Raw genomic sequence first — 52,715 nt, 5'->3', positions numbered from 1 at the left:
CAATATACTAAGTTTTAATATGAATTTAAGTAGAAAAAAAGGAATTATTTCTTAAAAGGATTCAAGCCAAAAGCATTCCTCATAATTAATACGAGCATATTTTTGATTTTGTTTTTTTGCAAATTTGTAATTTAGCATTCAGAAAAAGATTTTATCGATTCCCAATTCCCTTTAATAAATGTAATCAATTTTATACTTGCAAATACACAATAAGTTTATATTTTTTTTCAATTCCACCTCATTAATTTACTTTTTATGTAAAATCAATTTGAACGTATAGGAAAATTTTTTCGTCTTCTAAAGAAAAACAAAAAAGAAAAATAAAAATTTTCCGACATCTAATTTGGTATAACGGTAAAATCAATATTCTTATTAGATAGAGATTTTTGAGAAAAAAAGTACAAGTTTTGAATTTTAATATTTGCACATTAAATTTTCCTTTAAAAAAATTTAATGTGAAAATTGAAATTGCGGTAATTTTGATAAAATCTTCTCGTATTTAAATTGTAATTAAATTTAATGATCAATTTTATCATTCAGTTTCATATTGTCATAAAGAGCCTATAATAAGAATGTGGTATACGGCAAAAAAACTGTTCATCTTAAGCAAAAGTAAAGAATTTTTACATTTCTCTCGAAATTCCCTTAACTCGAATGGGTGCTTCTACTATTATTTCTAAGATTACGGGAATTGTGTTGGAACTATTGTGTTAAATTAAAATTGGTTTGTAAATCTTTGACTGTTGAAATGTACAACGAAAACTTTAAGCTCAATTAGGAAATATGTTAAATTTTGTTTGCGATTTAAGGTGAGAAATGCTTGGTTACAAACCACAAACCAAAATAAATTGTAAATCAGTCGATGAAAACTAAAATTCGGCCCCCACTGCACAAAAGATATTTCAAATGATATTTTTTATTATTCACTTACTACATACGTAGTGTTGTAGTGTATACCAATATACGTGCAGATTTGAAAATTGTTAATGATAATTTGATCTCCTATCAATGCGGACCACTCGTAATTTAGCCCCCTACACCCTCTGCTCCCGTCACTGGACACAATTAGCATTTTCAAAACAATTTCTTTTCTTTTTGAAAAAAATGTTTCTTTTGAAATTTCAACATATTTTCCAGTTTAACACTCTAAATTTAATTCCCTCTTATTTTCCTTAAAAATAAAATCCGTGTTACAGAAATAAAATAGCAATTAATTATTAACAAGCGAAAAAATTTCTTATAAATTTGCATTTAAAATTCAATTGAAGTAAAAATTTTCTTTAAACATGTTTAATTGTGTTGAAAGAAAATGCAACAATAATAATGCATTATAAATAATTAATGTACGTTTCAGCACAGACAATGAACACTTCTATAACCCCATTCCACGCGTTCATACCATCTTCTATACAGAACTATTGTTTTTAGTGACAGTCAACTGAATTTCAATGACGTCAGTCTCTTTTAATTGAATGGTAAATATTAAAAATTGACCATTGCTTTTTGTTTATACATTGTCTTCTACATTATGCAAGCATTCGTTTGAAATAAATTTTATATAAAATTAGTAGAAAATTTTACGAAGCTAAAATTTATTTAAGAATTCTAAGAATAGAATCGCATTGCAGGATATTTTCAATTTTCAAATTAATTTTTTATATTTTTATAGAAAAATACGCAAGAATTTGAAATTCAAAATATTGCAAATAAAAAATAAAATTTTTTTTTTGGTTTCTTTTAGAATTTTAAATCTGAATTATTAAATTTTCATTTATTTTTTAATTTAATTAATGGACTCTAGCTAGTTGTCCAAATTTTTGGTAAAAAAAACTAGTATGATTACAAAAGAATTTTAAATTATTGAACCTATAAATATGCAATTTTCCAATATATATTCTTTCCAAAAATAACATGAATTTATTAATGATAAATAGCTAGCTAGCAAATTTCTGTTTATACAAAAACCAATTGAATTTATTCACAAATTTATTTATTGGAATTATATTCAATGAATGTTTAAGAAAAATATTAAATTTATTAATTTAAATATTGAATGTTCCAATATTTTAATAAAATTATGGGTTGTTAATTTAACTTAAAGATTTAAACAGTGATATACAAAGCCGCTATATAAGAGCTACAAAACATGTTGAGAAGTTATGTCCGCAAAATTTTTATATCATAAAGTGTTCATTCAATACATCTTAGAAGTTATAATTTCTTTATATTATAGAAAAGCAGTGCTGTACAGAATTAATTAAACAATATCATAAAAATTAATTAGATAAAGAGTCCAAAACCACTAGCTCTATGCCCTCAATTTTTATCTAAAAGGGTTAAAAGTGGAAAAACGTGGTCATAGTTTTAAAAAGTAATCTGGGAAATAGGTGAAATACTCAAACTCTAATAGGTTATTTAAAATTCTTCACAAGAATTCAAAATTACGTTACAACCATAATTTTAATAACAATTATCAATCGATGATCACTTCAAGCAAAAAAAAAATTATAGCTTCAGGGCATAATGCCTTACGAACAGAGATATTAAAACTTTCTCATTAAACTAATAAAAAATGAATATTTAGCAGCCAAATTTCAATAGATTTTTATACATTAGAAGGCATAAAATAATTGTCAAAGTTTTATAACAAAATCAACCTTTATTATTATATTTTTAATTCCTAATATTGCGAATTAACATAAATAGAGTAAAAGCAAGAATCTTGCTGATTAACTATTAAAAAATACTCAATTAATGAATTAGTAAAAGCACTATATACATATAACAATTAATTTACAAATTTTCAATATGCCTACTTAAGAGAATAAGAATTAAATCTTATGTTTCTCTTAAACTAAAACCCCGTATATTTCATTCTTAATTGCTCTTCTAAGAAAAACGTACGTAATATATGTAGCTCTACATATGAAAGGTCAATAAACTATTTCTATAAGGTCATCTTGTACTGAATTCTCATTACTTATATGAAACTTACATCTGAATAACAGACATATATAACTAGGTCTGATTTTACTAATAAGAAATTTCACAAGAGTAATCGTTAATCATTTCTTTAATAATAATGATTTATACAATTATAATATCATCCTTGTGATATGCAACATGATATTTTAATATTCCTATTGATTAACGTTATTGATAATTAATAATCCCTTATACATTATAATAATTATATTAGATTATAAAGACGCAATAAGTAAATAGAAATGATAAATCATTATGAAACCTTCATAAAATAGTAAAGAATCCTTAAATTAAGTTCTTTTATATTATATGCAATGCTTTTAATATATAAAAATAATTAATTCATTATAATCATTATGACATGACGTATCTGGATTTGTAAATTAGAATATTTTTGTTGAATAGCATGACAATGTTAGTTATTAAGGATGTAAGTGTGATATTCAATTTCTTTTAATAAATTTTCAAGATTTTCAATAATACTTTTAACTAGGCATGTCAAATGGAATTGAAAATTGGGAATTCATCCTTACTTTTCATATTTTTGATTCGAAAGTAATCTTTATTATTTTAAGATTAGAAATTTTCTAAAATTATTGAACAAAATGACATCAAAATAATTTAAAATTAGCCCATATTCCAACCTCACTCCCAATTCAATTTTAATTCCCTATAGCTAATTTTAATTTTACACAGAATTAAAAATAAATCCCTTATTCTTGATCTACATGCAAATTAATATAATGTCCATCAATTCATTCAAATATTTAATTTTACCTAATTACCAACATAAAAAATAATCTCACCTGTTTTATCCTAATTTTTATTTTCTGGTTTTTCTTTATGAATGAATTTTAAATTTAAAAGGTATATAGGCTTAATATCCTTATTGAATAGGATACTATAGACATAAAAGGTAACAAAAAGAAAAAAAAAAATTTAATTATACTTTTTATCGATTTAAACATTGGGAAAAATCTTTAAAATTTGTTAAAGTTTAAAGAAGATTAAAGAGAAAACTCCGAGTTATTTTTAAAAATAAATATGAAGGTAAAAATAATTTTCAAAGAATTTATAGAAAAGTTTTTAATAGTGTAATAAAATGTTATTTTAGTACAAAAAATTTTCTTCAACTTTTCAAAAACTTTAGAATTTTTATCGAAAATTTTAATGGTCATTAAAAGAAAGTTTTCTATATACGTTATTTGTAGACAAAAACAGGAACTTAGGCGTAGACGTAAAATAAAAACTAATGCAAAAAAAAACGTAAACAAAATTATTCTCGAACTCTTAATATTAATGACAATTACTGTCCCATAAAGTTGATTGTTTCTCTCATTAAATAAAATTACTTTTGTATATTTTGGAATTTATAGTGATTAATTTGTAGAAACAATAAAAATTTTAAAAATTTTATAAGTGATTTTGAATTCTTCGGAGAAAATTAAAGATGTGTGCTAGTAAATTGTGAACATTTGAAATAAATACTCACGTAATGCAATCCTCTCTTTATACAATTTGTTCGTAATACAATCCTCTCTTCATGCAAAACTTTTTGTACATTTTAAACATCTTTTCACTTTTCCTCATATTTCTTTGATTTAGAAGTTAGACATGTATATTCAGGTTACAATGTACAGAATGAGGGTCCTTACTAATATTAGGGTTAGGGTTAACAAGCAGGCAAACGTCACATTCGAAATAATTTTAAACTCTGAATAATATTGAAAAACCAAACGGGGTTTACGGAGGGATCTTCTAAAACAACGCCAAATCAAAGAGCTTTTAATATATACATTTTATTAAGCTTTTATAAAGTACGGGGTAGAGTTATGCATTCCATATAAAAGTAATCCAAATTCCTGTTTCTATATTTCCTGTTTCAAACCTTTTCTGTATCCTATAATGGCCTTGGGACCGCTTATTTGATTAGTCGGCAGAAGAAATACAAATCTTAGGTTGCAGTGCCTGGATTACCTCATATCACGAACTTTGATCTATACAAGTACTTATAAAAAAATTATTATCAACATTTTGTAAAAACAGGAAAAAAGAGGGTTAGAGAGTAAATTCAAACGTATTTTTTCCATAAATTATGGCAATAATTTCAATTTTTAACATTAAAACTCATTCCAAAACAAAAGTTGCGTGATAAAAATTTCGCCTTATTTAATGTTGATATACAATTTCTCTTTCATTTCGGACACGCTTCTGAATTGAAAATTAAAACATGAAATTCCTATTAAAGCTATTTAATTTCCAACTTTTTTAAAAAACAAATTATTTTGTATTTAATTATTCTATATTAAAAATCATAATTTCAAATTTTAATAATTTTATATTCTTTGAGTAAATATAATTAAAGCATACTTAAGATTAGGTTAATAAAATTTTAAACGACCTTTGATTCAACCGACTGCAAATAATTATCAACACCATAAAATCATTTTAATTGTTTTCGGTTCCATACCATAAAAAATCTATTTTAACGTCTACACTCTTTTGTCCTCTTATTTTTCTGCTCTTTTCATATTTTGTTTTTCAACATTAAAGGAAATTTAAAGGATAATGGAAAATAACTTTTAAAATTTTTTCGAGAACACAAAAATTTTTATGAAAATCTTTTTACATTTTTAAAATATTAAATTCAATAAAATAAAGAAAAAGTGAAATTGTTTGGTGTTCAAAAGAAAAGTGAAAAGAAATGTGCTGCATCACAAAAACTTTCTATAAAAAATAAAAAAAATTTTCTTTTTAAAGTGAAATTCATCTTTCTAAACAACTTATTAAACACAGGATATAAAATGTATAAGGTTTTATTAAAAGGAAATTTAAGTTATACGTGTTAAAACAAACCAGGAGAAAGAAAAAACTTAAAATAATAATCACCTACTGTGAATCTATTGAGTGACATAACACGGATATCACACAGGAGGACAACACACTACATTATATGTGTATATACACAAACATACATTTGGCTTTTATACCGATAAGGATTATCCTACAGATTATAATACAAAACTCATATTACACATATTGTTCTACATTTACTTATACTTTTATATTCAATTTAAGGCAAAAAAATAGCATAATCATCATCATCATTTTCTATGTTGATCAATATCAATGTCACTATTATAATGAGAATATCAATATAATAGTTTGAATTAAAATCTCAATAGATTTTTCATTGTGGTTTTGAAGGAGCCATAAGAATAATTATTGAATCCAATGAGAAAAAAGTAAAAGAAAACAGCAGTAATTCTATTGTAATTTCAATGTAGTTTTCTCTGCCTCTCTCTCTCTCTCTCTTTATCACTCTTCCTCTCTCTCAGTTTATTTATTCACATTCTACTGTTACAAAATACAAACAAATGTATATTTACTTTTTTAATATATAATAAAGTCAACAAAATAATAGTATAAAATATAAAAATCTAAACAACTTGTATAACTATGTGTAAGTATATGTGTGTATATAATCCATTATATTGAATTATAACAACTGGATGATTGACCAACATCAACTAAAGTAACTGTGAAGTAATGGTTACAATATATACATATACAAAAAAAGTCCTTTGTATTATACACCCATCAAGTGATTTTAAGGATATAACTTTAATTATATTACCAAATCATATACAATTATGTAAAGATATATAATGTTTTTACATAATGATATAAAATTCACCTACGTACTTATAACTAGGAGCAGTGAAACTACAATTTTTTTCACATTGTTCACAACGAAATAAATAAAATTAGCAGAAAATAAGGATTATTAAAGAAATATTATAAAAATTAAAGATTTAAATCAAAAATATAAATCTAGACAAATAAATTTTCCAAAAAAAAAAAAAGAAAAAAATTTTTAATCTTAAAATATTTTGTTGAAAAAGTATTGTGGTGGATAGAATAATTGGTGAAAATGTTACAAGATCATCGACAACAACTTTAGCAAGTTTTTTAATTGCAACAACATTATTCAATGTAAGTTTATTTCAACAAGATAATCATTATACCACCACAGCCACCTACACATCAATACCATCATCAACATCAACAACAACAACAACTTCATATTCTTCTTTACCGTCTTCTTATATTCCGACAGCGACACCATCTATTTCAATATCATATTTGAAGCAATGGAAAAACCACATAAAACAAATAAAAACAATAGAAATAATAGAAAATTCCAAAGCAACAACAACAACAACAGTAGCAATAAAAAATCTAAATGAAAAAAATAATTTAAATAATATTGTAACACATTTTAATCCAATAAATTTAAATAGTCTTAGTAATAAAATCAATAGTAATAGCAATAATAAAAATCATAATAGTAATAATAATAATAATCATAATGATAATGACAATAGATGGCACAGCAGGATTAAAAAGAAAACAAACAGTATTAATAATATTAAATATAATAAAGGTGGTAGTGGTGGTGGTAATATTCATACAAATGTTAAAAGAGAAAGTCTTAAAATACCAAAAAATAATGAAAATATTGAATATAATGGAAGCGGAGACATTATTGGTGACATTGATGACAAATCAATTACAATGGATATTCTACATGATAATAATGAATATAAAAATTTTTTACATAATATTAACAGTATTATTAGTGATGATGATTTTAATACAAATGATAGTAAAATTAATAGAATTAACATTAGAAATAATAGTAATAATAATTATAATGAAAGTAATTTTAATAATAATACAATGGAAACAGCAACAACAAATTTATATTCGACAACAATATCAATATTTGATGTTGAAAATAATAAGAATGATAATAAAAGTGACAACAATAATTATGAAATACCCGAAATACCAGCATATATTCGTAATACATCCATGGTCATTTGTATTACAATTATGATACTTGGTGTCATCGGTAATATTATGGTAGGTAATGAAAATTAGATTTTTTAAAATTAAAATTAGATACATAATTTAAGAAAAATTTAAAATTTTAAGAAAAATGTACCACAATTTTTTCAGATAAATTCAAATTGCATATTTGTAGGCAATAGGAGAATTAATGTTTTTCAAAAGATTCAATTTTAGTAGATCGAAAATAAGAAGATTATGGTTGTGATATCCTTTACATTAATAAAACTATTTGCAACAAAATTATTAACAAACGCAGGATTTCGGCGAAGTTAAAATTATGAGCTTCTCTATTTTTGGTTTCAATTAGAATTTTTAAAATTTTGCTAAAAATAATTGGTTTGCATGAATTTTAATACCAAATAAGTAATTCTAATGATTTAAACACAAAAAATTCAGGAAAATAATTTAAATAACTCTGGTTATCTTGAAATTTCCATAAGATTTAAAAATTTAAATTTAATTCCATTTAATGTGCAAATAATTTTTGTATACACTTTGAAATTTCCATGTTTTACAACCAATTATCATAATTTTTATTTGAATGATAATAAATTTTTAATGCAATTATGATGTTGGACTTGAAAAGATAACCTTAAAAATATATTTTTATCTTAAAGAAAACCCATTCAAATTTTATATTCAAATCAAATTTACGATATAGGCACCCCCCGATTACATTAAATAAACAATCGGAACCTTTCTTTCCTGTACAACAAGTCAATATTCTTTAAAAACAAAATAAGAAAAGTAGAAAACAAAATTAAATCACACGTTCTATTTAAATCTTTAAATATTGATTTCGAATAAAATTTTTTAATGCCACCCATTTTTTTAAAGGATTTGTACATGTTTTCAAGGTTCTCTGTTTTCTTTTAACAAAAAATAAGGACCTTTTTATCTTGTTTGTTTTTGTTATCATGGTTTTTCTTACTTTTATTACAACAATTTAGACTTGGCATTACCCCTTTTTTTTGTAAGAAGCAAAAAAATATAAGAAAGAAAAAGTTACTTTTTAAAAAAATCCATTTTGTTTTTTTCCTCTCGTTGATGTTGGAATATAAGAATAAACAAAAAAAAACAAATAAATTTTAAATGAAAAAAAATGAAAATAAATTTTAATAGTTAAGGACATTTTCTTTTCACAAATTCTTCTTATTTTTCAAAAATAAAATTAATACTTCGTAAAAATACCAATGAATGTACGTACCGCTATTAAGGACACATAAAAAACAAAGCATAAAGAAAAAATTGAATTATTCGTCCGTAAAATAAACTCTTTATCAACAAATTTGGAACGTAAGACAATAAAAACAAAAATTGATAAAAATCATTTCTTTTGTTAAAGAAAATTAAATCGCGCTTTTAATAGAATAAAAGCAAAACAGTTTTAATTATGAGATTTTAAAAAATTTAATTATTCAAAGAGTTTATGGAAAATTATTAATTAACATTTTTTGAAAATAAAATTATTGTGACATTCAAATTATAATTATTCAATTGTTGTCTGGTAAAAATTGAAAAAATCTAAGTGGAATGCAATAATTTTGAGTATTGAGGGCATTGAACAAAATTTATGAAAACTATTGCTTCCGAACCAGATTTCAGACATAAAATCACTAACAGAAATTTATCTCTCAAAAAGAGATGTTAGAAATACAAACACAAATTTTTCAAATTTTATATTTCACTTCCAAACTCAGGATATTTTTCAATAAATTTGAGCTAAGACGTTTTGAGCTCAATTCAAATTTATCTCTTAATTTTTTAACATACCTCCTATTTTCGTAGAATTTTAAAACAAATTAATTTGAATTCAATACTGGAACCATTGTTGAATCCTATTGTATAACCGAATTTACAGAAAATTAAGTGGAACTGAAAAATTCCAAAAATTTTATTACCAAAAAATTTTACTGTAGAAAAATCGCTATAAAAATCTTAAATTTAATAAATAATGCTGTATAAAACACACACTCGCACAAAAATCATTAGTTAGAAAAAAACTCAAACAAAACAAATAAACAGTTTAACTTGAAAACAAGAAATTCAAATTAAGATGTAAAAACCAAAAACAGAAAAGAAAATTCAAAAAAAATCTTAATAATATTTTACTGTTAATCACAAACCACTCCATTTAATTATTAACCTTCATTTTAATTTGCCTCCATTATGTTTTCGGGTGCTCATAAAATTCTCTCTTTTTTTATTCTCTTAAAATCAAATTCTCTTTTATTCATTCTAATTTCTTTTTTTTACTCTATTTTTGTTTTCTTATTCTTATACTCTGTAGGTGCCAATTGTTATCCTTTTAACAAAGGATATGAGAAATTCAACAAATATTTTTCTCACTAATTTAAGTATAGCCGATTTACTGGTACTACTAATATGTACACCAACTGTTTTGGTTGAAGTTAATTCAAAACCTGAAACATGGGTCCTAGGACATGCAATGTGTAAGTATAATTTATAAATATATTATTATAATTTTGTAATATTATGTTACATAATATTATAATTATTCATTTACAGATATTTTGTTAATAAAAAAGGATATAAATTTAATATTTTTAATATTAATGTTAACATATAAATCAAAAACCAAAAAAAAAAAAGAGAGAAAAGAAGAGAAAATCTAAATCTTATTTGCCTTAAGGAAAAAAATCTGATGTGATCAGCACATAACCGACCGCAATACGTATTATCTAGTCTATCGTTATAATATAATTTATCGTTAGAAAAATATCTAGGAAAAGGTTAATTTGGCCCTTTCGCTTATTTTAGTCTATCTAAAAGACTGACATCACTCTGGAAGCGCGCTACCACCGAGAGTTTGACATCCGAAATTTGGTAATTTCGCTTTATCCCATTCGAGTTGCGTGAAAAGTTTGCCAGTTTATTTCCGTAGAAATGTAAAATACGTGACATAGGAAGAAAAGGAATAAAATCTATAAAATTTCCGTAAAAATCAAAATCGGTTCCATTAAACTTGAAACTTGCGCGTACACACACAGTCAGACAGACTGGTAGACTGACAAACAGACCGACATCACTCTGGAAGCGCACTCACACTGAAAGTTTGACATCCAAAATTTGGTGACATCACATAACCTTTCTTATTGTATTCAACGCGGTCGGTAATAAAAAAAAATGTTGCTACTAAATATTCTCCATTATTATGTATAGCTCTTTGTTTAAGATGTGTGTACTCTCAGCTGGACGTAAATGATGTACACGTATTGTAATAAACATTATTTGTAATTGTTGAATTGTATCCACTCATGAAGGTAATATTATAATTCATAACTGTCGACTATCAATTGCAGTAAAAGCAGGAATTAGCTGAAATATCAAAAAATTTTAGCAACATTTCTGATTTTGAATTGAATTAAAAGCTCTCAATTTACAATTAACTAAAATAAATTATTCAGACACATTTAAATTTTCTAATTTCAAAAATAAATGTAGGTATTTAAAATGTTCTTATACATCATTTTATATTATTAAATATTTTTCCTATTAATTTATGTTAAGAAATCATTAAAATTTACGTACAAAATTCGTAAAAATTAAAAAATACAAAAAAAATAATTTTTAAATACTTTTTAAATAATTCAAATTTTATGCATGAAATCATAAAATTTTATCCCATCCTTTTTTGAATGTATAACAGATTGAGTTTAACAGATTGTAATAATGGAATTTTTAAATTCTTAATTACTTTCTGACATCACCAACCTTCTTCAATCATACTCCTGATTATTCTCTTCTCTACCGAATGATAAAAAGGAAAATGTGAATATCAAAAATTTTTACACCTTCCCATCTTTAATTTTTGAATTTTTTTTTTAATTTTTATCAAATTTAATAATAAATTTAACAAATTTCTTAATAAGGTCGTATGTCATGTTTAAAATTCTATTAAACTTTTTAAAAGACATACAAAAGTAATTAACATAAAAACCAAAATTATTTGTACAAAGATGACAAGAAAATGTCAAAAATATTTTTTTAAATTTTAATATTATAAAATTAATTATAACATTTAAAAATTTTTTTTATTTTTGTTTTTTAATTAATAGTTTTCTTCTTTGTAATTATAAATGTGCGTTCTGATTTCTTTTAGTCAAATATACTAGCTTTAGTACAAAATGTTGGTATATACATACATGTAGGTATGATCATTGAATGCGTCTGATATAGAAAAAATTATAAGAGGATTGTGGTCGTTATTCTATATCCTATTGGCTACAAAAAATTAAATATGATTTTTAAACTACATCAAGGTGAATATCCGATCCTTATATGCAGTGAAATTGTTGGAAAAGCGCTTTTCAGCCTTTTCGGAAAATAGAAGTATTTACTTTGCTCAAACTAGAAGAATGTAGTGTGCTTTATTAAATTAAAGTTGAACGGTGTGTGGCTCATGAAGGCAGCATTTCATACATGGGCTCATTAATTGACCCTTAGAACTTCAGAATGTAGTTCAGAAAGCTGCTGAAGAATATTTAAAGTTTCACATTTTGCCTCATTATCAAAAACGCTGAGACAAACCCCTCTTTCAGCAACTTATTTTAAATATCTTATACTCCTCACAGTTTCTCTAGTACTGATTAAAATTTTTTCTAAAACACAATTTTCATATGATATAGCCTTCAAAGAAATGCAAAAATATTCCATTTAATTCAGACAGCAAATCGTCCATAATAAATTTTAAACAATATTGCATCACATTTATCAATTGCTGAAATTCTTTTTATTAATGCAAATTGTTCTATAATTAATGATCAATTGAAAACTGTTCCAATTTATTGAAAATGTTGACAGCTTTCATTAATTATTTTGCGAAGAAAGGAAGCAATTTTGCAATTTTTCTTTGATGCACCCAAAATATTCATTTGTTTTTATGAATTAAACGTACTTATTACTCACATTTATAATGATCAACTTATTATTTTTATTACAAAGCAAAATTTTCAAGATTCTACCAACACAATTCTGCTCTGTTTGAATGTCATTTCAATTCCAGTCTTATTATGATATAGATGAGGGACGCAATTGCAACTTTTTTATGTTGAAATAAGAATTAGGATTTGAACTGGTGAAAATAATTGAATTAATATACAAAATCATAATATTGTTATACACAAAATAATATTTAGAATAATTTCATCAATTCAATCTGTCAAACATTTCAATTTTTCAATTTAATTTCAATGAAATTGAATTTAAATTTTTGAAGTATGATATACTTAGGTTATCTAGTGGTTCTCTAATATAGGAAAATTGATTGAAATTTACATTTTATTAAGACATTAATAGAGAAAATTCTATAGAATTTTCTCAAATACTAGAAATAATATACAAATTTTTATTAACTATAATAGAAATGAATTTTTTATATCACTTTGATCTTTGAATTATATCGTAAAAATTTTCATATAAATTTTATAGAATTTTTAGTGGAAATCTTTTGAATTTTTTTTTTTCAGAATACCGTACGCAAAATGTGTATATACAAAATTATGTTTTGTATAATTGTATGTACGCGAATATTAATATCATTTTTTCTTCTATTTAAAAAAAAAATTTGATTTGTTTCTGTCTATTAATTTTTTATTTAACGAAAACACCCAGATTTTTATAAAAAAAAAAATATTAGGAAAATTTTCTTTTATATTTTTTGCACCATATTTTCTTTATCTAAAATATTTTCAACAAGCGCCAGTTTTTTTGACTACATACATATATGCTATAACGTAGACAATATGTATTTAAAATTTTCAAAAAAATTGTAAGAGGCTTCGTGCATAGAATAATTCACGCGCCTTCATTATTAAAAAGATAAAATACACAGATATGTGTTCTAATTCTGCAAATATGCCAATAATTTCTTCGGGAATGTATTCGCAGAAATGAACTCAAAATACTCAAATATAAAAATTTTATATACATTATTTTAATTTTATAATTAAGATTTCGTGACTTTAAAATTACAATAATAATGTATTCAGCAGTTAAAACTTTTAGTCAGAATTATGTATTAATACCGTATTATTGCGTTTTTGAAGTAAAGCGCATAAGACTGAGCAACAAAATATTTTGTTTTGAAAAATATTCTCTTTGGTCCCATGTCTTTTCAAAGGTTGTTTACAAGACCCCACACAAAAAATAGGATTGTACACACAATTACGTAGAAATCTGAAAAAATTTTGAAAAAATTTTGTTTTAGCACCTGTCCTTAAAACTATATATTAAAGGTTCCAAAATGAAAGCCATACTAACAGTATATATATGCCGACTGCCACAGATGACACTGACATCGACTATGATGGTCGATGTCAGTTGTAGATGATGGTCGACTATGCCGTGTCGAAAGATAGACGAAAGTTTCTTTCGATTATTTTTTCTATCCTATTCTTTCCCTTGAAGTTATTAATTAAAAATATAACACAATTTAATTGACTAAAGTATCTGTTCCGTTAAGACACTGCGTTAGCAGGTGCAGATCTATATCATCTAGATGACGGTGCAGATTTAGACGTTACACGTCTACCTAAGTGCAGATCTATATCATATACAGCAATTTGTTTTATGAAGATCGAACTTCAATTTGACTTATACAGCAAATCATTGCTAATTGCTGAATTTAAAATATTTAATATTTTAACAATATTTTTTTCAAAGTGGATGCTCCACTTTTAAATTGTTGAATAAATCTGACATATGCAATTAATATCGTAGTTCCTAAATTTATGCAATAAGAAAACACAATTGTGTAACAATTTACATAATATGCCAGAACATATTTGTATGACTTATAAGACTATTGAAAATTATAATTGAATTCACACAATTTTACCGAATTCCGGAATTCTCGCTATTCACTATCTCTTTTTCTAAAATATTCTACCTCTTTGTAGGTAAACACTCCAAACTCCCCCCCCCCCCCCTCTATGACGTATAAAACAAAGTAAAATTTGTTTAACATCAACTTCTTTTCATCACAATGACATTTATTTTTTTTTTCTAAAAAATAATTTGTTTTTTCTTCTTTAGAATTTATTATAATAATTCTAATTTCCGTAAACACACGTTTATTTAAATTTAAAATACAAAAAAAAATTTTAAATAAAATTAATGTTGTATATCGCGGCATACAAATGTATAATCACCATATTATTTATGTACGCGTATGTAGAACATTTTAAAATTAAAAATTCAAAGAAAAGCAAACAAGTGAATAAGTTGTAATGTCCATCTGTTGAACAACAGCAGAGAATAATCGCCACAAACACTGGCAAAATACAATTATAGTTTTGTTTTTCCTATATGATATTGGTATGTATGTATAATATATTAATGTACGTGTGGACTTGTATGTATATGGAAATGTAAATGTGAATACTTATATAGCGTGATGTCATATACATGGTGCCGTGATTTGTTACTAATATTTCTTTTAGTGATAATTTTACGTGAGCGAAAATGTGTTTTTTTTTGTATTTTTTATAATTTATTTGGTCCATAAGTCAAAAAATATATAGGAATTCGTTGATCATTAAAGTCATTCGAAAATGACTATGAAAATTATGTGTAAAATAAGAAAATTTATTGATTTAATAAATAAGAATTTAAAAATTTTAGAAATGAAAAAATAGAGGCATTTAGTTAGAGATGAAAAAAGAGTTAACCACAAAAATTATTATAAGAAGAAATCTTTAAAGAATACTGCTAATTAGGAATATGATTTGTGAAAGGATTTTGTTTGGTGTGAAAAGGTATGCAACTACTCTGTGAAAGGAGCTTGTTATTCATCTAATCGCTGTATACAATGTGTGTGCTCTAAATTTGGGGACTATTTTCAATTATTTACTCACTTCGAGAAAAAATTTCGATCTAAATATTTGGAACATCCGGAAAAAGTATTGGAACACTGGTACGATAACAGTGCTGCCATTCATAGTGACTTAGGTTATCTACTATCTTAGTGTGATGTTGCTGCCTTTTCTATTGTTCAAGACTGGAATAGTTTATATAAGAAATTGTGATAGAATATAATTCATTACAGCAATGTGATATTTGCAATTATAAGAGAATTAACAGCAGAATATAATCAACCCCAGTGATGAATGACAAAAATTATTAATTATCATTCAGTTTTAGGAATATAGTAGCGGCTTATCATTGTTTTTATGACTGCTTTGAGATTTGAATTTGGAACTTAATTACAGGTTTTTCTTATTAACGCATAATATTTTATGTATGTACCCTACCTTTTGATTCTAATATTTATTTATTTCTTGAACTTGCCTCCATTTAATCATCATTTTAAGAAATATTAAAATCTTATATAAATTAAGCATACATTCATTTCTATTTATAATCTCGCGTGAAATTTCACCGGAAAAATTATGAATTGCAATACAATACTTTACAACAAAATATTTTACATTGCATGTATTGCATGTAAATTCCATAACGCTCTTATAAATGAAAACAAAGCATTCTTTAAATAGAAAAAGCAATTATTTGTCATTTATTATTTTATTATTTTCTTGTCCCACAAAATCATTTTATTTTCAGAAAAAAAAAATATTTAAATTTTTTACATTCAACCAATGGATTTTTAATCCGTTATTTTCCACAATATTTTGTGCTCAACGCAATCAGAATGTTCCAAGGCAATATGATTTATAGCGATCTTTTCTTAAAAATTTTTTTAATATTTTTCAAAATTAAATACTAAACTATTTCATAAAATTTTTAAAAATAAATTCTTTAATTCGTATAGGTAAAGCAGTACCATTCATTGAATTAACTGTGGCACATGCAAGCGTTTTAACAATACTAGCAATATCATTTGAACGTTACTATGCTATATGTGAACCATTAAAAGCCGGCTATGTTTGTACAAAAGCTCGTGCATTATTAATATGCGTTATAGCATGGGCTGTTGCTGCTTTATTTACAAGGTAATTTACAACATTTTAAAAAATCTTAAGTATCTATTATTGTAAATGCTTTACAACTAAAATTTTCTACAAAAAATGTCATTAATCATTTTCATGTAATATTCATTTTCTTCCTTATTCCTACATAATATTTACTTGTATGCTTGTTTTGAAAACGTTGAAAATATTTTAAGCGATTTTAAATTGTTTGTTTAAGAATCAGAAAAGTTAGAGATTTTGCTGCTTTGTACATTGTGTAAATTTTTGTTTTTGATGATTTGTGTGTCGTCATTGTGCTTCTTTATTAGTTTGTTGCTTTGAATTATGCATGAGACTTTTTTTTATAAAATTAATTTTTTTCAACAACTATTTTCACCTGTTAAACATTATTTTTTTATTATCTTTGTTTCTATTTCCTTCTTATAGTAATTTTCATGAAAACATGAAGAATATTTTTTTATTTAAGTGAATTTTAATGATTTGATTCCATAATTTAGAGAAAAATTGTGGTTCTTAAGAAAATCTTAATAGTAAACTAGGTTTAATGTTACAAAAATTATAATATTTAAGCAATATTAAGAGGTGTGTCAGAGAATAAATAAAATTCTAAAGACTTTTAGAATTCTTTATTAAAATACAACTAGTCCATGGATGATAAATGAAAATTTAACGGCGCTTGAACACGAAGCTCGCAAAAATGCCATAATTTCTACTAACTGAATAAATCTAAACAGAAACTTGAAACTCCCGAAAAGATGGCATGAAATCACATGTTACACGCCTTACGTCATGTCAATAAAAACTTGTATTGCAATATACAGTACACAAAAAAAATCCAACAAGTTCTTCATTATTAAACATTTGATTTTTAACAAAACATATCCCAAAATCTTCCAAAATTTTGTTAAACAGAATGATTCTAACACCTTTTTACCAATTAATATGCATTTAGGCGAATATTTCGGACAAAATATAACCGCCTTACAAAAACTTTTAGTTTGGAAAAACTTAAATTTAGTACAGTCTTAAAGGCACTTTGTTTTTTTCTTAGCAATGTCAAATTCAATTAAACTTATCTTAATTTTTGACATATTCTCAAATTAATTAAATATTTACGATTTTTAACATACTTATAGGCACTTTTCAGTCTGTTTCATGAAAAATACATACCAGAAAATTTCAGTATTTATAACGATTTCAATTTGAATTCCACGATAAATTTGAATCTTACATACAACTAAATTTTAGCATCTTAAATGCAAAAATCAAGAAATTGTAATAAGAAATTGCTTCCAAATTTACATATAAATTTCACTATACTATATCACTAATTAAACTTTAAGTTAATTTTAAGCCTCACAAATTTTATAGGGTAATCGACCATTGATTTTGACATACATTTTATATCGCGCTTGTCTGATTTGATAACTTTATATATAATATAAATCCGCTGTTAAGTACATAAGAATTTTGGATTAAACAATAATTTGAAGTGAACAAAATTGTCTACTCTTTTAATGAAATTAAAATCTTATTTAAAGTAAAATTCAAACAGTAAATGTTACAAACAATAAACGTTCAAACAGTAATAGTAATGCTTAATATACAGGTATATAGAACTTACTCCTATATCGCATAGAATAATGTTTCCGAAAAAATTCCTTATATTTAAATTAAATTTAAAGAAAATATTTAAAAATTCAATCTCTTTAATTCAACTTTTTGTTTTCTGGTCTCTTTTTTTTTTATAAAATATAGAACGCGACATACTGACAAATTTTTGGTTGAACGCGATACGACTAGCTTATAACCTTTGAATTATATACATTTTAGGTAAAATGTAATGAAACTTTTTTGGTAAACTTTTCCCCCCACGAAAAAGCAAAACAAAAAAATTATTATAAAATTTTCCATTTTCTTATATCCTTTTCTCTTATACTTTAGGAAATTTATATAGAAATCGTGTTATACAACGCGTTAGTCGGGGAACGTATAAAATTTATAGGAAAATACATACATACATATGCACATATCAACACGAATTTAAGCTAATTTTGTATTGTAAATAAATTATCAATGAGATGTGCACATGCATATACAAACAACAATACTTATAGAAAAAATGTACAGTTGTAATAGGAATACGAGAGAAACGTGCATTATACATGTGTATGTGCGTTTATGTGTTCGCTAGGACAATATTCCATTCAGTTATATATGCATAATAAGATGATATAAACAAAAGAAATTGATTCATAGCATTCCTAGAAATTAATTATGGTAATCTAATATTGAAAATCCTTTAAGATTGAGATACGAATTACGTAAGATAAATCACTTAGGTGATAATGTAGGTTTATTTACAAAATTTATAACTTTTGTTTTTTTTTTTGTAAGGTTTCTATAAGTTAATCAACAGATTTTTTTTTGGTGATTTCTGGTTTCCTTATATTTATTTTTTTCCCCCAGTACCTGTATGGAAAATTTTAAGAAAATTTGATGGAAAAGTCATGAAAGTCACATTCAATGCAAATTGACAAAATGTGTGTATAAGAGACGTGTACGAAAGAAATAACAAAATAAAGCCACGTGTGTAAATGAAAATGTTAATAACGATTTTAGAAAATACACGGGTTTTACAATGTACTTATATATACAAATGTATCTACATACTATATGGAATAGAGTAATGGTATATTCTCCATTAACCTTTAATGAATGAAATCTTGTCGTACACTTAAAAGAAGAATATTTTTTTTTGATTAGAATGTGTAATCAATGAATATTCAAAGATTTTTTAAGAAATATGTATATATATATGTGTATATGTATATATATAACTTTCCAAATTGAATATTTTCAGAAAATATTAGAACACTGTAAGACTTTTTATTACTGAAACAAAATAAAAACAAAATAACGCAATGTGTGGTTTCAAAAAATTCCAAGTTAAATTAAGGGTACACATTTTAAAATTAAATAATCTTGTGACTCCATGTAAAATTTTAAAATTGTTAATCATATAATTCAATAAACAATAATTTTCTTCAGGAATTCTAAACAAAATTTCCCTTATTCTGAAAATTCTAAATTTTCATTTAGTAAATCCATTACCCTACTAATTCCACTAATTTTCGATGGTATACATATCAGAGATTTCATGGAATTCAGTTGGAAATCTTTAAAATTTGATTAATTTTACCATTTTAGAATATAAAACACCATTTTAAGAGATTACAATTTCCATAAATTTCTAAAATTATCAAAAATACCTTAACTTAATTTTGTGGTATACTGACTGGTACTTCAAAAAATTTAACTTGTTTTCAAAAACAATAATATTCTAAAATAAGTTTAGATTTGTTTTTTTAATATTTTGTAGAAATTATTTTAACAGAAGACAAGATATAATTACCCATTTTGAGGCCATGGGCGTAAGGGAGAAACTTCTGTTCGATGCTCATTACTTTAGTATTATCTAACATTACTTGTAATAACAAAATAAACCAGCCTCAAATTTTTACTAATATGTAGAGTTTATTAAATTAAGACTTGTTGAATTAGAGCGTAAGCCTCATATTTAAAAAATTTAACATGAAAATGTTTTGCTTAATCACATTTTTACACTTAAGACTTTATCTGTGATATCCGTTTTATCTTCTAATTGCCCCGTTTCAACTACAACAATATATAAAATTTCAAAAGGATTATCCTTATCCTTAAATTTTTTATTCATTTATTTTCTTAAATCTGCCCATTCAATTTAAAAGAAATTTGTCTTTTAAATGTGTGAACAAAAATTGTATTTTACTTGATGAATGAAACAAAATTTCTGAGAAATCATTTTTCCCGAGAGAAAATTTCTTCACACTTTCTTTCTTTTTTTTGAATATATCATTTTCTTTCCATTAGGCTTTTTACATCCTTAAATTTCTTCCTTTTTCTTTACAATTTTATTCAAATACAATAATAACAAAACAATCAGCAACATTGTTGCTAATCATTTGCTTGTATGTTGCCAAAAACTTTTCATTTGTGTACTTCTTAGGTGTATTCAAATTCAAAAACAAAATTTTGGGCACAAATGAATTGAAAGCACCTTCCTTTTCAAATGTTATTAAATTAAAATTGAATTTTTTATTCAAAAAAGAATTTTTTTCATAGAAAATGAACAAATCTTTTCTATTTTAATTGTATGAAAGAAAATTTGTTTTTAAAATTTATTCTGTGTGTATGTTGAATTCTATTTTTAATATTTCGGATTAAATTCAAAAAAATTATTTATTATTCTATGCTTAGGCCTACTCTTTATAGCATGTATAGAGAACATACCCTTTTAGGATGTCCAAAATGATTAATAGTTAATTTATTCAATTTCGTTTACTTTTATATTTTAATATCCTTAATAGGCTTCTTATGTTTAAAGAGTTTATATAATAGCTAGAGGAAAATTAAATTGTTTATGGGAATTGATGACATCATTTATGGCTATTATTGAATTGAAAATTTTATAAACAATAATATTTTAAAATACGAACCAATTTACATGAATTCTAAATTCGAAAAGGTGATGATAATTTTGCTTAAGTGTTATATAGGCGCACATACACTTTTAAATTAACAAATTTACAAAATTACTCCTATAATTCAAAGTCATGCACAATTTTGGTTAACATTATTTTTTATATTTTTCCCCGAAAAATATAAAAAATAATGAAGATTATTGAATAACAAAAAATTGAAAGTTCCGCCTCATACTAGCGATTCACTAAAATATCTTATTGTTTTTCGAAATACAAGCTTTTGCTTATGAATTTTAATATCCTTCAATTATTCTCATAAAATATTTTGTGCATAATACAACATACGAGTCCATATATGTATGCAATATATTGAAAGAAGATTAAAAATGTAATTATTAGAACAAAATATCTTCAAGCATCTAGATATCAAAAATTTTAATATCAAAGTAATATCGAAAGTAAAGTCAAATATAATGTCATTCGTATCAAATCCTTTCAATTTGTTATTCCATTCTAGTATTAAAAAAAAAAGAAAATTTGCAGAAATATTTAAAAGACAAAAGGGATATGACAACTTTCAACTTTCAGCATAGAGTTCTAAATACAAGTAAATAATAATGAAAATCCAATTAAATATTAGTGATGAAATGAATGTTATTAAATTGACCTTATAGGCATCTAAGAATTGAATAAATTCTTAAAATATGGAAAATGAAAGGAAAACTGGGAAAAGCAAAAATAACCTTCATCAAAATATTTTTCTTTTTCCATTACAATGTCAAAATGATTCAAAAAGAAAAAGCAAATTGAAAACAAAAGTCAAATAAGGAAATATAAAAAAATTTTTAACCAAATATTAAAATTCTCTGCAGAAAGTCAACTTTTAAAGAATCATTTGTGATGTGACATTACAAATTTTAAAAGTGCATGTCAAATTATTAGAGTGTTAAGAATTTCAACTGATAATATATGATTTCTTCAGTTATTTTGTCAAATAATTTACCAACCATGTCTTAAATCAAAAATCAAAGAGCGAAACGAGGATGATTTGAACGTCCTTGGAAGATTCCCAAACCTCTGCTTACAACCAAAATCGTCAACCATAAGAGGTAGGCTAGCCTAATATAGAGTATTCTTATTATTGTTCAAAATTTCATGTGCAAATCAAAATGGTCGACAACTCTTTAACTTCCAATTCTCTCTCCAGTGAGAGTATTGCTATATTTATATATTTATTTTTCTCAATGAGCCGCACTCAGGCAACCTATGATGCTGTTGAATTAACAAATTCAATATACAATTTTTCACAAATAATAAGAAGACGACATTATTCTACTTATAGATGTAAATAGGAAAACAAATCACGAATTCGGTTGTTATTTTTTTCAATAAGGATTTTTGTCTTCCATTATATAGAAAGGTTTTGATGAGCACTTGTCACTCTTATCTAATATCAAAAAAAAACAAAAAAAACCAAATACTTTTCACTTCTTTTCGGCATTTTTCAGTCTTCACATTGCTCTTTTACATCTTTGTTTTTTTTTTTTGTTGTTTTTCTCGAATTTCAAAGAACAACTCAAACTCATAATGAAATATAAAAGCTGGTTGATGTCATATGATCCGAAAATACAAATATACACATAAATATTCTTTAATAAAATGAGGGCTAAAATTTATATGAATTTTGATCTTATTTTATTTTTGTGTTTGGAACTCAAAGTATAGCAAATAAAATTTTTAATAAAATTTGTGGCAAATTCTAAATGAAATTCGGAAGTTATTCATGGTTGTTTAAGAAATTATTCAATATCAGTCGAAAGTAAATGATTCACAAGGAAAATTATTTTTTCAATTTACAAAGAGCATAAATTATTAAAGAACTTTGGGAACTAAAAATTTTTCGACAAGTAATCGAAGGTAGCTGGCAACAAAAGCTTGATTATTTGTTGAAATCCACTTTTAGTTCGCTGCATATTGTAAATATGTGCTAATGTTGCGAAGTGATCTAAAGGAGATTTTCTAAACAGGCTTAGTGCTGAAAAATGAGTGGTTTCAGAGAACTACAGAGCATTCCTATGATGTAGTCTTCGTGACATTTCATTTTACGGATGATACATGATGTTTGTAACAATAACAGCCAGCATTTGCAAACACATGCGACGATTAAACTTTGCCGTGGATTAGGCTTACTGACTCTATTTGGAAGGTGGGGAGGCGATTGTAGATATGGTCGACGAATTATCTATCTTTTTTTCACAGAAGAAGAATACTTAGTACTACTTAGTTCTATCATGTCCGCACATGAATTCGTGAATCTGGATCCATAGCAACTAGTAGAAAAGTACATATCTAAGGCTATTGAATTTTCATTCATCATAAAATAATTTTCCTCTGCCGCCCAAAAAGGGTATCGCTCTTATATAGGTAAATTTCAAACTGCGTTGATTTCAAGAACTAAATGTCTGTTAGTTCGGAGTTTTTACGTCAATAATTTAATAAATGACTAGAGCAAATCAAAATTAGTGAGAGAAATTAGATTACAATATTACAATCTTAAATAAGATTAAAATCTTAAATTTATTGTTTTATTTTTGCTTAATCTACAAGCAATTGTAAAAAGAATGTTTTATAAGCTTCTTTTATTTTTACATTTTCTCACTTTGAAATCAGTTAATTATCGCAGTCAATTTCAATGTAATAGACTGTTAAGAATTTTCATTACCCTTCCATTCAAAATTCTGTTTCCACTTCGAAAATTTCAAGAAACTCTTTTATAAGTTTATTGGACTACAAACAACAAAAATAAAGATAAAACAACTATAAAAGTTTCTTAGTATCAATTTAGATTATATTTTGTATTTATGTAAGATTGTAGCACATACGAGTATTGTTTAATCATCGTTTTGTAATTAACCAACACAAATACATAAAAAATATTCTTTACTTTATTAATACTGGTATAATTTTTCCTTATTATCGTTCTTTATCTAAAATCTAATCATTAGTGTTTTCCAATATTCTAAAATAGAATATACAAATTTTCTCATTTAAAAAAATAGAACTTGGAATTTCTGTTAAGAATTTTTATTATTTTTTATTCTTTTTTTAGAAAAACTTTTTAGCATTTTTCTAAAGTGTATGAATTGCGAATTAAAAAGGTTCAATTTTGTTAAAAGGCTTTTTTAATCATGATTATTATAGTGTACGTTGACCTGTCCTTGTGGTAAATAAAAGTAGAATATTATTAAATTATATAGGAAAAAGAAAATTCTTCTATTTATTTATATATATATATATATATATATTATGTAAAAGAAAATGTCCTTTCAAGGATATTTGAATTTCAATAAAGATATACGCAAGGACTTTTGCAATCTCATCAATCAGGTTTAAAAAAATAATATTAAAATATTGTTGTGTACAGTTGAAGAAAAAAATAATTTGGTTTGAGATGAAAATCTTTGCTTTTTAATGATATTAATAAATTATGATTAATATTTTTAATAACAACTTAATAATCATTTAGTTCTACGTCCAATAGTAACAAAATCTCAATAAATCAAAAACCAATTTTTTTTATACTTATAAAACATTTTGTATGTTAATGTCTCTGCAGATGGGTAAATTTAAATTAACTGCCTTTCCTTTCTATCACTTCCTTTGTAGTTTTATCAGATAAGATCGAATATTGTCCGTAAACAACGCGAGTTTTCTGCTAAAACAACAATTGCATTCTTTGAAAAACTAAAACCGGTCTCTGTGGTTCGATTGCCTTCACTCGAACCTTTTCGAGACAATAATTTAACAAAACTATTTGTGCTCGTGTTTCCAGTAGCAAGTCACTCTGTTCATTACCCTTAAATCGCATTACGTTCTCCGTAAATCTTTTGAGTCAATCTAAAACTACTACGAAGGTGACTGTACATGAGCTTAATGTATAAATAAAAACTGGTCGAGCATTCCAAAATATGATTATATCTTATACCAGATACACTCCATCAAAAATATTGTCCAGAATCTAGATATCAGTGACATTCACTCGGATACATCTCCATTCCGATCTAAATATCTGAAGAATTTCATTAGTTCTCAATAAAGAATGCGTTAGTGTAGCAATTAATGAAGTGTGATCTTATCGGGTATCTTTTTCAACTATCAAAATCACATATGGCACATTAAGTTAAAAGCTTATCACACGTTGCTTATTGTGCAATGATGGAACAACTATAAGTTTCAAACCAAATCAATTAATACAAATACGTCACATGTTTACTAATTTTCGTGACATTTTTGTCAAATTTGTTCAACTCACTTGATGTTGAATAGGTTGATAATGGAAACTGCGACAAGCCAACCACTTATTTTAATTATTTATTTTCATCTTTTATAATTTTGCCATGTTGATCAGTTTTTCTATCGCAAAATATTATTTAATACACAACCTTAAATTAAATTTTTCATTTTTAGTTTTTTCCTTTCTTCCGTTCTTGCCTTAACTACAAAAATCCTTGATAAATGTAGAAAAATTTTCATTTTCCATTTTCTCATTATAAATTTAAATTTTTCTTTTTCAAAAAATCTATTGTACTCCTGTAAATTTCTTCATTTCTATCTCCTACATTCACCTCTCAATCTTCTATGCATCTTCCTTTTGACTTCTTAAACTTAGCTATTCAATATTTGACCAATCATTTTCAAAAAAAAACATTAAAAATCATCTTCTAACTTATTTTTTAACTTGGCTTTGAAAAATAAAAAAACCAATTTCCATGTGAATTTTCTGTGTTTTATGTTTAAAGAAAAAAAGCAAAACGTATGGAAATTTTGTCGCATAATATTTAAAATTTTTCCATAAATTTTTCATGAAACAAAAAAAAAAAATCACAAAGCACATAAAAACACTTTGGAAAAAAATTCCTTGAATTTCATACATCATCACTTTCTAGTATTGGCATCAATATTTTCAACTATCATACTGGATTTTTAGAGTGATTCAATTTTCGCTATAAATGGAATGCTCGTTGCAATGAACTTAGTTACGATATTAACGAAGATTTTGTTTTTACACTCAACTTTTTTTTAATTTTGAAAAAAAACGAAGGTAAATTTCCAAATTTCAAAGTTAAAATTCATTTAAATTTAATCAAACAGTGTTATACACACACATCGGAAGTCTTACTTAATCGGAATGTTTAATCGAAAATATTACAAACAGAATTGAATCACTCTAAAATGAATTTCCGAAACATGTTCACTTTTGACTAATTGAACTTATATGTTAAAAACTGTTTAAACAATCATAAATTGTTGTCCAACTAGCAATCATACATAATCTCTGTCATACATGTTTGTAATACAAATAAAGAATAATAAAAAGTTCTCATCAAACAAAATTTTCAAAAAACAAAATCAAAAAATTTGGTAAATATACATTAACATTCCGGATATTCCGGAAAATTTCCAGTAACGAAACTGGAAAATCAATGACAATTAAAATATTTGTTCCACTGTGCGTAATATTTTTATTAACTATTAATTAGGGGTTTGATGTGCGTAAAACCAGGCACTTCGAACTTGTTCTATCAAGCATTTTGTTAAATGGATAACATAAAAAGTTTTCTTCTGAGTTCAATTATCAAAATGTGAAAATTTTTTCTGAACCATACTAAAATTGCATTGAAAATATTCATACATACATCCAAGTTCGATTTCTTATGCTATCATGGAATTTTATACTTAAGATTTACATATGAATTGCATAATACTTAGATTATTATTATTTTTTATTTTTTCTTCCATTTTGTCTATTTTATTCATTTTTTTACAATAACTTCTGAAAAAATACAGTCCTATTCTATATGTTGCTGAATATAAATTTGAAGATTATTTTGATGGAAGTAAAGTACCAGTTTGTCTAACACAAGCAGTTAATCCATGGACAATTAGCTTCTTTTTAATGACAATATCATTATTTTTTATATTACCATTAATTATACTTATGGTACTTTATGGTATTATAGCACATAATTTAATAGCAAAAGATGGAGCAATGATGAAAATTCGACCAACAAAACCAGAAATAAGTTTTAAAGCAAGAAAACAAGTTGTTTTAATGTTGGGTGCTGTTGTATTATCATTCTTTTTATGTTTATTACCATTTCGATTGCTAACACTTTGGATAATTTTAAGTCCGGATTCAACATCAATTGATATTGAAAACTATTATAATTTATTATATTTTTGTAGAATAATGTTATATTTGAATTCAGCAATTAATCCAATTCTATATAATTTAATGTCATCAAAATTTCGTAAAGGTTTTCGAAAATTATATTCATATTGTATTGATAAAAGTTTTAAGAAACATAAAAAATGTCGTGCATTTAATGCAACTATTACAACAGCAACAACAACTACAACTACTTCAAGTAGTTTCTTATCAAGAAGTTCAAATCGTAGAGTTAGTGATGACTTAAATTTAAAAGTTGAAAATAAAGACACCATTATTACAAAATCAACTTATACAACAAAATGTAAAAGTAGTTATGATCAAAAAGAATATGAAATAAATTTATTGAAGAGAAATTCAAAAAATCATAATGATATTGTGTTAGACGATGAAATCGATGATAATACCATGTTTCATGTTTATACACCAAATAATAATGATGATGATTCCCAAGATAGTAGTATTCTATCGATAAATTTAAAATCAAAATTAAAAAATCAGCAAGCCTTACGGAAATTAGTTACAATAAAAAATGGAGAAAATGTTGAAGAAAATTTACAATTTTTTAATAAAAATTCAAAAAATTCAAATTCAACAACATCTAGAGAATTAGATGGTAATAAAAATAAAAATTTAAAATCATCAGTAACAAAAGAATTTCAAGTACATAAAATAAAAGATTTAAAAAATAAAAATCTTTTGAAATGTAAAAGACAAATAAGTTTTGATGAAACACAAATTATTTCAACGAAATCAGCCCGACATGAATGTAAAGAGAGAATTGTTGTCTTCCAGAAAAAGAATAAAAGTTTCGATGATGCTAAAATACATGATAATTGTGATAATAAAAAATAAAATATAAAATATAAAAAAAAAGAGATAAATTCATTATTAGATCATGGCGAGATTTTTGTTATGATGAACATCGTCATCATCACAGTCATCAACAACTTTAAATACGTGTTGTGTATACCATATGGAGTGAAAGGCATATAAAGTTTTCATCAGAGGCCTGAAATTAAATTGGAAACGGTAAAAGTGTGTTCAATACACACATGCATACATACATATGTATGAATTTTATACAGTATATACTTAGAATCATATAGAAATTGTTTTTTTTTTTTAATATAGTTCAAGTTAAAAATACAGGGTGTACCAATGAATAATCAATTTATTAATTTTAAAAATCAATACTACTTTTTATCACTAAAAATTAGTAAAATTACTTCTTGCATAAATGTTAATAAATTCAGTAGATTATAACGTAAACATTTTAGAAGACAAACTCGGAAAAGCTAAGCTTAGATTGTTGCTTGATTTATATGAGTCTTAGTTCATCCAAAATTGTTAAAAATTTTTACTTTAACAACCTTCAAAGTTATTTTAAACAATTCAATTTAAAATAGTTCCTTACAAAACTGTTATTGCGCTATGAAATGATTCTAATAATCAAAGGGCTAAAAGGGCTCAAATTGAAAAATCATAATTTTGCTGAAACGGATGCAAAATGCGAATTAGCAAAATATTGTTTAATTCTTTTTCAGAGAGTAGAATGTGACATTTGAGTAGTATGTGACATCTTTCTTTAGATTACAGCAGAAAATATTGTGTACCTTAAGGTAACACTTAAAACACTTAGAAGTAGATACATATATGGCATTTCAGTTTGTGATCGGTCATATGTTCTAATTTTTTCTGTACAACAATTATTTTATTGCTCCACATATAATTAATGGAAATTTCCAGTATATACTTTTGTTTTTCTATTTCTAATTTGAATAATATTATAGCGTATATTACATAACCCAACCTTATATCAGTTGAAAATGATTTTTCAATCCACTCACACTCACAATAATATAATCGGACATACCATATATGCAAAATATGTACAATGAGCGCCGGAAAATAGGGGCGCAATTATTATACACATAATGTTGAATGTTTATTATATATTGTCCATTACTTTGAACGTAGAAGGGTGCACTTTTAGAGGTCACAGAACAAGTCAGAACCAGAATGTGACAATGAACATGTCTAATACAGATAGCGACATCTTTAGCTTATTTGGTAATATTTAAATACAACAACAAATACCACAATTCAAAACATTGATTAATAAATGATTATTCATCAAAAACACCCTGTACATTTTTATATATATAAATTAATATACAATAATATTAAAAAAATTGTGATTGATAGAAAACGTATATCGAAAAGTTTACAGGAATTGTGTGAAAAAGAGAAAGATATATAAAAGTATACATAATTTATATATACATACTTAATATACATATATATATATATTTAATATACAGACATAGTTTTAAGGATATTATTCTGTAAGGATATTTTTTGATAACAACTTTATTATAAAAATCATAAAGTTTTCTTTTATTATTATGATTTTTTTTAATTTTCTTATTTTTTTATTAGTTTTGGGTGCTCAGTTTTCGAAAAAGTTTCACATATGTGTAAATGAGTATAAAATCACAAAGAACAGACCTAATAAAGTGTGGTCATTCTATTATTTTGTCATTATTAAGAAAACAATTTTTTTTTTTCAAATTTCATTTTAAAAATTTTCATATTTGCTATTTAACAAGTATGAAGTTTTAAGAAGAATAAAAATTGTACTTATAAAATATTAATAAGAGACAACTGTTGATAAAAGAACGTTTGTTAAAGTCTCAGCCTACCGCAAATTACAATTTTTCCATTCAGAGCTCTGAAAACAACTTATTCCCTTTGTGTATTAGAAATAATGCGTTTCCTTCCGTACTCCACTAAATGTAGTAAAATTTAAAAAATTTTACCTTTAATCTGACCTTGATTACTTCGACAGTTTAAGAACAGTAAGTCTTCATCGCAGACGTTTCAAAGAATGAAGTGGTTTACGAGAACAAATATATAGAATTCAATCTCCTATTTATACGAGTACATTGCTTTATTATATCTTCAATATCTTAAAATAATCAACTCCAAGTAATTTTCCAGAAATTTCCAACTTCCGAATAAGCATATTCCCTACATCTTTAATAGAGATGCCTATATAACAAAAATGATTATATCACAAAACTATATATAGAATTAAATTAGAAATAAATTTTCTGTGAGGACTTGTTAACATAAATTGCTTCATACCATCAGCTTTTATCAGAAAATTATGTGACATTCACAATATCAGATTTTGTTATACAACTTTAATTTCACTTAAAGTACACAGCAAATTTAGCGTTCTTGCATTAAACCAACTTTATTTATTATAAACTTTCAAGTAAATAAAATGTTTAACTCATAAATACTTAATAATAAACAGAAAAAAAAAATGAATGAAATATAAATTATTATGAGAATATTCACTAACCACTTGACATTCTTTAATATAAAAAATATTATGAACTAAGAGAAAAGAAGAAAATATACACTAAGAATTATGGAAGAGAATTGGCAAAGAAGAAAAGACAAATGTCCTTATCCAACTAAGAAAATGTCCTTGAACATGAATATTTAAGCAAATAAAATAAATTTATTAAATCTGTCAGTTTTTTAAATCACTTTTGGGAGTTTATGTACATTTAACATTTCTCAATTTATCATAAGATAAGCACATTTTTGTAATATTGCGTTTACATATATTTAAGAGTTGGCAACTAAATAAATACGAGTACAAATTTACATAAAACCATTTGATTTAATGTAGACCTTAAAATTATTAAAAATTAGTGATATCTTTTTAAGACTCAATTACTGAAATCGATTCAGAATCAACTTTACCACTCAAATCTCTTAAAATCGATAATGATTGTAGGCGACTACACTGCAGCGGTAGAATTTAAAATTTATTGAGTTTATGAGTGAAATTATCTGTTTCAATTAAAGTTCGAAATTTTCTTGGACCACCTTGTGAAGGACGAGTCAATTTAATAGCAATCGACTTCTATAATTCGGCCATTATTATTTAATCAATTTGGCAGTAAGAAGTTCTTAAAAATAATAAAACAAGCCTTCCCATTGATCATTATTCATACAATTTAATTTTAATTCATACAATTTAATTTTAATTATCAAAAAATATTCACAATAATACTGATAAATTTTTATTTGTATATATATTTAAGGCTATTACATACTTCTTAACATTAATACTCTGGTAGAAAAAAAAATCGTCATTATTTTAATGCCAAATCATTATTCTAGTTTTTTTTCTATTGTCCCCTCTCCAGCTCTCCCTCGTTCTCCCCCCCCCCCCCGCATTTTTCTTTTTAACATTTATCTATTAATTTTCATCATTATATCAAAACTCTTATCGCAAACAACTATAAAGACATATTCCATTTCATACCAAACCTATATATGTACCAAATAAATGAATGACTTTATTTTCAATATTTCAATATGTATTTTGAATGTCCTTGAGTTGTAATATATATCCAGTTCATTGACCTCATTTTCTACACGGTATCAAGGAAAGAACGAGCAAAAAACAATATTCAATAACAAATGAACATCTACTTTAAAATATTGAAACAAAAATGTCCTTTTTGATATTTTTTTTTTGTTAAATGAGTGTTTAATAAGGCAAAAAATTGATATTTTTCAATCTAATCCTCTCCTACCCTCCCTCCAGTCTTCCGCCTCACCATCATTTTTTTTCTCTCATCTTCTTTTTATCTCTTTTGTATTTGTATTAAAGATTTATAGCGGAACCTATCAAATACAGGATATTTTTCTTTTCTATTGTATTTATTTATTCACTTTTAATATTATACTTTTATTTTTTTTTGTGTCTCTTATATAATATTTTTACATCCTGATGGTTTGCGAGACATTCATGTCAATCGGAAAAATTATCTATATATTAAAAAAAATATATTACACATGTAACGTATATGTGCGAGTGTATTACAAAAATTGTAACACATAGGATCCCACAATATTTATCATGTAAAGAGTATAAACTTCCATTTGATATCCTTTAATATTAAATTTTACGCATGATAAATTAAAAATATATATATATATTTTAAAAAAAGAAATACAAGAACATAATTCTAACCTCTTGTATACGACATCAAAAAGAAAAAGTAAAATGAGAAGAAACAAAACCGGTTTGTATTGAAATTGTGTGATAATATTTTTTTTTCGAATTTATGCAAAATTCCTCAATACAGTGACGCGTTCAGTTTAGTTGGAAGCCGCATAATGCCCCTGTTTGTCCCTTAATTGCTCTTTGTAAGCATTTTAATAACAGTGAACACTTTAATCACTTTACAACAGGTGTAACGTGATCCACTGGTATGATATTAATTAATTTAAACGTTCAATGTGGTGGTTGTAAAAAAATATTTCATATACATTGTGCAAAATTAACTCAAATAGATTTGCAATATATGAAAACGCACAAAATTGATCACAAGTGTTCAACATGTGTAAGTAAAAGGAGAAATTCTTCACTGCACTCACCTACACATTCACCTGTATTTAATGATGTTACTACTGGACTAGATGGTAATATTTCAACCTCTCCGCAAAAAGAAATTACCTTGGAATTGCTTTATGAAGAATTAACACAACTTAAAATATTTAATAAAAATGCGGTTTCTCTTATAACTTCTTTGCAACAAGATAAAATTAATTTACAACAACAAATTGATACTTTGCAGAATAAATTAAATGGTATCCAATATAAACAAAGAGAGAAGGTATTAAGAATTCATGGTATTCCAAATATAAACAGAGATAATATGTTAGATAGCGCTCTCACAGTTTTTAATGATGGTTTAAATGTTAATATTAGTAAAGAAGAAATTGATGACTGCTACGTTCAAAGTTTTAACAACAACAAAAAACCTGTGGCTTCAACTTCTGCTCTCGCTACTAGTGAAAATACGTATGCAACTGTAGCCAGCGACAACTCTCTCTCGCACGTTATTTACATAAAGTTTGCAAAGCTGCATACAAAAAAAATGGTTTTAAGAGCAAAACATAAAAATACTCTGAAACTTACTACGAAACTATTTAATGATAATGGAAAGAAAAATATTTATATTAATGAGTGTTATTCTGATGCTACAAATAAATTAATTGCTGCTGCTAGAAAAAAGAAACAAGAGAAAAAATACAAATTTCTTTGGGTAAAAAATGATAATATTTATATGAGAAAAAAGGAAGGTGATCTTGTAAAGGTAATAAATTCAATTGAGGATTTAAATAGTTTAGATTAAATTTTATTTTCTTAGTTTCATATTATATTATTTTACAATGAATAATTTAAATTTTTTAGAAAATATTAATTTTACTCCTTTTTGTACATATGATAGTACCATTTGTGAAAGTGCTTTTCAAAACAAGAATAATATTTTTAACTTTTCAATTGTTTGTCAGAATATTCGTAGTATGCGGAAAAATTTTGATACTTTTCTTTTGCACATTAATTCATTAACTAATAAGCCTGATTTTATTTTCTTAACTGAAACTTGGATTTATGATTCTGAAGTTAATTTATATAGTATACCAAATTATAGTATTTATTCGTGCTGTAATAATAATTATGCAGCTGGTGGTGTTATAGCTTTTATCAGTGATAATATTTTATGTTCTAAGACTGTTATTGAAATGAATACTGCTGATGCATTAAAAATTGATTGCAAAATTCTTGAAAGAGACTTCTCTTTCTTATGTATATATAGATTTAATATTGGTAGTAAAGAGTTATTTTTGGAAGAATTGTCTGCTCATTTGAATATCAATAATTCGCGTAATCTAATTATTTTAGGTGATATGAATTTAAATATTCTATGTGATGCAGTAGTTTCAGAATCTTACCTTAATTTAATGTCTTTTTATGGTTTAGAATCTTGTATTAATTGTCCCACACGTATTAATGATGTGTCTAGTTCCTGTATTGATCACATATTTGTTCGTCTAAGTAATTCTAATGGCTTGAGTTTATATAGTTCTATTTTTGATTATGGGATTTCAGATCATGTTATGACTGCTTTATTAATTAATGATATTAACTTCAATAAAATACCAAGGTCGGCAACTGATAGGATCCATTTTAAAAGAACGAATTATGAGTTATTGAATGAGAGGCTTAGGTTAGAAAGCTGGATTGATGTATTTTGTGGACGTGATCCGAATGTAGCGTTTGAGGCATTTAACCAAATTTTGAACGGGCATGTGGATTTCTGTTCGGAATTTGTTAGTAAATCTAATAGATTTACACCATTGAAACCCTGGATGAATGATAGGTTACTGAAGGATATTGATTTTAAACATAAATTAGCTAAAAAATGTGCAAGATTTCCAAATAATCCTACTTTAAAAGCAAGGTATAAGAAAATTTGTAAAAAAGTGAGACGTAATGCGAAAAAAGTGAAGGATTGTTATTATATGTCGGAACTTAATAGGGTTAAAGGTAATACACGAAAGGAGTGGAATATTGTTAACAGTTCTTTAAATCGTTGTAAATTTGACAGTGTTCCTATTTCTTCTTTGAATTTGGATGGTGTTATTGTGAGTGATAAAGAAGTAATTGCGAATGAATTCAATAGCAAATTTTCTGACGTGAATAATTTATTGTCAGGTTTCAATTCGCTGGGATGTGTTGATGGTTTTTGCGATTTGGTTGATGATATTCATCAAGTTAGCAGCTGTTATTTTGAGCCGATTTCTTCATTTGAGCTTTACAAGATAATAGTAAGTGAGCTAGATAACTCCAGTACTAATTTATTGCTGAAGAAAATCGCTTTAAATATAGTTGACACTCTTTCTTTTATCTTTAATTGGTGTATAGATGATGGTATATTCCCTGATTTGCTAAAATTAGCTGATGTTGTTCCATTATTTAAAAAGGGTGATAGATGTAATATAGATAATTACAGGCCAATTTCAAAGCTACCCCCGTTGTCTAAGGTTATTGAAAAATTGATCAAAAAAAGAATGTTAAAATTTTTGGATCGGAATAAATTTTTTAGTGATATTCAGTACGGGTTTAGAAGTGAACTGTCTACAGAGGATGCTTTATTGAATTTTTGTTCGAGAATTTACGGGGGTCTAAACAGTGGTACTAAAAATGCTGCTCTTTTTATAGATATCAAAAAGGCCTTTGACACTGTAGATCATGAAATTCTGCTCGATAAACTATATAAGGCAGGTTTTAGAGGTAATGTATTTTATCTTTTTAAATCTTATTTAAGTGGTAGAAAACAAAAAGTTGTTATAGATAATTGTGTTTTTAGCGATTTCAAAGATATTCTTGTAGGAGTACCTCAGGGCTCAGTCCTTGGTCCTATTCTTTTTTTAGTATTTTTCAATTCTCTGTTGTTTCAGAAATTTAGAGGTCGTCTAACTGCTTTTGCAGATGACGTTGGTTGCTCGTATAGTAATCTTTCGTTGTTTGAAGTTGTATGTGATATAAGTTATGACTTGGCATTGCTTAGAAATTGGCTTTCTCTCCATAAGCTTTTATTAAGTGATAAAACAAGGCTACTATTTTTTAACCTGGGTGGATCGGTGCCGTTGATTGATAATTTATATTATCATTGTTCGGATTGTAACAAATTCAATTTATGTGCATATAGGGAGAATTCGATACCTTACGATAATTCCAGCAACTGTAACCCGGCTTGTTTTAAACTAGAATGTGTCGATTCTTTTAAGTATTTGGGTCTTACATTGAATGCGAGGTTTGATTGGTCTGAGCACACAAGGTTGTTGAAACACTATTTTAGTACAGTGGTAAGGCAGTTTTACTATCTGAAACAGTTTGCCTCAAAAAAACTTTTAACATCTATTTACTACGCCTTGTTTCATTCCAAGCTTCAATATGGGATCGTGAACTGGGGTGGAACCCATAATTGTCTTCTGCAGCCACTTTTGACGCAACAAAAATGTGTAATTAGATTAATTCTGAATAAAAATCGTAGAGTTAGCAGTTTTGATCTTTTTAGGAGTTTGAAAATTCTTCCACTAAAGCACCTTTATTGTTTTAAAGTTCTTAAGGAATTTTTTAGGAAAAGTGGTTACTTAAATTATAGATACTGTTCGATTCATAATCTTAGAATTAACAATAGAAGGCTAGCTTTTGTTCCTCCACATAGAGTTCAGCATTTTTTAGGCTCTTTTGCATCAATAGCTCCACGGCTGTATAATGCTTTGCCGCAGTGCATTCGAGGCTTGTGTTTCGGTTCCAAACTATTAAGGGAGATAAAATCATGGCTTTTTGGTTTCAATCATATTGAAATAAGGAGTTTGTTTGTAATTACTACTTAATTTCGCATTTACGAATATCAACTTGTTTTAGTTTCGCTTTTTTCTTTTCTTTTTTCAAAATACTTAAAAATTTTTTTCTTTCCTTTTACATTTATTAACATTTATTAACATTTTTTTTTTTTAGTTTAATTTACTCTTTTTTAATTTTTATTTTTTTTTTAATAGAGTAACCCCACTCTAATTTTGAATTAGTACACTTGTAGTTTTAATTAACAGCATTCGCAACTGCAATACTATAATTGCATTGAATGCATTGATTAGTTTTTATTCAATGTTCTTTTTGTTTTGAGAGACACTATATGAGGTACATTATTTATTTTTAATTAATGAAATTATACATTATTTTATTGGTTTTAATGAAAATTTGAATGAAAAAGTAATTTGAAATTTTTTTGTATATTGAATTTATTTAATCTTAATTTTTAGTATTACTTTTATAAGTTAATTTGTAATAGTTTTATAATTTTTCATTTATTATTGTTATGTAATATTGTTACACTGTTAATGAATTTGAATAAAAAACTGAAATTGAATTGAAAACTGAATAAAATGCTAAAACTCCATTTTGGGCTGTCCAGAGAATTTTAAATTAAGTCCGCGCTTAAAACATAAAAATTTGTTAGAAATTATTTTAAATTTCTCTATTTTGTAAACCAAAGCTTTAGTTTCGAATATCCTTGAATTTTTACTAAAGTTATGTTAATCGCCTGCTATGTCTATATGCACAATCGTTTACGAATCATTTTTCCGAAAAATGCTAATGCATTTCTGCTCAAATTACCAACTCTATTTAAGTTTAGATGTGAAATGATTTGTAACAGCCATCAGGTATTTTATTGTTAACTTTTGTTGGCTATATAATATTGAATATTAAGAAATTACAAAAATTACTAGATTATAGATTGTAAATTTTTAAGGGAACCGAGTTTAGCAAGAGGATCTCCCCCGGGCCATTCGTGGCTTATTGTAGATTTACCATGCTCCTACCTATGGTATTAATAATCAAAGTACAAAACTGAAGATATCTGCAAGCGAGTTGGACCGCAGTTCCTGAACGCTTAGGAAACCCTTTCCAAAACCACTTTAAAGTCAAACAGCTAGTACCGGGCAAAGAATTAAAATTACTAGGTCAACTATTAAAAAAATCAAAAAAGCCCTTATACTGTTACTTAACATTTTCGCTTCTTATTCTTCAGTGTTCATTTTGTGACGCTATGTCATAGGCAGCCTTGTATACGATCCTTACATATTTTTTTAATATTTAATATCAAAAATCACTAATGTGTAAAAGAAAAATTGAAATATAGTCATGTCGCCTGACATTTCATTCCTACATGTCCTTTTTTTTTACTGTTATTCATTCTTTGATTTTTTTTTTTTTCATGTTTTGAGAAATTTATCGGAAAATATTTGCTGTTGAGATAGGTCTAAACCAAAAAAACAAAAAAAAACAAAAGTAAAAAACAAACAACATTTTTGAAAAAAAAAAATACAAAAATTTTAGGGTTTATTTTGAGAATATTTTGTTTTGTACACTTGAAATACAAGTGTACATAAGAAGGAAAGTTCTTTGCACGTACAAATATGTTGTTGAGTGGGCGAAAGAACTTGTAACCTTTTCACTTACAAAAACAAAATAATAAACAAATAGTTCTTTACATTCCGGATCATTGTCGAAAATGCATGACATATAAACAAACATTAAAATCAATCATTCGACAAAAGGATTTGAATTCCACGCATATACACACTTATTTTATGCCGTCCCCTTTACTATTTATATTGTTGCTAAGTGAATACCACTAACATAAGTAAGATGTTTTGGGAAAGCACTCGATAGTCTTTTAACCTTTATAGTATAAAACTGATTTTTTGTTTTCCCGAAAAAAATTAAGTAATAAATTCTTATGTCTTCCCAAATCTAATATTAATTGCCATCATTAAAAGAGGTTTCAATTTCAAATATTAATTCTTGGTACTATAACTTTAGCAAAATAAACATAGAATTTTTTTTGGTTCTTTTCTACTTGCCCTTGCACCTATATTTTTGAAAATATTAAAAAATACGTGTGGGATGGTTCTATTACTGTGTCGCCTTACTAAAAATATTAAAAATTAATAGTGTAAAAGTTTTTTATTACATTAATTTATTTTGTATGGTAATAAATTTTTAATTTATTCAGATCTGATTTATGTACATTGGAGAAATGGTTATAAATTAGTAAAGATTAGATTAATTATTTTTATTACTTGAATATTTTTTGGAAGGGAAAACAAATTTTAGAATTCACTCCAATTTTTATAATATCCACATGATTTTCTTGAAATTTCAAAGCAAACAATATACGTAAAAATATTGTAAAACTTTTTATTCCTATAGATAGCCACAGGAGATTTCGTTTTCGACATTTTACCTATATCAGGTGCAAACAGCTTATGTTCTACTTTATATTAAATTTGTATCTGATAATCTTATTCCATTCTCACTTCAAAATAAAACTTAATATTAATGAAACAATATTTAAAAAATAAATTTAAATTTCCTTAAGTTTCAATAACGCAATGTTAAGATTTTTCTTTAGAATAAGACTAATTCCATTTGAATATCAATTATATTCTAAGTAATGGAATAACTGACCACCAAGGTGATATTATTTTGCGAAATATTCCGAACTGACAAAATTTACAAAAACAATGTCTAAAGTTTTATGCTCCGATGAATTCCGATTGAAATATTTTTATAAAATAATTGATTATTGCAATTATTTTTTTTTCTCTGTAACAATACCCTTTCATTGGAAGGATAGGAGAGGTCGAATATTTTCAAATTTTCATTTAAAAAGCGAGTGCTTTGAAATTTGAAGATTAAATAATTCAAGCCAATATGTAGAGCCAGCAGAGCTAATAATATTAAAAAATTTCTTTCACATAATTAATTTCAAAGACCGATTGCGATTTTAATTTTAATTTGGAAATTGATTTACGATCTGAGCTTTGTGGGCTGATAAGATATACGAGTACATATACGGCATTAATCTGACATTATGTTTAAAAATTTTATAGAATTTTTTTTAATTTTTAAATTATTTTTTCAACACCGTAGAAAATGAAAATTCATAATAATAAGAGAAAACTTTGCTGAGCTCATCCTTGAAAATTCATTTCCAAATTATTGATTAGCAAGCTATATTTTATAAAATTTTAAAATAAAAAATTATTTTTAATTAAAAAAATCATTGAAAATTTTGATTTATTTTTATAACGAAGTGGGAAATGCTTGTATAAAACATTAAATTTTGTACAAAAATTAATAAAATTTTAAAATAATAAAGTTTAAATAATTGAACATACACCCATACATTATAATGAATTAATAATATTATATAGAATTTTTAATAATTTTAAGTTTCATATGCATGACTATTTATTGAAATTAAAATCTAATACAAAAAAATATTTTATTAGTAAAAAAATTTATAATATAAATTTAAGAAAAATGTAAGAGAAGTTTAAAAAAAAAATCACTAAAAGATTTTAAGAGAATGGCGGAAACAATAAAAACAAAAAGTATTAAATTGTCATAAAAACAAACCAATAACAAAATTAATGTCAGTATAAAATTATAAAAATTAATCAAATAAAATTTCTAAAAGAAAATTAATGAATACGAGTATTTTATTTATTTTAATTAAAATTGAAAAAAAAAGTTCGCCGGAAATTAGTATGAAAAAATTAGGGGGTGTTTGCCGAATTGTAATCAACAACAGAACTTTCTTAATTCGCAAAACTTTAATGTTTGTCTTATTAATTTTAAAAATTTATTCTCTTGGTCCATAACTATTCGGGCAACAATTGTATAAAATTAATATAACAGTAAATATGAACAAAATAAAAACCAAAAAATTGTTATTACAAAAAATACGAAAAATATTTATTACGAAAAATACGAAATTTTTAATAAAAATTGCACGAAATTAAAAAAAAAAACTTAAACTATACAGGAACTTGAAAAGATTTCAATAATATTTTACATTAAAGTTATTCTAAGAACTTGTCATTTATTGATATTTTTCAAAAATAATTTAATACCTAGTAATATACATACTTCTATATAAGGTTTTTCAAAAGGTTCTAATGTTCTTCATTTGTGATTTTAACGAAAATCTTACTAAATCAAAAACAAATGTGTTCCGTGTTAATTAAGCTTGATATTCATGACATCGTAGAAATAGGACAAAAGAAATTGATGAAATTAAAACACAATTATAGATCGAATTGCATACACATAGCTATTCCAAGGATGCAATAAAAGCAGAGCCTATCAAAATCAACAAAAGCGGTTTTCTAACAAAATAAACAGAACGTCAACAGATTTCGTCAACAGATTTCGTCAACAACCAACTGTTGTTGCACGAATAAAATATTTGATTAACTAAATAACCACCAGACAAATTTACCATAAAAATGGCATAACTTAAATCATTATTAAAATTAATATCACGAATTATGAGCCTCAAAATAATTATATAAAATTGGTTTTGGTTATAGTTCTTTGTGAGTTAACAATAAAAATATAAAAATTACACGGTTTTCAGAAATTGCAAGTTTGGAGCCTCATAACTCAAGAAAGGAAGCCCAAAAATCAATACAAAATGTGTGCCTGGAGGTATTCTATCACCATACTTTTCAGGTTCCATCGAGTCTCGGACATTCTATCTATACACACACTATTACAGTAATGAAATTATTAGTTCAGTTTTTATTTTAAGCACAATTTAAAGGTAGTACACATTTGGATGTGTATAAATACAAACATAGCTTTTTCTATACAAAAATACAAACATAGCTTTTTCTATACAAAATTTTTTCTACAATTTTCCAACACAGGCATGAAAATCAAATTGAAAAAAATTGAATTAGCCAAAGAAAATTAAAAATAAAAATCCTTACTTTTTCTTGATTATTTTGCTGGTAATTTCTCCGGTAAAATTTTTCCCAATCTGTGTACTATCTTCAAATAGCACTTTAAATAAAAATACATATTATCGCAATAATTTATTATATTAGAGTACAACTCTCATATAAATATATTAAATCGTCATTATTACAGCGACTTACAAATTTATAGCAATACCCAAAATTTTTCAATTTTTTTAAACTATTGTTGTAACACTGAAATATTTGATTGAAATTAATTTATTAGTATAAAAACAAAAATGTATACCGTTAAATATGCGTGTTTGAAATTTTTCGGCCAAGAATTTTTCACCATACTGCTATTAATTTGCACGCTACTGTATATACAATTTATTTAATTGAAGAACCCTTTTTTATTGGAAAACTTATAAATTATATGAATATAAAGTAAGTATAACAACTTAATCGCTATTCCCTCAAATTAATATTTTTCAATAGAAAAGTTTTTCTTTTCTAAAAATTTATGAATTCAATTTAAATAAAAATTTGAACAAGACAAAATAAGAAAAGCAATATTATTGAAGAAACCCACTAGTGTTTATTAATACTTTTTCAAATAATTTAATCTTATTGTTTCTAGAAATTTATTTAGGAAAATAAATCAATTCTTATCACAATATATATATATATATATATATATATATATATATTGTAAATATACATATATAAATGGCGAAGATAGTGTCAAAGAAGCTTTCATAAATTCAATTTTACTGGATGCTCGCTTATATAGACACTATCGCATATTTGTGTGTGTGTGTGTATACTTGCAATCGCATAGTAACCAGATGTTATCAAAAATTTTTCTTTTTTCAATTTTTTTAATAAAACTTTTCTTTTCAGATGCTTATTTTATTTTTTGTCGCTATTCCGTTTTTATGTCTGAAAGTCCTCTTATTTTCTTTTATTCTAAACAATTATGAAAACCGAAATTTTTGTCCTTAAAAGAATTCGAATATCAACAACAATACAAAATCTAATAAAGTTTGTGTTGTCGTCGTATAGAACGTTTTTTATTACAAATTTTCCAAAATCTTTTTTTTTGTTCTTATGTACAATTTCCTTTTTTTATTTTTTTTTTTAGATAAAATTTACTTTTATATTTTTATTTTATAAGATAGACACAAGAAGGTATGTATGTATGTATGTACACATATTTTTACACATAGATTACAGAATATTGGAATGTTAACAATAGAAAATTCACGCTTAGAACAAACTGTAGAAAATTGAGTACATATCATGCATGTTTTTTTGGACTCAATCCGAAAGGGAAGTATACGCAGTTATTGCATTCAATTTAAATGATTTTTTTTTATATGTGCATATATATTTTAAATTTTTTAATAAAATAAAAAAAGTAAATAAAAAATTTGTTTATATTTTCGTTTTTCTTTTTTTGTGAATTTTGTAATATTATAGTGCACGTAATTTAACTAAATTTAGATCCTAATATAGCTAAATTTTAAATAAAAGAGTTAAAAATGGAATTTATTATGGCAATAAATGAAAGCTAAAAAAGATAAGAGAACGTATGAAGTAACAATGACCTTTAATAATGTGAAACTAAAAAATTTTGTAAATTTTTTTATAATAAATTTTTTTTTAAATATCTAAAAATTCAAATTATTTGAGTTTCTAGAACGCATTTTTATAATATTCCAAATAGTATTGAATATTAACATTACAGATAACAGATTTAACTTTAATTATTTAAAATTTTTTCATTCAAACTTTAAACAATCACAAATTATTAAATTGAAAAATCATTCATAAATAATAAAATAATCCGAAACCACCTTAAAATTGTACAACAAAGTAAATAGCTAGCTGTGTATATAATTAATAATTTCTTTTAGAATTTCCATTGCATAGGCTTAGGAGTAAAATGTTGTCAGTACCATAATTGAGGCGCTCAGCGCATTCGTGGCCTACTTGTAAAAATGACATTTCGAGTAAATGCTAAATATTTAATTTTTAAGAAAATTTTTTAAAAACAAAAACAAATTTCTGTTAAAATAGAATGATAATTTCATTTTGAAAATATAGAACAATTCTTTAGGCCACTACAGCTCTATTGAGTATAATAACTCATTTTTGCAAATATGTTGAATAGGCCATTAATGCGCTGAGCACAATAATTATTATAACTGTAATTAACCTAAACTTGAGTTTAGGTTAGTTTTTATGAATTTATGTTCAAGTAAATCAAGTAAAATCTAAAATTTCAATTTCTCTTTCTCCGTTTACCTTCAAAATGAGATTATAAGAAAGACAGTATAAGTTGTATGCAACTAATTGTTTGTTAAAGTTGCTTTTCAACTAGTACACCTTCCCGGGTTATATAGTGCACGTAAAGTACAAGCAGTCTTACTGCAAAGTATAATTTTTCACCTCGCCGCCTTTTATTTTTTAATTTTAAATTAAAATAATAAAGATATTAGAATTAAATCTTTAATTTGAAAAAAAAATTATTTTACCAAATAAAAATGCGTTCTATGACAAATTTTTATAATACAAAATCAATTGAAATTTATTTTTCTTTTAATATACGAGAATCTTATACCATATTAATTCTTTTTTTTTTTCAAATATCCTTACAGTCCAATTTTATCAATAGCAAAATATAGTTTGGAAACATATTATGATGGATCTGAGGTTGCTACTTGTATAACATCTGCTGATGAATTTTGGCCAGCATTATTTTTTATTGGCAGTATATCGATTTTCTTTTTTATACCATTTTTAATATTATTAATATTATATAGTATTATTGCAAAACATTTAATGAATAATCCTGGATTAATAACACACCGTCACAATAGCAACATTAAACGAAATAGCAATAATAAAAAAAGACATAGTAATAGTAGTAATAACAATAATAGTAGTAATACAGTATTGAAATATCGTAAACAAGTTATATTTATGTTAGGTACAGTTGTAATAAGTTTTTTTATTTGTTTATTACCATTTCGTATATTAACACTTTGGATAATACTTGCACCCGATGAAACATTAAATACATTAACATTTGAAAATTTTTATAATATTTTATATTTTTGTCGTATATTATTATATATTAATTCAGCAATGAATCCAATTTTATATAATTTAATGTCAACAAAATTTCGACATGGTTTCTTAAGGTTATTAGGTTGTTCAAGATTTATAAAAAATAAACGTTTAAGTTCATTAGCTGATCGTAAAGGTACATTTCATACTGGTTCAACAAATATGAGCAGTTCAACAACTTCAAGTACACGTAGAGAATATTTAAGAAAAAATAGTAGTTTAAAACATTTAAGAAGTGATAGTATTACAAGTGATGACAATAATGAAAATTTTAGAAGTGTTCGAGACATCGATAATAACATATCATTATCATCTGGTACATTTAATAAACAATTCCCGTCCAATATTAATTTAATGAATCATCCCAATCAAAATAATTCTATTGAAAATACTATTTGTATTAATAATAAAGAAATAAATCAAAATACAAATTGTAATATACGTCGTGTATCAAAAGTAAATTTCAGTGAAATTCTTATTGAAGAACCAGAAGAAAATCTTATAAAAAATACAAAAGAGCCAATAAATAATTCAATCATTATTAATAATGAATCTAATCTAAATGATTTTACTATTGATAATAATGATGATTATGATGATGATGATGATGATAATTGCAATTTTCATAATGATGATGTCAATAATTTTCATTATAATAACACTAAAATAGAATTACAACGTTCAAGTAGCAGTATCAAAAGAAAACAATTTCAAAATCAATTTTCAACTAAGAAATTAAAAAGATTCTCTTCCCAAAAGATTAAAAACCCCATAGAGAATAGAAGTTTTTTAGTTAATTCTATTGCGAATACTTCAATAACAACAACAACTATTACAACTATAACAAGTTCAAAATTAATTTCAGAATCATCTAGAAGTAATTTTAAAAATTATAATAATATAGTATCGTCATCATCATCACCATTAAAAATCAATTCAAAGGCAATAAGAACATCAGAAAATTATTCAAAAGATTCTTTTACACCCACAGAATTTTATTATCAATATCAACATCATCACAAAGAAGCCAATAATCAATTCAATAGTGGTGAAAAAGAACATCAAAGAAAATTGATTGTATCTAATAAAAAAGTGATGAGTACTTTTTTAAATGATATTAGAACAAATACAACTGCCACATCAACAACAATATTAGACCCATCATTTGATATCAACAACAAAACTACAATAATGAAAACAATAACAACACCAACTCTTACACCAGCAATAGCATCAAATACTAGTATAACAACATTAAATACAACAACAACAAGTAGTATAACATCAACAATTGCAATGACAAATAACAATTTGAAAAGAAATCACTATGATCAAAAAGTAAATAATGATGGGTTTGTCTGTACTTTTCATAAGGGATTACAATCAAAAGAAAGTCTTGTTTAAATCTTTTTTTCTTCTTTTTGATTTTTGGTCCGCAGAGAATGTCAACAATTTATAACAAACTACTTTAGCATTTCTAATAAGCATATAGGGTATATTTATGTATATGTATATATAAATGTATAAGTAGTCACAATAATAAAAAAGAAATTTAAGAATAAATAAAATAAAAATATTTTGTAATTCAATCATTTACTCTTAAAGTTTTATGAATGAAAAGACAAAAATCTTTTCAAAGATCTCATCAAAAATCTTAAAATTTTCGCCACACGCCAAATATTCGTATACATTTATTGATACTGGAAAACTACATGAATATTCGCACAACTGATTTCCAATTTCGAAATATGGTTGGATGCTTTTGATGATTAAATCAAATTCGAAAATGCCTGATTTAAGTTGCGATGCCAGGTATTCCAGTAACTAATGCAATTAGCACAATATTTCCCACAATTCAATATAAAATTTCGTTGTGCAATTTCAGTTGCATTTGTTCTAAATGTTAAAAATGAGTTAATTCTTATGAGAATATTTCCCTGCACCAACTTGTATAACAGTCAAATATTATGTACCAATCAATTTATTTTTGTATAAAAGACAAAAAGGAACCCACTGTTATGGCATTCTTTTATATTTTTTTATTTGATCAAAAATTTATTGAGCAATTACAGATTTATCTAGGAGCGGTTAAAGTGTCAGAAATTATTTTTTTTTTTTATGCAATTAAAAAATGAAAATGGTCAAACATTTAAAATAATTTTTATTTTCAAATCAACATGTTAAACTACTGCGTGTCTTTGATGTGTCAAAACAATTATTGTTTGATTAAGTATTTTGTATTTTAACAAAAGAAAATTAAACTTCAAATTTTACAAGTTTTGAAAGCTTTATTTGTTATACGACATAGCATTATTATTATAACTGTTATATTAATTTAAAATCTAATTTTTTGTATACTCTTTGTACTTTTTAAATTATTTTAAATGTGTTAGAGGTGTAAAATTGAATTAAATTTGGAAAGTATTTTATTTTACTGCCAAATATGCAATTGTATAGACATAGAAAATTATAAAATTTTAAATAATAAACTAATTTCTTATTAATTGAACAATACAAATTCTATATAGTATAAAAGTTTACTACTCTTACTATTAATTCTAAAGTACATATTTACAAATATTTCTCATCATTTTCTGAACCAAATAACCATCTATGAAATTTATGGGCTATAAGAATTTGATAATTATTTGTAATCACCATTACATCATCATTATATGCGGAATTCGAGTACTTATACATTCATGAAAATTCAAAAACAATTCAATATTATATTCAAAATTTTGTGTAAAGTAAACAAATGGGAGAACTCTAAACAACCAATTTAGAAATGCAAAAATTAAGAAGTATTTAACAGGAAAATAATAAAAACTAAAACTAAAGCAAAATTATAAACAGTCTTATAATGGGAACAATAGCCTTGGTTCATATATAGCTACACACGGAATTTGTTCTAGTTAACAGAAGCATACAAATACTGAAAACAAGCAGCAGGAACCAAAATCGACTCATCAAGCAAAATAACGCTTTCATTTATGTGAATTCATGCCAATTCGTTTCTTTTCTTCTTCACCAAAACTTTTGTTACTCCTAATTGTGTGTTTCTTTATTCACCTCTCTATCCTGAAAAACAATAAACCACATTATTATTTTAACCATATATAAGAGATCAATAAAGTCATGAAATGATAAAATCAAAAATTTCATATGTGAACAAACTAATGTGTAATCATTATTATTGTCATTATTAATTTTATTTCTTTTAACTTTTTTAAATTATCTTACACGTCATCTTCAATTGTGTTTTACCACACAATAAAAATATTACTTTTTTAGAACTATACAAAGAGCCAAAGAGCGACTCTTAAAAGTCTGTCTACAAAATTAAAACTAAAATAAAAACCTTAAATTTTATATTCTTATTTTTACATCATTGTAAATAATAAAACAATACACGAACGTACAATACAACCCTCTCACCCCATTAAGATAACAAAAAAAGAACAACATCATTTAATTCTAATAAAAAATATCCTGTCATATTAAATTCCTTGTAATTTTTTATTAATTCAAGTACATTTGGAAAAAGATAATATCATAAAATTTATTGTAATACAAAAAGAAGAAAAAAGAAAGGATAATACAATAATTTTTCAAATTTTTTTTATATAGCATATTTTTAGGAGTTATGAACATAAATAATAATAATAAATAAAAAATAAATACGTAGTAGCTTCATGTACATAATAAGCAGGAGTGAAACCTAATAAAATACATGTGTATGTATGTATGTATAAGTAGATTATCTGAAACTAAAAGTAGATTATTGAAACTTACAATATTTATAGATAAAGAAGTCTAACTCTTTTTTTTTACTACAGATAGTAAATAAAACGATAGTAAGTGTTATGATAGTGCGATTTAAATGTTGTGTAAAAATTTAAAAATCGTAATAAAAGTATTCTTTAAAATAATTATTATAAATGAAAAAAAAATTATTAGAAAACAGTTGAATGTATTTAGGAAATTTAGAGTAAATTCTACAATTTAAAAATAAAATAAGAAAAAAATAAATTTTTTATAAGCGATTACAATTATTCTTTTCAATTTATTAAATGCATACTATGTAAAATTAAAAAATAAGTTGTCAATTACTTAATAAACCAAAAAAAAAAAATTAATTAATTTGGATTTTTATTGATTTTTTTGTACAAAGCATTTCAGGAAAAAAGCTTTTGCCGAATTAGAATTGGTAAGCATATTTTCATTTCTATATTTTTCCTTAAAAATTCATAAGAATCAAATAAAAGTTTCGAGTTGACACTATTGAAGTTCAAATTTTATAATGAGTATTTTCGGCATTTAACTCAAAAGTAGAATGTCACATTCAGAATTTTCACAGAGCACATCTGATTAGTTGAAAAAAATTTTTTTAGTGTGAGGGTGTGTGAGATTTTAAAAGTAAATACAATAGAGGTTAAGTTCATGTTTGCAGCACTACAATGAACATAGAACTAAAAATAAGTACTTTTGCTAATAAAAATTCCTAATAACATAAGCAAACAACACTACACCAAAATAGTATTAATTTCTGCAAGCAAGTTCTGCAGAGAGAGCTTTTGCAGAACTATTATCAATATTGGGAGCTGATATCGCCGAGTATATACCTGGAACCGCAATAGTATAAGTCGGATATTCGAGGGCTACAATAAACCATGGTTTGTAACGGAAGGGAGGTGTTCATTTGCCCATATCTCCATTCAGTTATGTAAAATCTGCAATGTACAATCTAAAACGGACTGTTTTTTTGCAGTACATTCACAAATACGGGCTGCGATTGCAATTTTAACTTGAAGCCGGAATTATGAAATCAATCAAAAGTTGTTCTGTTATTTTATGATTTTCTAATTTGGAAGTATCAGTATAAATAGTTGAAAATTAATGATATGAAATTGTCTATAAAATATCAAATTTTTTTTAAACACATAGAACTCGATCTATGAATGCTCTGTAAAAAATAACATGCATTTCTAATTCTGAATGCCATCTATATACGAATAGATGAACTAAATCACAAAAATAAATTTAAATTGAAAAAGTTTTTAATTTACGATGCTTCGCAATCCATTTCAAATAACAATTACCAACATACATACATATGTATGTGGGTACTCAAAATATCAAAAACAATTTCAACAAAATCATTAATCTTCTATTTCAAGTCATTTAAACAATATAGTCTCCCGTATTTTTCATTATAAATCTTGTAGATTTGTACAGATCTTTACAAGCAAATATGTAACACAACTCATACCTTAACTTCTTTTCAATTTCTTCAACAATTCCATTAAATTTTAACTTAACTGATAACATATTCTTCATTTCCACTTCATTATTATAGAAAATCATTAAACAATTTTCCTACATACTCATATATTCTTTGAATCTTATTTCATTCACACTTTCGTCTTCATTTTCAAGATTCATTTATTAATATTTAAACTGTCACCAAAAATACTATTTCAATATAGCCTACTTATAAAAATTCATTTGAAAAAATTGTTAGATAACTCTTAACACTTCATGAAATATCTGTGTCCTTTTATTAGAAATGATGATGGTGACAATATTGATAAATCTATTGGCAACGTAATTAATTATCAATGTATAGAAAATCAGAAAAACTTGAAAAGGATATAAAAAGGCATTCTAGCATAACTTTTAATGAAACAGTATGACTATATTTATATTAATGATTATTTTCTGTCCTATATACTTTGAATGTACATGGAAATTGATGAATATGCCTTGTAAATGAAAATAAAAACTTCGAGTAGTTATTATGTGAGTAAATATTGAAGAGGAGTGACCCCTGAGCTGATATATTTTATATACACTGAAGAAGATCAACAAGAAAACGGTATAAAAAATATATTATGTATTAGGATTAATAACAAAACAATTATTCTTTTGAAATTATTAGAACTGTAGAGAGCACAACAAAGATTGTATCGCAATTACTGGATTACCGTATTTGACTGTCTATGGATTTCTTTAAACAAATCCTTAATCTGTATCTATTAAGAAGTAGTTTTCATATACTATCATTTAAAATGGGATTAATTATTTTTTAATGATGTACATTAATAAATTTAAATTCCAGTTCAATGACGACAGACTAACGCTAGGCTTACATCCAGCACGCTCTTGACAAAACAAATCTTCGAATATTGTTAAATTTTTCTAATTTTCCCTTTGATTCTATTCGTTTTCTCTACTTTTTAAACTTTATTAAAAACCAATAATTAATAAAATATTAAAGCAGGCATGATTAAATTTCCTTCATCGTAATCTTCAAAAGACTAACAATATAAAATTTAAAAATTGCTTCCCGTAATCTAAATTTAATTCCCTATTTTAATACAGATCCATACATATATACATTTTCTTTGAAGAACTACAAAAGGAACCATAATAAATGTTTTCATTTCTGAATTGAAATAAAGCAAATATCGAGACTTTCTTCTTATTGAGAAATTAATTGACTTTCTAAGCAAGTAAACACAAATAAATTTTCTATTTGTTTTTTTATTCTATATTTATAAAGTCCCTTGAGCAATGTTTCGTTCAAAATTAAGTGAATCATCATTTTTATAAATAAATTTCTCTAAATTCAGTTCCTTCAGAATAGAATTATTTCTATTCAGTTCCTTTAAACAGATTTGCCTTATCAATTTAGACATGCATACGTACATATATATTTTATATATGTGGGTTTGTAATGGGTGCAAACATATAAAATATTTCAGTTCTCCAAAATAATGTGTTTGAAGGCGACTGAAGAAGTGTCGTTGTAAAAAAATTCATTCTAAAACAATATTTTATTTTTGTAATTTATTTTTTCCGGCCTCTTCTCTTTATCTTCTTTTTCTTGATCATCTTTGGTGGTTTGAGAATGATATGTACCACCTGGGAAATTCGCTATGTCTGCTGTTTCCTAAAATTATTCTAAAATATTTTTATTATAGTAACGAGACCAGATATGGTTCATAGATTTAAATAGGAAAAAAAAATCGAATATCCTTGGAGTTTTTGTTTTCTTAAATTAGGTAATATGCAAAAATAAAAACAAAAAGAAGGCATTCCAACACATTTTGTTTTTGGAATTCAAAAATTTGTAAGAGAAAAATTTTTGCAATGGCTACGCGAATTTCACATTTTCTTTGATATTCAAATATTTTTTTATATAGATATAAAATGAAAATTACAATGACAAATACGGAGGGAAAGTGATAAATTTTGAAAAAAAATATCGCGCTTAAAATATTGAGCTCTTTTCGATTTTAATTTTAAATTTTTGGTTTTGAAAATGGAAATTTCATTGTTGAAAAATGACTTTGCTTGCAGTTTAAAATTTAGAAAATAAAAAGCAATAAAAAACAATTGGTTTAAGCACCATTTTTACCCAGTTGCCATGCCAAATCCTTGATATTTAAACTTCGTAGGTTTTTATAGTTTCTTCTGCGGTTTTTTGTTATAGAAGCTGTCCATTTACAGACTACTACTTCTTAGTCAAACTCCATGCAAGTTTATTCTCATTTTGAAACAGTCTACATGATAATCAATTCTATATTTTGATTATAATTTTGTCGAGTTCTTTTAAAATCAGCTTAAATTTTATTACATACCACAATTCCAGTTTTTGTTTAACAATCCTCTATGTTTCATTCTAAAATTATTTTACTCAATTTCTCTTTTGAAGCGCGATTATAATTTAAATTTTATATAAATAAATCTTTTTATTTTTTGAACAAC

The 52,715-nt window shown here is 25.2% G+C and overlaps 1 protein-coding gene across 1 annotated transcript; it reads left to right on the top strand.

Moving 5' to 3' along the window:
• The first annotated feature begins 6,902 nt into the window (after window positions 1-6,902).
• LOC129611981 (thyrotropin-releasing hormone receptor-like) lies at window positions 6,903-46,346 on the top strand. The gene is made up of 5 exons (XM_055525420.1): window positions 6,903-7,914; window positions 10,193-10,355; window positions 16,694-16,874; window positions 44,471-45,258; window positions 45,934-46,346. Exons 1-5 carry the CDS (start codon window positions 7,564-7,566, stop codon window positions 46,344-46,346), a joined length of 1,896 nt encoding a protein of 631 aa, XP_055381395.1. The 5' UTR covers window positions 6,903-7,563.
• Window positions 46,347-52,715: the final 6,369 nt, after the last annotated feature.

This window comes from Condylostylus longicornis, unplaced genomic scaffold, assembly GCF_029603195.1.
Source record: "Condylostylus longicornis isolate FDR11 unplaced genomic scaffold, ASM2960319v2 ptg000055l, whole genome shotgun sequence".
NCBI classification, from domain to species: Eukaryota; Metazoa; Arthropoda; class Insecta; order Diptera; family Dolichopodidae; genus Condylostylus; species Condylostylus longicornis.
This window is presented reverse-complemented; position numbering and strand designations above follow the sequence as displayed.

What these genes read in the sequence shown, in the direction of transcription:
- LOC129611981 (XM_055525420.1), top strand. Translation starts at nt 7,564, where the DNA reads ATGGATATTCTACATGATAATAATGAATATAAAAATTTTTTACATAAT. An exon ending in GTTGCTGCTTTATTTACAAG is followed by an intron (nt 16,875 to 44,470) that starts GTAATTTACAAC and finishes ATATCCTTACAG; the next exon opens with TCCAATTTTATCAATAGCAA. An exon ending in TAACATATCATTATCATCTG is followed by an intron (nt 45,259 to 45,933) that starts GTACATTTAATA and finishes TTACACCCACAG; the next exon opens with AATTTTATTATCAATATCAA.